The 72,089-nt window shown below is 36.2% G+C and overlaps 3 protein-coding genes across 7 annotated transcripts in view; 1 reads left to right on the forward strand and 2 right to left on the reverse strand.

Moving 5' to 3' along the window:
• Nucleotides 1–1,409: 1,409 nt before the first annotated feature.
• CrebA (Cyclic-AMP response element binding protein A) lies at nt 1,410–44,979 on the reverse strand. 3 transcript variants are annotated; one of them, XM_066294349.1, is made up of 8 exons: nt 44,470–44,979; nt 35,239–35,295; nt 6,244–6,457; nt 5,907–6,103; nt 5,736–5,847; nt 5,483–5,670; nt 5,176–5,319; nt 1,410–3,238 (listed from the first exon to the last, which is right to left on the reverse strand). In XM_066294349.1, exons 1-8 carry the CDS (start codon nt 44,560–44,562, stop codon nt 3,035–3,037), a joined length of 1,209 nt encoding a protein of 402 aa, XP_066150446.1. In that variant the 5' UTR covers nt 44,563–44,979; the 3' UTR covers nt 1,410–3,034. The 3 variants fall into 3 exon arrangements, with proteins under 3 accessions (XP_066150446.1, XP_066150447.1, XP_066150448.1); XM_066294350.1 differs by lacking the exon at nt 35,239–35,295 and having other exon boundaries at nt 44,470–44,933; XM_066294351.1 differs by lacking the exons at nt 35,239–35,295; nt 44,470–44,979 and adding an exon at nt 31,586–31,934.
• Nucleotides 44,980–51,402: 6,423 nt separating this feature from the next.
• Nucleotides 51,403–72,089, reverse strand: part of Pi3K68D (phosphatidylinositol-4-phosphate 3-kinase catalytic subunit Pi3K68D) — a 24,800-nt gene continuing 4,113 nt past the window's right edge. Inside the window, exons 4-27 of one of the 3 annotated variants that reach the window (XM_066294290.1) lie at nt 66,991–67,039; nt 66,671–66,912; nt 66,150–66,623; nt 65,995–66,094; nt 65,648–65,859; nt 65,472–65,595; nt 65,207–65,417; nt 64,983–65,156; nt 63,561–63,685; nt 63,285–63,450; nt 62,671–62,841; nt 62,312–62,537; nt 62,123–62,164; nt 61,498–61,659; nt 61,280–61,439; nt 60,759–60,974; nt 59,905–60,060; nt 59,698–59,848; nt 59,493–59,640; nt 59,189–59,436; nt 58,745–58,945; nt 53,551–53,744; nt 52,932–53,167; nt 51,403–52,826 (exon numbers count right to left, since the gene is read on the reverse strand). In XM_066294290.1, the coding sequence (XP_066150387.1) occupies nt 52,650–52,826; nt 52,932–53,167; nt 53,551–53,744; nt 58,745–58,945; nt 59,189–59,436; nt 59,493–59,640; nt 59,698–59,848; nt 59,905–60,060; nt 60,759–60,974; nt 61,280–61,439; nt 61,498–61,659; nt 62,123–62,164; nt 62,312–62,537; nt 62,671–62,841; nt 63,285–63,450; nt 63,561–63,685; nt 64,983–65,156; nt 65,207–65,417; nt 65,472–65,595; nt 65,648–65,859; nt 65,995–66,094; nt 66,150–66,623; nt 66,671–66,912; nt 66,991–67,039 (4,365 nt within the window). In that variant the 3' untranslated portion in view covers nt 51,403–52,649. Of the gene's footprint in view, nt 52,827–52,931; nt 53,168–53,550; nt 53,745–58,744; nt 58,946–59,188; nt 59,437–59,492; nt 59,641–59,697; nt 59,849–59,904; nt 60,061–60,758; nt 60,975–61,279; nt 61,440–61,497; nt 61,660–62,122; nt 62,165–62,311; nt 62,538–62,670; nt 62,842–63,284; nt 63,451–63,560; nt 63,686–64,982; nt 65,157–65,206; nt 65,418–65,471; nt 65,596–65,647; nt 65,860–65,994; nt 66,095–66,149; nt 66,624–66,670; nt 66,913–66,990; nt 67,289–72,089 lie in introns of all 3 variants that reach the window. The other 2 variants (XM_066294288.1, XM_066294289.1) reach the window with 2 other exon arrangements.
• Nucleotides 56,815–58,423, forward strand: LOC136345765 (uncharacterized). Its single transcript, XM_066294352.1, has 2 exons — nt 56,815–57,310; nt 57,369–58,423. Exons 1-2 carry the CDS (start codon nt 57,175–57,177, stop codon nt 58,256–58,258), a joined length of 1,026 nt encoding a protein of 341 aa, XP_066150449.1. The 5' UTR covers nt 56,815–57,174; the 3' UTR covers nt 58,259–58,423.

Here is a 72,089-nt window from a genome sequence, read left to right on the forward strand (position 1 = left end):
AGAAAACACCAGGAACGATATACATCTCCGCTCACCTCTACTCTCCTGATACCAAATGTTAAATTTCGTATGTGAATGTGACAATTGTATTTCGTCGAGAAAACACCAGGAACGATATACATCTCCGCTCACCTCTACTCTTCTGATACCAAATGTTAAATTTCGTATGTGAATGTGACAATTGGATTTCGTCGAGAAAACACCAGGAACGATATACATCTCCGCTCACCTCTACTCTCCTGATACCAAATGTTAAATTTCGTATGTGAATGTGACAATTGTATTTCGTCGAGAAAACACCAGGAACGATATACATCTCCGCTCACCTCTACTCTCCTGATACCAAATGTTAAATTTCGTATGTGAATGTGACAATTGTATTTCGTCGAGAAAACACCAGGAACGATATACATCTCCGCTCACCTCTACTTTCCTGATACCAAATGTTAAATTTCGTATGTGAATGTGACAATTGTATTTCGTCGAGAAAACACCAGGAACGATATACATCTCCGCTCACCTCTACTCTCCTGATACCAAATGTTAAATTTCGTATGTGAATGTGACAATTGTATTTCGTCGAGAAAACACCAGGAACGATATACATCTCCGCTCACCTCTACTCTCCTGATACCAAATGTTAAATTTCGTATGTGAATGTGACAATTGTATTTCGTCGAGAAAACACCAGGAACGATATACATCTCCGCTCACCTCTACTCTCCTGATACCAAATGTTAAATTTCGTATGTGAATGTGACAATTGGATTTCGTCGAGAAAACACCAGGAACGATATACATCTCCGCTCACCTCTACTCTCCTGATACCAAATGTTAAATTTCGTATGTGAATGTGACAATTGGATTTCGTCGAGAAAACACCAGGAACGATATACATCTCCGCTCACCTCTACTCTCCTGATACCAAATGTTAAATTTCGTATGTGAATGTGACAATTGTATTTCGTCGAGAAAACACCAGGAACGATATACATCTCCGCTCACCTCTACTCTTCTGATACCAAATGTTAAATTTCGTATGTGAATGTGACAATTGGATTTCGTCGAGAAAACACCAGGAACGATATACATCTCCGCTCACCTCTACTCTCCTGATACCAAATGTTAAATTTCGTATGTGAATGTGACAATTGTATTTCGTCGAGAAAACACCAGGAACGATATACATCTCCGCTCACCTCTACTCTCCTGATACCAAATGTTAAATTTCGTATGTGAATGTGACAATTGGATTTCGTCGAGAAAACACCAGGAACGATATACATCTCCGCTCACCTCTACTCTCCTGATACCAAATGTTAAATTTCGTATGTGAATGTGGCAAATTCATTTCGTCGGAAAACTCTTTTCCGCATTTAACATTCCATAGAAATTTCAATAAAACACGATTTCAATCATCAACTTAAATTTATATTCTCAAAAAGTTAACCAGAAGCACATATTACAGCTTACGAAATTAACAAATCTAAAGAACCACAATTTTTCTTTAATATACCAAATAAGCGCATTACTGACAGTGAAAAAATATCTACGAAGGAAGTAAACACTGAATTAAAAGTTTCAAGTAGAAGTATTGTACAGAAAAGCCAGATTTGGCATACTCAAGACATATTGACAATCGTCATGTGCGGAAAAAACCTATATTTACGAAATATTACCCATATTAATCAGGTAATGAAGCGTCAGTAATGAATAAAATAGAAACAAAGACAGAAATAATTAATCGGTAGATGGAATGAAACAAATGGGCATTAAATATTCTTCTTCAGATAAGAACTAAATTATTTTATATAATAAATTTGTGGCCTATAAAAGCTTTTTTTAAATATCTACACGCTATATATCTACTTAAATATATTCTAACATACCTACCTAGCTAATGTTTAAAATCAATCGGATTTTTATTTAGGTATTATTACAAACTTTATTAATAAAAAAAACTTGTTAAAAAGTCGTTTTTTGCGCCTCTCATACTCATTTGTATATTACAATTTAATTCTAATTGTAGAAACATTATAAACGCACCCGCATTCTATCTCTATAAGTACAACTCACAATTTTTCAACAAATTTTACAATTACAACTAATAAAATTTTAATATAAAAAATGCAATTACTAAACGTTTATAAATTCTTTATAAACCTCCCGTATTCTCTTCAAGTTAAACATTTTTTATAACTACATATACCATTAATAGGCAGGGTGTTTCCTAAATACACGGCGCAAATTGTGAAGGATATTCTTTGGGTCAAAATAAGAAATAAAGTTCTTGCAAACACGCTTATAGCAACTTCTTTCCTTGTTTTGACCCAAGAAATATCCCCTTAAATTCACACTATATATATAGGGTGCATCATGCGTACTTTCAATAAATACATTAAAAAAATTATAATTTAAACAACGTAAAGGTCTCATAACTAATTGCACACTTCGTTTAATTTACTTTATCGATAATAGTAAGGTTTACAGTAATCAGTCTGTTGTTTCAAGCAAAAGTACTGTGTAAAATAATTCCAAAATTATAGAAATATATACCTATTTAAATAAATAAATATCCCCCTACTTAGGATTTATTTAGACAGTTTAATACTCTTTTGAAAGGGCTAATAAATTTCTTGTTAATAAGGCACAACGTTTTCAGATAAAACAAAATTAATCTACCTAATCTTATCAAAGCCCTGCGTAAATTGCACCCAAACTATTGATAGTGATTTCATGTAATTTTTCAATAAATCTTTAAAATGACCTTATTGATATACCTAACTATATTCAAGACACTCCATGGGATAATATACTCCTTTGGTTTTTTTTTAACGGAATGTTAGAAACTTCTCTTAAACATTATTAATTTGAAAACGGTCCCCAAACAATTTTCTATATCTTACTTGCTTGGAAGACTTTGAGCACTAATTATAATGAATTAGTCGATTATTTCAATAAATAACAGTTAAATTCGCAAATCCGAGTTTGTATTATTTCTTAAAATTAACTGGAAAAATTACCTCTCATTCTATTAGTTGGCAGTGTGTTGTTGGGGCTGTAATCGCGCGACAATTGCCTGCAATTTCTTCAGTTTTGTGTGCAAATCGTTATTCGATTCATGCAACGTCTCGATGGTTTTTTTGAAATCGTTATTTTCGTTCACTAGAATTTCCACTTTCCTCTCTAGCTGGTCCATATACTCCTTCTTTTTTCTTCGACTTTCTTGTGCTGAGATCTAGAAGAATGTAGATTAAAAAATATATACAAACGAGCAAAAAATTAGGTCGCTTAAAAAATTCATGCAACTTTTTTAAATTCTTTGTTTTATACTTATATGGACAAATATACGAATAATGGATCCAATTCGAAGTCGCTGAACCAGATCAAAAATGATACTTGAACCGACCTATAAGAATAACATTGCTGTTAAATTAATTGCATTTATGACACGTGGTGTCACCCCATAATAAATAATTACAACAGCCCTATAAATATTTATTATAGGGCGGTGTAAGTACCAGTTTTAGTTCGATTGTAAACCCTCAATCACTTTCTTTCGACTTTTGATTTCGGATTAAAACACGTTATATACGTTGAAATATGATTTTTTCCGATCTCTCGTATGAACAAAAGGAAACTTCGTTTTATCCATGTATCACAGTGACAGGCCTAGGGGTAAGTGCGTTCTCGGGCAAAGCATCGAATTGCCACGCTCTGTGTGTCCTCCGCTATCTTTATCGTCGTAAATGAGAAAGGATATTAACGGCATTTAAAGCAAAATGTTACATTGTTATGTTAAAACTAAAATAAATAAGAAGGGAGCGAAAAACTAGCACTCATCGTAATATCAAGAGGATTTGGTGCGAGCGTTAAAATAATATTTTTCATTTTTAAAATAACACGGAATAATTGAATAGTCCTTATCTAACGATGACAATGCATCAAAACAACAATTTCGACTCAATATAACAAAGTCTTTCGGTCGCTGGCGTAAAAAAATAAAGAAATCCATACAAAAATCAATATAAAAATATACAGGGTGTCCCTAAGGGAACGATGTCTCTTGAAGAGTTGATAGACCAACTCAAAATGAGTCGATTCAACTAAACTTCCTTTAATGCAAAAAGCCGAAATATACAGGGTATCAAAGGTGAAAAAATAAATCACATTTTTTTTTAATATGTGTCCACTACTTCGAACTAATTTCGCAAAATGTTTTATTTGGAAATTTCTTGAGATGATAAATTCCAACTTATCGACGATTTCGATGTATTTTCTAGGAGGCGCCCATTGGGACTCATTTAATCTTCTAAAACTTGTTTGTGCCATAGTGTATGTCACTTTGAACTAGATCAATATTTTTTCTCATCTTTCCTGCTTAAAAAAAGGTGTGCCCTATTGAAGTTGCTAGAAGAAACCGGGAAAACAGCATCTAAAGCTGAGGATGCATGCAAGTTTATTGGCTATTAATTTTTAAATAATTATTGTTGTTTTACTTCTTAGTAAATATAGTGCAAGTTTACTGCAGAAGACCCTGTATCGCGGCTATTCTCAACTTTTGTACTAAGGCAAGTTTAGTTAAATCGACTTATTTTGAGTTGGTCTATCCCGCCTTAACGGGATGTCGTTAACTTACGGAACACCCTGTATAAGTTCTCCCTGTCTTTATCATCATCAGGAAGAAACAACTTTAAAGGAGTTTATGCAAACTTTTACGTCACAATATCTAAATTAAGGCGAATAAAAAAAGCACATCTGACCATTCACCATAATATCAAGAAGATTTAGTGGAAACTTGAACAAATTCAATTTTGTGTTTTTTTCAGTTTGATTTTGCCTCAATACCATGAATTCTTCCCAAGAAAATTATCTCGGAAACTGATAGATTATAGGTAATTAGACTCCAGGCACACTACTAGTAAAACGCCACTAGTAAATCAATCACTATCGATATTTGCGTGTTGTATTCGATTCAAAGCGAATTTTAGATGGTATTAAAAACTAATCACTTCTAGTTAGAAAGACAAATTCATTTCGAATGATTTACTTCTCATTGTTAACCCGATGTAATCAAATAAACCAAAAAAGAGTATCGAGGAAACTTTTTAGGAGTAAAGCGAAAGATTGTCTAATACCTAATAGACCTTCTTATTAATGGCCATTAACACATACCTTATTTTTTATTTTCCTTCTTATTTTTTTAAGGCACTTTTCTTCGGCTTTCGTTAACGGTAATCGTGTAGGAACTGGGTACCCCTCAGCTATCAATGTTCGTTTTTCTTCCTCAGTCAGAACAAGAATTCCTGTTGATCCTTTCTGTAAAAGAAACAGGTAAACGATTTAATATCAATGCTGAAAAATTGGTTTTCCAATCTCTGCTGTGTTAATACGGTAATGTCTCGTTTCGTTCACTTATCTGAATGCTTCGAGAAATGGAAAAAAAAACTCATGAAAAATGTAAGACACATTTTTGACTCACCGGTTGATTGCTTATTAAAGGGGTGTATATGGGTTGCCTGGGGGTGGGATGATGAGCTAAACCCTGCCTTGACACTTTCCTTCCCGCTGGTGACGAAGGTTGAGAAATTGTTGCGTTATCTTCTGAGTCATCGCTGCTGCTGCAAGAAGGCGGCGTTGGTGGTAAATGGAATGCACCATTACTCGGTGCTGAACATGAAGGAATTGCGAATTCATCAATTAACGAACGATCGACTTGGTATAGTAAAACTTACCAAGTTTAATATTTAATTGTGGAATTTGTATCCTTTGAGGTATTAAACTATTTGGTGTAGTTATAAAAATACTTTGCCCTGTCTGTTGCAAGACTGCTTGAGGTATTTGAGACTGAAACAATGAAGATGGAGATGATTTAAAATGAAATCGGCAAATGTGCCAGGCAGTACCATATCCATGTCGAAATGTATTTCATTCCCTTGGAGAACCTGAGATTGGGGTGAGGATGGACACGAACTTTGCATACTCTCGGTTTCACTAAATTCTTCTTTAATGTCACTCTCTTCTTTTATTTCTAATATTTCCTCTGTTATTTTATCACAGGTAGGATTCATGGATATACTTGGGTAACATTCTTCCTCCATATCTAAAAAACGACAAAAATCTTCATCTAGTACATTTTTAATACTTTATTTCACACTCGTGCGAGCGTTGAAAGTGCACTTTCCACAGGCTTAAACCGTGGTGTTGAATTCAGTTTCATGTTAAATGTGACAGAAAACGTACCATCGACCTTTTGCTTTGACTTTGGCGAACTAGGTGAAGAATCCCCATCGGAACTTAAACTATAGCTGTGCTCGACTTTGATTGGCCTCGATCCTAAAACGGCGTCCGTCATTAATTTATCGTGTAAAATTAGCCCAGGAATGTCTTTTGCGTCCATAAATGACCACTCGACGCCCTCTTCATTGGACTGTATTTTCAGTACTTCCCGCATTTCCTGCAACGAAAGCAAAACATAATTCCGTTACTTAAATACGAAAAATTAAAAAATAATTATTCAAATAACCTAAACTAGGATCCTACGTATGGGTGCAGGGATGTCTGTATATAAATAAATCTTAACGGGTACTTAATTAAAAATAAATATTTTAGTATACAGGGTGTTCTACATGAAAAGATGGAGTGTTACATCCCAAAACTGAGTGAAAAGTAGCCATCGGAGGGTTATTGATTTGAGGTAACTAATCTTAAAACGGGTATTTCAATGTAATTTAATATTCAAAGTCGGGTCTTCCTGAAGTGCCATTTTATGTTAAGTTAACAGTAGTTTTGCTGATTCGCTGAATCTGTAAATATTTGCCTGCAAAGCAATGGCCATAGGAATATCAACGGGCCAATAACCTTTTTAAATAGAAATCCTTTAATTATTATTGAAGTTAAGTAAACGGGGCATGTTTTCGGACAATTAGTATTAATTATGCGACTGGACCTGACATTACTGATATGAATTAATGCACATATCATTAAAAATCACAATGGAGCCGTCGATCTGTAATGCGTTGCTTTTACTCTTCTGATTTGAGCATACACGATCGGGGCTTACGCCGAAATGCAGTCAAATCGTTTCTATAATTTGTCAATAAATTTTTTTGCGATGTTCCTCGCTAACCTTCAAAAACCGATTTTATTCCAGTACTCGCCTAACCCGAACTAACCGCTCTTCTCTCCTATTCATCATTGCATGCTTCTTCATTAAAAATTACAAAATACGCTAACCAATTTCCTCGTCATAAACAATTTGTTTGCTCTCATTCCTCATTTCCACCTGCTGCGTATAACGCTAATAGTAATTTAATTAATTAGAGACGTTTCAAACCAGTACCAGTATAGAACCATCCGTGAATTTTATTTGTGCCCCGAAGTCAACAACCTGCTTCCACTGGCACTAGACCCAACATACTTATGGTCATGGCCGTCATAGATGACTGCCCAGCAGCTTGTATTACTTCTTTTAGTTAAGAATTCAAATGGGACGTATTAACAATATGTTAAGTAAATCGCGACTTTTGTCGTGATAATTGACATTTTCACGTCCCGATAAATGAATGAAACGAAAAACGCGACGGTAGACACATTAAAAATATAATAAGCTATAAATTCCTGAAGGTAATGTTGATCACGAGTCAAAAGATTATGTTTTACCCTCACCTGAGGAAATAATGCTAATCAAGTCACTCATATCAGAAACATTCATTGCGACCTTCAACCTTGTTACTTAAATCTAAATCTTATTGCATTAGACGAATAATTAGTAGTTCTACAGATTAGATATTCGACAAAATCCTAGTTATTTTATCATTCGGAATTCTGTAAATTCAAATAGATCAAATATCGATAAGTACACCAAGTGATCTGTAAATCTCGCAGCAAGACCTACAGAGAGTTTACTCTCTGTTGCATGAGCTTTGATGATAAAATTTTAATATAGATAAAATTTATATGGAACACTCTGGAGTGATCACACGAAGGACTTTATGATGAAATTTGCGACGTTTTCTGAACCTCGAGGACATACCAATATATCCAATACTTAAGCATGTCCACAAGGAAAATTTGCAAAATTGCCCCTAATGAAATGCAGCAAAGCAGCATTTCTAACTAGACCAACGGCCAAAGCTGGTGACTGACTCAAGAGAGTGGTCAAGGTAATCAGCGTAGACCAGACTAGGTGGCTATAACAAACTATTTATCTAACGACTCATTTAAATGGCAATTACTACAAATTAGCTTTCTCTTTAATTGAATTTTAATTTCATTTTTAGAACGATGGGAGCAATCTAGGTTCCTCGACAAACGGCTATTTTCGGGTGAATTGACCGAACCAGTTGGATACTCTTCCGACAGATGGGTACTTGACCGGCAGGCGATTTACCGTGTAGATCGTCGAGTATGACAAACAAATTTACATTCGAATTTTTATTTTCTTACGTTCAAAATTGAAGCTGTAATTCGCTTCAAATTCAATGGCAGACATCTGTTCTACGGAAATACGTCCAAGGATTCGAAAGATATGAACAAAATAGTCTCGTTTCGAACTCTAATAATTAACGAAAATACTCTAATTTTGCCTGTTTAAACTCTCATTTGCCACCACTATCCATATCGACTTATGACGCAAACCAATGTTAACTGTTGTGTAACATATTTCCGGTATTTTCTAGTGCACGCCGTTAAACGAAACCGAAGGAATAACGTATGTGTCAACTGTATTCGGAGCCAACATTTCTACTTCAGGTAGGAGAATCAATGTGCCTGTGATACCAAGCTTTCGTCTTTGTCTCACTTGAGGCGATAAAGAGAGACGCCTATATGACGTGGAGTAGGTGGCACCGTTGATGATGTTGGCACAGTGGTGGCAAATGGAAATCTTAATAATAAAAACAGTAATTTACTTGTAGTTAATCTACATAGAGGACCGAAAGCTCCGCGTGAATTAGTTAAAAATTGAAAGGAATTATTTGACAGTTTGTTTTACACATTGACATGTTACATTAAATATATTCAGAATTGCTCAGAGAACTCAAAAACGTCACAATATACATGGGGTTCCTTAAGGAAAAAAATAAAAAAGTACATTTATTTATTACGTGACTAATTTTTCTAATGTAAAAAATATTATTTTACGTGTTCCAGGATTTTCGTGAAAAATATCCACTTCGATTTTTGACGAACTTGTGCGGGATTTTTGGTCCTTCGTGTACAATGACACAAAAAAGTCTGCGTGCAAGCAACGAAGTTCGTTTCAAATCTAAATTTTTATGAAAATATTTGCTAACAAATGAAAATATCAAAACAAGTTGCTTATTGTAATTGAATAGATAAATCTTAACAAATATTTACTACACATGTTAAACATAACAATTTGTTTAAATAAAACTGATAATGCATCATTAACAACCGGAAAAAGTTATACGTATGTAAAAAAAAATTAGATTACTTTCGAACAAGCCGCGGAGACAAGTTGAAACAAGTTGATTGGTTGTAGTCAGTGCTTGTTACCTGGTTGGCAAAAGTTTCCAATATGAAATCTAAAAATGAGCAAATTGCAATAGAATTAGGAGAAGTTAAGGCAAAATTATAAGGAAAGAACGAAAAACACTAAGACAAGAGGGTAAAATTGTTGATAAAAGACATTCATCGGTACAAAGGGAAATTCAAAATTACGAAGAACGAGGAAATCTATCAGTAAAAGCAAGATATGTCCGTCTCAAGTTGTTAAACTAGAAAGAAAAGCGGTATGTGTCAAGAACTGTTAAAGAAGATCCTAAAGTTAGGGTTCCTAAGCTGGTTGCAATGATTGAACAGTAATTCCACAAAACCGTTTGTTCCAAAACTGTCCAGAATTTTTTTTTAAACTGCGGATATAGAGGGTGTGGTGCTCGAAGAAAGCCTTGTGTTTCTAAAATTAATCAGACGAAGAAATTGCTATTTGTAAATATTCATGTTAGCAAGCTTTTGGAGTTTTGGGATCAACATATATGGATTAACGAAAGTAAATTTAACATTTGGGGTTCAGATGGAACGCGAATTGTGTTGAGAGAACCCGATTCCGAGATGAATCCAAATCATTTAACATCCACTGTCAAGCAAGGTGCTGGACATGTTATGGTGTATAGGTCCTTGTCAACAAGTGGAGTGGGAGAGTTAGAATTTATTGACTTTAAGATAGATCGTTTTATGTTTTTAGACATTTTAATGAGAAAATTAAAACCTTCGGCCGAAAAGTTGAACTTAGGAGATCGCCACGTTTATCAACAAGATAATGATCTCAAACACGTCGCAGATATTGTTAAAGAATGGCCGTTAGGCAATTGCAAGTCCCCCCTCAATTGCCAGACCTTAATCCCATCGAACATTTGTCAGATTTATCGGACCGAAGAATTCGAAAACATCAAACAACTTCAAACGTTGTGCTTGAAGAGAAATTGCAATGAGTATGGTCGAAAATTTCTCAGGAGGAAATAGTTAAATTAACCCACTCAATACCAAATAGGTTGGAGGAAGTCATCAAATTAAAAAGAGCTCTAACTTGTTAGTAAAATCGTTAATTTCATTCAAATTGTTAATGTAAACTCTTTTTCCATTGCTAAATTCACTTTTATTTAAATACTGTTAATACATTTTTTTCGATATTATCATAATTATTAACCTGCTCAATCGAAGGTAACATACGCCCAAGTTAAATTTTACTTGACACTTCATATTCCCATAGCCTGTAAGAGTCGAAGCGATTTTTGTTGCTTGCGAGCAGATTTTTTTCTGCCACTGTATACATACAGGGTATCACGAAATATCGCTACGAGAATTCTAAGGATAATTCTACATTCAAAAAATAGGTCCGAAGAGTGTTTCTTGTTCTAGAGGTTACCGAAATACAGAACGTTAAAGTTTGAAAAAGCTCTTTATTTAGGTCACCAGCATTCTGCCTCGTTTGACTACATAGTTGAGGATAGTCTCACGGTTGTTGGGAGACCATCACAATTTCTGTCGTCACACGTACGACACCAACAACATGATAATTGAGACACCAAAGTATGATGCCTCCACATAAAGGTTCATTTCCACAAGCTAGCAGTGCAACTGCTGCTTAAATCGAGAACGGTTACGCAGAAGAGAACCGTCATCGCGTCCGTCTTGTATACACGGTATGAGTAATTACGATGGTCCCATAACAATCCTAAGAGTGCTCTCAGCTATGTATTCAAAGGTGGTAGTTTGATAGCACCTCTGGGATGGCGCGAGAGCGACTGTTGAATCGCCCATACATCGACATTTTTCTCATTTTGGTAAAACCGAAGTCTCCCAAACATGATCTTCGCTTTGGACAAAAAAGAGACCAGCTCTAAGAAAGCAAGAATGAAGCCTTGACGACCTTGCTAGATTGCAAGAAAAAGGCTGTGAAGAAAAGACTCCTTGATTTGCAAGAGTCTCGCACGAGTTTTGTAACCGAAATGGGTTATCTAGAACAAGACTAAGATAACGGTTAATTCTACCATTGCGACTAACTACCGGTCTCAGTGAGCACATTATTAAATCATAAACTATTATGCGAGTTATTATGGTTTGAAATGAGAGGCAGTTCAAAGGTTCGCTAAAACAATTTTAGCAACAGAGTTCTTGTGGCGTCCTAAATAATACCAACAATTCATTCCTCACTCGGCGATAATTCAATAGATCGGCAAATGACATTAACAAAATCGTTCTTTAAAGCCGAAAAAGGGGGTCTGAACCGAGCTTTCGGTGTTGTAACCAGTGTAATTGCACAATATAAAACAAGCAAATTGTCCCAAGAATTTCATTATAATTAAGATCCGGAAATTACGCTGATTGATCCATCTTTAATCGAAGTCAACAATAGCTGCCAAATTTACCGTTTTAAAATCGATTCTTACGAGATCCCACGAATAATCCTCCAACTTACTCCTTAATAGCAAGTAATTATTGTTTCATCAGTAGTGGTATCAACTAGGGATTTAAAATCATAATCTCTGTATTTAATTTAACATGCTCTATACAATGTTATCGCGGACTTACGCAACACACTTATAAAGTCACAAGGGGATAAATCCCAGATAACTCGAGAGGCGAAAAAGAAAAGACTGACATAATGAGTTTCGATATTGATTCTTCATTCATCGTATTTGCAAAATTAGTCATAATATTTGGAAAATGGTGCAATAATTATGGTGATAATTTACTAAAAAATTAAACGATTAAATTGGGGGCAATTTCCAGTTTTCGAATTCAATCGCGATCGAAATAATACGGGAAAAGTCTCGATGGTCAGGGGAAAACTGCGTCTTCCAACAGGCAACAACCCGGAAGGCTGATTTCTTGGGGACGGTGTTCGTTTACACGAAAGGTAACTGCTTAACTGATTTAAATACGAGTATGGTTCACTAACTTGAAGCGGCCTACGAGGTGCCCACGATAAATGGGACGCCCTGTATAACCAGTGGCTGAGTCATCCCCACGAAAAACGGAATCAACGGAATTACCCGTATCGCGCTTTTATACAGGGTGTCCCACAAGTGTTTCATTATATTTCAGTGGGTAATAGTACATTGAAAAATAATATGACTCCCTATATAAACCATATTCCAATAATGCTTCATTAAGAAGATACAGGGTGTTAAACTTAAAACGCACCTGGAATATTTCAACGTATCCAGAGTATCAATGAACAGGCGAGCTCAATTATGTATTGAACAAAATGGCCACCAATTTGAACAATTTCTATAATGTTATAGCAAATAAATAATATTTAAAACTAACTTAATATTATTAAAACCATTTAGAGAATATCGTGCATATAGAGGGTATTCAATTTTTTACTGGCAAACCATACGTCGGACGAAAAAGAGTCAAGTGAGCATTTTTCTTCTAAATGAAATTAAACTTCTAAAAATAATTTTTATTTTGATAAAAAGCAGTGGCGCACCATGTTTTTCTTTAAAAATGTGCTGAGAGGTGTCCGTACGCACGTCACTGGTGAAACGAAAAATAGCCCTTTTGCATAAATAAATGCGTCTACATTAACTCTCAAAACATGCCAAATTTCACTTACATATCTCAAACGGTTTTGAATATATCAATAAAAGTTAGATTTTTTAAGTAAAGTTTAACACCCTGTATCTTCTTAATGAAGCATTATTGGAATATGGTTTATATAGGGAGTCATATTATTTTTCAATGTACTATTGCCCACCGAAATATAATGAAACACTTGTGGGACACCCTGTATATTCTTCAAGAGTTTAAATTCACGCAAAAGCTGTAGAACGGGAAATGATGAATTTTATGAAGGTGTCTCACCCGAATATTTGTGTTCAATTAGTATTCAGACGAGAACAAACTGACGAATACCTTTCTGACCATAACCAACGGTCAACGACACCGTCTATCCGATTTGTTTCTGTATATTTGGATTGTTTATTGGCGTTACATTGCTAATTTTTTTCAGACCAATCTCAGCTTTTACGTTACTTTCTTAGAATCTGCATAATTTAATTTGGAGCTTCCATCAAAACTTCTTTTATTTGCTTTACTTAGGTGTTTTGCACTCCCACGTTTCGTCGCGTGGGACGTCATATAGATTATAGATGCCTTTCCAACATAAGTAGGACAGTTTCCATTAAGTCGCCCACGCCTAAGTGGAGAAAGACCGGCCTAAATACGGAAAGTGGCCGATTTTTACACTCTCATTCTGTAATTGCGCAGCCATGGCAATAGCAATTATTGTGCCTTCTGGTTGCTATTTGTATTCCTATTTGTCTACAGCCAAATATAGGATGTATGTGGCTAATGACTCCTATGCGAGGTCGTCTTGGCTATTGAATAAAGCTGAAGGATTACGGCAACAACATTGGCGATACCGTTACGTTACTGCTTTCTCATTAATTTATCAACGGCGTGACATTTAGTATTAAAAAATACTTTCGATCTGGGGAACGGCTAAACCGCGCGGAGCTTTCAAAATTCGAAAGAATTTTGGGAAAAACTTAATCAGAACTTGACAAAACTGGGTCGAATGAAACAACATACAAAAACCCCAACTAATTTAAAACATTTAAAATATTATCTCTGAAGTGTTAGTAATATTTGTATAAGTTGAGATTATGTAATAGGATGAAAGCGCAAGCCAAGGTTGTCTTCCATAAACCCTTCAAGCCATTAGTACTTGACATCTATAAAGCAACGCCGATAACGCATACCCAGCGGTAAATCGGAAATTACGTTAGTTGAGTAATGCCTTACAACGCATAAAAACGGGAAAATCCGTAAATATGAATAATCATAATTTAACTTATTATGTAAGTGAACAAAATATTCATGGCAATATAAATAATATCGACCAGTAAGTTTCGCAAAATACAAAATACGAATGGCCATTAGCTGTTTGCATTAGTGGTAATAATCATTCAAAAATAATCTACCTAAACTGGTCGCTTCCTGGTAGCGATAATTGCTCGAACATCCCAACGCGGTGATGAGTTGAGAAGGTTTAGAAAGTGGTCGTTAAAAATATTTTATGTTGGAAAAAATAGTGCGAGCCCGACCAACATAGCAAAAACATATTTTTGGTTTTTTAAATAAATAAAATAAAGAATTTTATTCTTTCATTTTCATCATCGAACTCAAGTTTCCCCAAAACAGGTCAAAATTGCCGCGAGAAAGTGTGTTTGTGGTCAAACGATTAATATCCCATGAACTTCGGCTGCAACAGCAGAACTCAAGAAAACACCAGAGAAACGTTGAAGACTCTGGACAAAAAAAGCTATTAAATGACGATGGGTCCAACAAGTACATATAGGCAACCTGACAAGCCTGGACCCCTTGAGAGGACTCCAACAAGACCAACCAGCCTGGGGAGCTGGGAGGCCATTATTGATGGTTGTCCAGTGCCAAATACGTTTTTTCCTTGTTATTACTTATTCCATTGGAAATGCCGGTGAATAGATTGGCGAATTGGAACTTGTCAGAAACATAACGTAATGCCCCTAATACTCTTTAATACAGAGAGTTTTTGAACGGAAAGTAGCCACCCTCAGTATCTTTCAAAATTATCTTTTGGCTGAAAATTGCCAAGGCACGTCAATAAAGATAGCAAAGGGGACATCTTTTAACATGAAATCCGAATTTCTGTTATCAACCCCTTGGCCGTCCCAGGCACCAAATTTAAATTCTCGAATGGCACCATACCACGTGTGGCACATCGTTACAAAGTTTCATAAGGAATGCATTCTACTATTTATTTTCTAGATTCGCATGAAATTGAGATATAAAAAAAAATAAAAACTTTTCATGTTTAATTTGTTAAACTGCTGTAATAATAGCAATTATCTTTAAATAATTGTTCAAAGTGACTTCGTTAACCTCCATACAATAATATAGACGACTTTGAAAGACAGCACGAATATTTGCGAGAACTTGCGGCGTTAATTGTCGACATTCTTCTATTATTCTCTAATCTAAGATCTTTAACGTTGGCCGATTGTGTTGCATCCACTTTGGATTTCAAATGCCCCCGTAAAAAATAATCTAACGGAGACAGATCGGGTGGTCCAGCGGGCCATTCAATGGGACCACGTCTTCCAATCCATCGTCTGGGACACCGATTGTTCAAACATCCTCAAATGACAGCCGCATAGTGAGGAGGTCCACCATCTCGTTTGGACAACTGGTTAATTTCCAAGCAAAATTTCGTCATTTTGTAGTAGTTCTGTTATGCGCGGATCAGCAGTGGTGTCATGAAGCTCAAGGTAAGTAGCGCCATTCAATGTACCGTTAATAAAAACCGGCCAGACATGTGATCTTCTAGAATACCTGCCCAAGTATTAAGTTTTTGTGGACATTAGGTATGGATTCCCCTAAACAAATGCGGATTGGTGTCTGACCAATACCTTCACTTATACCTGTTAACTTCTACTTAAAAAAAAACATACACTCATCGCTAAAACAAATATAGTACAAGTTCACGTCATTCAATAGATTATCAGATACAATTTCGTAAGAATGTCATTTCCGTGTAGTTCTTGAACAAGTTTTATCTTGTATGGGTGGATTCCTCCATGCACTGCTGTTTGGAACCCCCGATGCCTGGGAGAGTTGATTTAAAGACTGATTGTTATCCACTGTAACGTGTCCCAAACCGGCAATTTCAACGGGTATTGGCCTATTTCTGGTTGACATTTTTCATTTGTCACTTATCCAGTTTCCATTAATTTTTGGCATCAACTTTACAACGTATTGATGACCGATGAATTTATCGGGATGAATTTCGTTGAAAGCGCGGGCTGCAGCTCGTGCGCAGTCGCGTAAACCATGTTCACATTTTTAATTCAAAATGAACTGAAAGTTATCTGACTGAGGTAAAAACGTACGTTGGAAGAAAAGCAACGATACTGATATCAGCAGTTTAACTAAAATACAAATAGTTTTTAATTTTTTTACGTTTTAATTTCATGCGAATATACAAAATAAATAGTAGAATGCATTCCCTACGAAACAACCATTGTAACGGTGTGCCACATATGGTATTGTGCCATTTGAAAATTTAGAGTTGGTGGCTGCGACGACCCAGAGGTTGATGACAAAAATTTAGATTTTCTGTAAAAAGATGTCCCCTTTGCTACCTTTATTGACGTGCCTTGCCAATTTTCAACCAAAAAGGTAATTTTGAAAGATACCGAGGATGGCTTCTTTTCGTTGAAAAACCCTGTATGTAGTAGAAGCCAGTAAGAGCAAATAACATTCAAACATTTACATAAAAACATATGGACATACGTCAAAATGAATAACCAGTATATCGAATCAAAACTCTTCTATTAAAATAGGCGATTTACTTCTTAATTAGTCCTAATTCGAAAACGAAAAGCCTTCGGAGAGAACATTTAGGAAAGATAGGCCTTATCTACTTAAGTCAGGTATTTCTACAAGGTGTTTCAAAATTTAACAGAAATAATTGAGGACCATATAGAAGAGATTAAAATATCACGATTTGATTATTAAAACTACATTCAGAAACGTTTCGTTACTGACATACAGGGTGTGAAATATGTATTCAGGAATGTGGTCTTCATTTTGAGCACTCGTAATGATTTATGTTTATTTGTTACTGTCGGTTCTATTGGCAATAAATAATTTTTCTATTTTTTTTCTTCGAATTGTGTTCACATTTACTATCCGAACAACTATTAAATGGCGAGCGTGCATGCGGTTTTTACTTTTTTACGTAGGAAGCAAAAATCAACGAATCTTTTCTCTTTTCAATCGAACGAAGATTCCAAAATAACTTTTAATTTCAGAAAAACCATTGGCGTACCCCTTTTTTCTTGGAAAATGTCCCAAGTGGTGTTCGTCTGCACCACGCAAGTGGATCTAATGTTAAAGTTTTTACTGCATAATGTGGACTAGTGAGCACGCAAAGTGCGAGCAAACTTTCATTATAATGCCTGTAGAGATTTGAAAGCTATCGGTAAATTTCGATTTTTTTACGAAGCTTTTTTCCCACCCCGTATATAACGAAACGTCTGTAAATATAGTTTCAAGAAATAAATCGTCACATTTTAATCGCTCCTATACGATCCTCGATCGTTTCCGTTAAACCTTGAGACATCCTGTATAAGTAAATTGACCAAAAATAAAGTGAACCAATTTGACCGGTAAGACATTCGGTCAATTCGAATAGGTACGTTTAATTGTTGGGAAATTTCACTTCTTCTAAAGTAATGGTACTGCTATTCAAAAATCCCGTGACTTCTGTTACTGACCTCCGGACCTACAACGTTCAGTAAGAGACCGCCAGCTGCCGGCGAGACTATTACTTAACAACTTACTAGCAGATTAAGTCTTTTCCAACTGCAGCTCAACCAACGGTCTGAGGAAAGATAGCTACGTGTGACATCAATGTAATTTACAGAGACGCTTTGACTGATGGCTAGCCTCGACTGCAAGTTACTTCACATGTAGTTTAGCAGGACATCGCAGGAACCGACATCGAGCACAGGTTCGTCAACATCCTGCTAAACTGCACGTGAAGTAACATACGGTCAGGGGAAACCATCAGGCAAGGTGTTTCTGTCAATGGTAATGTCGTTTCAGAGAGTTACTTCAACCGATGATTGAGCATTAACTTCAGTTTGAAAAACGCCACCGCGTCGACGAGTTAGTTGTTACCTGACAGCTACCGTTCAGTAATCGGACGTGGAAAAAACGGTCCTTAGAGCCAGCTTGGGTGTTGGGCAATGTGCAGTTAACGTTAAGCTAGCTTCCGTTGCAACCAAGAATGTGATCAATCGCTATTCTTTATTCCGATATTTGGCGGAAATTAGCTTCTAATTAAAGTTAACAGTACCTGACTAATTCGGCCCTTATAATAGACCGTTTCTCGCCTTTCTTCGCTCAATGTCAACCAATTTATCGTCGACAAACAACAAATTCCCATCACTGAGGCACCTACCCAGGTTCAATACCATTCAACGCTACTTTGTCATGCATTCATAGTTCACCCATATACCACTCAGCTCGCCTAACCAGCCCAGAATATTGCTGATATTGTACCGTTAGATGACTAAACATTTTGCTTGGCTACTTTAGCAACAACTTTTTCGCAAGCGATTCAAATGTCAATGAACCATGGAAGTTTTTTTTATGTTTACCAGAGAAGAAAAGAGTCTCGATGGGCATTTGAAATCAGCATAATGTCCAATTGAAGAGAAATAATTGCGAGCGGACTTACCAAAGTCAACTGCCGCTTTTCGACTAATTACCTTACGTAACAGAAGCTTTTAATCATGATTTTTTCGAGAAATCGGGTCAGTAAGTTCAACAGCACGGTGATTAATATGTTGCGAACATAATTGAGTCGGATTGAAGTGAAAGGACCTGGTTTTTGACAAAAGGGTAATGGCATGCGGCTTGCACACCCATTGATTATTCTGCGAGACGGGTTTCTTCTATCCTACGCTCTATAAACCCGATTCATTTAAATATCATGATTATTGGATGTTGGGAAAGATCATTGAAATGTCATGGAAGGTCAGATGCCATCATTACAGGCACTTTATCAAACGTTCTATTAAATGATTGAGACATGTAGGTACCAATACAACAACCTCATTTCGGTTTATTATATTCCCGTTTATTCCGCGCACATCCTTGATAAAACAACTGGTACATTTTTCTATGTGCCATCAAGAACCATGGGAAAAGTTCTTTAAGCTCAAAGACGTGATACTTATTAAAAGGTCAAATTAAGCACGAGAAGAATTGATGTTCAACGGCTTGTATGACCAGCCAGAGGCAAACAAATAAAGCAGGGGGAGTTTGGGGAAGTGCGAGAAGTTCTCGGGAGGTATTTCTCCTTGTTCCAGGCAATTATTGCGAAGTACAGGGTGTTCACTGTTCGACACTTTCGCAGGGTGTCTCCGTTATCATCGCAGTCCGAGGGCTGGGGTCTTCGCGTACCTGTGTCGCTTTTTTGTAAAACGAACGAAGCCGCAAACAGACTCGTCATGAGCTATCGACTGGGCAAAAACGGAATCTTACTCACTTTCCCATGCAGAATCTAGTTTTTCCGCATATCTGAGCAAATTACCAAAGTTAAGATTTCTTAAGTGGGACGCCCTGTATGTTAATTAGTAGCTACGTTCTACTCATTAAGAGCTCTCCAGAGATACATAATAGTCGATACTTTGTTTCAAATCGAAGGCTAGATTTTATGTTTGTTTAAACAGGCTTAGAGATTAGAGGCCAAACGGATTTACCTTCATCGAACTTGTATTAAACACCAATAACCAGCATCGTGTAGATGTTTTTTTGGAGATATTGTTCAAAATGTCCGTCATTTTCGCTAATACAAAGCTGGCACATTTGCGAAATTTCATTTAACACATTTAAAGTTATTATGGGATGATTTTGTAGATACTGATATGATAAATGGCCGGCCTGTCGGGATGCCTCTATTGTTCTGCGCCGAGTTTTGTATGTCTCATCCTTCGTAAAGCCTCACAGGAAAAAATCCAACAACGATAGATCAGGCGGTCGCGGCGGCCATCTTATTGCTTCATTTGTGGCTATTGATCTTTGGACGAAATTATTTTTTAGAAAACGCCTTATTATCTGAGCATTATGACAGGGTGCACCATCTTGCTGCAAATATATACTAATTGGTTGGGCCACAGGAACATTTTCTAACGACTCTGTTTTGGCACCCTCCACGATTTCCAAACACCTGTTTGTCGTAAGACTTCCCACAAAAATCCGGTACCTTGTGTGGGTGCCCAAAACGCAGCAGGACACATCAAATCCAAAGCGCCCTTGCTGCTGCCTTTCGAAAATAATGTGCTGATTTTCTGCAAATCACTGTCTCGCATTATGATGGTTGGAAATACCAGAACTTGAAAAATGGCTTTCATCGGACTAAATTACCAATCTGCTAAAATTAGCATGGGCTCGATTTTGTTCTGTATACCAACGACAGAAGGTTAATCGCCGATCTGCATCCCCAGGCTGCAATTCTTCTTTTTTTTTTTTTATTTAAATTTGTACGAATGATATTTGTGATCCCTTAAAATTTTTTGGAGAACGACTTTTATTCATACCAATTTTTTTCTATATTTTTCTGGAAGAAGTCGATTGGGTGTCTTCCGCCCATGCCAAAACGTTTATCTTATCTACTTTTTTATTTTCTTTGCTGTATGTTTTAGGTCGAAGCTTCGTAGAGGCTCCATGTTGCATTAGATTCTTTTTAAGTATGGAAAATTTATCGGGAAATGGCTGACTTCTTTCGAGATTCTACGATATGACGAAGTACCACTTTATTATTGTCCGTACATATCTAAGATGCTATTTAAAAGCACCTCGCAGAACTGTAAATACATTAGATAAAAAATATAAACGTGTATTCTTGCATACTTGCCTATTGAAATATAAATCGGCAGCTCTTTGAGGACTCTCGTTACATTATATTAATTATATAAAAATATTTTATAAACTTTATACTGAAGCATACCATAATGTCATATTTTTTGTAATTGTCATATTGTTGAGTCTTCGTTAAAATAGATTAAAAAATTATTAAAATTAGCTTCCCGATAATATTATTTTCAAAACAATTCTGGCAGGAGATAAACTACAAAATGAAACTTTTATTTTTTAGCGTCTCAGAGGTCCTGGTCGACTGGCTATAAAGTATATTATTATTTCTTAGATATGTATGTTTTCAATTTTTTTATTAATAGGTGCTACAACAAGAAGAAATAACCTGTTACTATTTACATTTTCAATAGCCTAAAAAGTTCAGTTTAGAATTAAACAACCAGTTTAGGACATACTAACTATACCGACAACAACGCATTTTTAATAAATAATACCACTTCTTGCTGGCAACCTATAGCCTGTTTCAAAAAATGTAAATTCCAGCCTGCGACTTGAAACAAAATGTCGACTTTTATATATTTCTCAAAAGCTCTTAGTGAGTAGAATGCGTCTACCAATTGACATACAGGACGTGCCATTTAAGAAATTTTCTCAAAAATTGGGACACCTGAGAAAAAACTGAGCACGTCACTAGATATTCCATTAAAAAAAATGTGTAAGATTCCGTTTTTAACTAGTCGATAACTCATAAGATAACTGAATTACAAGAGGTGTCTGAAAATGCTCGATTTTTAATTTCCCCCTGTATTTCAAAAACTAAGAAGATCGCGATAAATCTTTTTGCGGCGTCGTTTGTTTCATAAAAAAAGTGACACACGTTTGCGAAAACTCCAACAGTCGAACTGCAATAATAACGACGATATCCTGTAAAAGTGTCGAAAACTGGACACCCTGTACGGAGGAGAGGAAGGTTCAAGGGAAATTTAGAAAAGTGTGTTGACATTTTGTCCCGCCGCTTTCGAATTAAGTACGTTTATAAATCGTGAATATACCATTGGTATACCATGTAATCACGTTAACATTAACTGATTAACTGTTTTCGAATCATTAACATTTACAAATCGTAATTATGTCATTTAATAACACTTAATAACACATCATCATCATACTTGTGATTCAGTTTTTTACACAGATTGAATGATTAAACTGTGATTTATACACGCGAAAAATTCGAAAACGGCGGAACCAAATGCCAAAATACCGTGGCTTTTTAGAATCGGAAAAAAACGATCTGTCAAATCGACCAAACACGCGTAAAGTGTTCCATGGAAAATTTGTCAACATTTGCATATTTTCCTAACTTTACGAGGTTCTTTTATTTCACTCAATAACGTTTCCAGATCGTGACATCTTGTCTCTAAATTTAAGGAAACCGCCCGTTTGTATATGTTAAATTGTACTAACACACCATAGTACTTGAAAAAATACCACTTACTCCAGATAGAAACTTGAAAGGTACCAAGATACGTAAAAGTACCGAACAACACTTATTTCGTCACTAATCAGAGTTTTTTTAATAAAAAAGCTAGATCATGGTGGTCTAAATTTAGTGCAGCTAGCGTTATTATCTTCAGTTTCTTCAGGTCGTTGTTCTTTTCATTTTTCATTACTTAAGAACCGATACTAATTTTCTCCACTAATTATTATCAGATGTCGAAGTAAGCCAAACAATGAAACGTTGAGGGAAAGTATACCTCGAACGTGGCTTAAAATTTGAAATTTAGTGGACTCTTCAATAATCCCCAGTGACTCCAAGCTCTGACAAAAAACATGGTACGACTAGTTCATTTAGTAAGTAATGATGAAGGACGTTTACTGAAAATGTACCAGGTCTGTAAATATGAAACCGGAATTTGCCTCCAAATATCCCTAGTGGTCAATATAGGTACTGCCTTATCGTGTTCGGTATCGTGTGGGTACTATATCTCTTATTTACATCTGAGAACGATTTTCAAATCGTAACAATACAGGTTCAATACCGCAGTACGGTTTGCAATAGCTTTGAGCATGTCGAATTTTGTGCCTACATTGGACAGCATTGATTTTCTGTTACCACTTGAAAGAAACGGCTGCAGATTCACATCGCATGCTTGTTGAAGCTTACGGTGAACGCGCCCTTGGAAAATCACAGTGCTGTGAGTGGTTTAAGGAATTCAAAAGTGGCAATTTTGACGTCAATAACGAAGAGCGTGGAAAACCACCGAAAAAGTTTGAAGACGGCGAGTTGCGAGCTTTGTCAGATGAGGACGATGCTCAAACGCAACAACAATTCAATGTGACACGAGAAGCCGTTTCCATTCGTTTGAAAGCTACGGGAAAAATTCAGAAGACAGGAAAATGGGTTCCACATGAACTCAATGGAAGACGGCAAGAAAATCGAAAAACCACTTGCCAATTGTTGCTTACCAGGTATAACAGAAAGTCGTTTCTTCATCGAATCGTGAGTGGTGACGGAAAATGGATCTATTTGGAGAATCTCAAACGTAAAAAATCATGGGTAACTCCAGGCGAACCATCAGCATCGTCAGCAAGACCAAATCGATATGGACGGGAAACAATGCTCTGTGTTTGGTGGGATCAAAAAGGCGTAATTCATAATGAGCTGCTAAAACCTGGAGAAACAGTTAATACTGAACGTTACCGACAACAAGTGATAGACTTGCATCGAGCTTTGCGCGAAAGACGACCAGAATATCAAGAACGGCAACACAAGGTGATATGGCTTCATGATAATGCACCATCACACACTGCAAAACTGGTGAAGGAAACGATTGGGACGTTTCATCGGGAAGTACCATCGCATGCGGCTTATTCACCCGACTTAGCACCATCCGATTATCACTTATTTGCATCGATGGGACACGCTCTTGCAGAACAGCACTTCATCTCTTACGAAACAGTTCAAAAATGGCTCGATGAATGGTTCGCCTCGAAAGAACAACAGTTCTTCTGGCGTGGCATCCACAAATTGCCAGAGAGATGGGAAAAATGTATATGTTAACGATGGGAAATATTTCGAATAAAATATTTTTTATAATTATTGCTATTGCGCAGCTAAGTTATACTTTTTATTAAAAGATTCCGGTTTCATATTTGCAGACCTGGTAAGTATGTTGTTCACAAGTAATGGGGTGACAATTCTGCCCAGAAATTCATGGGAATGTTATTGAATTGGCCTATTGCACGGATGGTAACGTGACGATAGTGATCTGTGTGTGCAGGGTGGTTCACCCAACCGCTTCATTAAAAGGTTACTATGATCGTAAAATAATACAAACTTGAAAATTTTAAGTTTAGTTAACGTTGACGTGTACTATTTTTTTTTAACATTTTCAACTTCCTGCCACTTCCGGTTTAATCGGAAATGGCTGTAAATTTACTTGTTTCAAATGGAACCTCTGGTACATTACTTCATTCTTAGATTTTCATTATATTTCAGGCATTTTCTGTGTAACATCTTATATTTAGCCTCTTATCGTTTTTGAGATATTTAACCTTGAATTAAAAACGTGCATCCTTAATGATCAATTTTAAAATTGCATATCGCCGCAGTTATTAACGATATAATTTTCATATTTTGCAGAACGTCAATACATAGTCTTAAGTTTGCACTCTTGCTGTTTGTGTGTTTTAATGTTATACAGGACGTCCAAAATTAAGTTCCTAACATTAACATTTTTGAAGTGGTGAAAGTCATTTTTTTTTAATGAAACACTATAGCTTTAAGTAGTACAAAATGGAGGATGCAGTTCGCTATCAAACTGTATCAGGGTTAGCCGCACCTCTTCCAAGCCATTTTCCAAATAATTATATTTTATTATTTGTTGAGACTAGTAGTAGTGTACTAGTACATGTTGATTCAGGTAAATTTTTAAATAACTTTCATCTATAATAGGATGACGTAATATTTATTTTTCCACAATCGTCTACGTGAAGAATAGAAATTTGCCAGAATGAATATGCACTACTAGTCTCACATAAAATTCATCTGTTTCGAAAATGGTTTGGATCAACTATAGGTGACCCTGATACAGTTCGATAGAGATCTACAGTCTCTATTTGATACTGCTTAAAGTTATAATGTGTGTTAAAGTGTACAGTGTCCCATTTAAAAAAGTAGACTTCGGCAACTTGAAAAACGGCAATGTTAGGACCGGAATTTTGGACACCCTGTGCGAAACTAAGCTGTATAAATAGCAACAGTGTAAACTTAATGCTCTGCATTGACATTCTGCAAAATATCAAAATTATGCCTTCAATAATTGCGGAGATATGTAATTTTAAAATTGGTCATTACGGAGGCATGTTTTTAACTCAAGGTGAAATATCTCAAAAATGGTAAAGGCTAGGTATAGGAGGTTATATAAAAAATGTGTCTGAAACATTACGCAGAATGGGGTCCCATTTAAAGTGGCCAAGTTGACAGCTATTTCCGGTTGAACCGGAACTGAAAGGAAGTTATAAATATTTTTAAAAAAGTAGTACACGTCGAAGTTAACTTCATTTAAAATTTTCAACTTTTAGATCCTAATAAACTTTGAATGAACAGGTTGGGTGAATAACTTATAGAAGGGGACTTGGAACCACTGGGTGTCTCTTTTGAAGAAATACTAATATACAACTTAGTCATGTTGATGGATCGCAGGTAGATGAGTCAGCTGATGCAAATGCAACATTCCTATAACATCTTCAAGCAAATAGTCGAAAACATATTGTGTCAAATATTCTACATTAAGAAAATGAGCAGTTTTCGACCTGACAACACGTGAATAACAAGAGGAATAAATGTATCACGTAGACATAAACACTTGTTATATTCTAGAAAAATTAGTTTCATTACGGTCCTGCAGGGCATATTGTGATGTTCCGGAAAAAGTCACAATAGAAGCTAGGAAATCCATAATAGGAATATCATTTATAACGCGGAAAACAAAACAAGGACTACTCGGCACGTAACAAGAAAAATTAGAAACAGCTCATCAAATAAAGACAGTATTATGGAACATTTTTTCTGCGAAAGGCTCAAATGCAGCTCAAACTATAAATCGCATAAACGGATATTTCATAAATTTCTGTCGAAGTATAAATTGCAACAATACTCCTCCACCTGTCGCGAACGAGCTTCAGCAGCTGTTAGCAAGCGACCTAAATAAGATTTACAAAAAAAAAAAATACAAATCTATCGACGACGGTCAGATATCTGTTACTCTGTCGAAAAACGCTGTTGACATTGTTGCTGAATTTTCAGCATTTCTGATAAAAATATGTATAAACTTTAGTATATTTCCAGATAAATTGAGAATCGCACATTGGTGGTTCGCAAACAAGGGGAAAATGATGAAGGAAAAAACTACAGTCAAAATGGTGCATGCCTAAATTTTCCAATTTTGCTATGATAATTTATTTTTTATAATATAAGTGTAATAGCAAATAAAAGCTACATAAAAACTATTCCCTGGGATGTGAAATAATAATGTATTATACTAAACTAGATTTTTAAAATACATTTTTTCATAATAGGACGTCATAATAAAAAAGATGCATGAAGGGAATACAGGTAAAAAATATGTTTATTAATAACATTCCAATGTTTCTCGTTTGTAGCAAGTTGTATTTAGTTCAATTTACATTCTTCAGCAGTTTACATATGTATGTGCACATTAAAAGTGCAATGGGTCGCCACACATCCATTGAGATAAGAGAGGCAGTAATTTTGAACTTTCAAAAAGGCACAAGTCAAAGAAAAATTGCGGAAATTCTTAATTTGAGGTCTTCCACAGTTCAACACATAGTAGAGCATATTATCAGCAAACCTCGTAAAAGCAGCCGAAAAAATTTTAATCAACACGATGAGCGATGGATTTATAGAAAGATGAGAGAAAACCCCAAACTAAGTGCACCAAAATTGACTGATTTGGTGGAGAAATACTTAAATAAGAAAGTATGTGTTAAAACAGTACGAAGATGTTCACGTGCCAAAGGTCTTCATGGCAGAATTGCTAGGAAAAAGCCATACATTAGCCTGAAAAATGAGAAGTCGAGGTTACTGTTTGCTAGAAAGTACTTAAAACAGGACTTAGAATTTTGGAAAACTGTTATTTTCACTGACGAAAGTAAATATAACTTGTTTGGCAGTGACGGAAGAATAAATGTTTGGAAAAAATCAAATGAAGAGTTATCACCTCAACATTAGAAAACACCGTAAGGCACGGAGGAGGGAACGTGATGGTTTGGGGATGTGTAGCTGCCTCTGGAGTCGGGAACTTACATATCATCGAAGGAAATATGGACAGATTTATGTGTTTAGATATATTGAAAACAAATCTTGAAGCTAGTGCCGAAAAATTGGAGTTAAGTGGTCATTTTAAATTCTATCAAGACAATGACCCTAAGCATTCCGCAAAAATTGTGAAGGAATGGTTACTTTATCATTGTCCATTAGTTATAAAAACTCCTGCTCGATCACCAGACTTGAATATAATTGAAAATGTCTGGAATAAACTCGACGTAGAAGTTAGAAAACATATTTCCAACAAGCATGACTTAAAGAGGGCTCTATCAGAAGAATGGGCCAAACTAGATCCAGATTTTTTGAAGGAATTAGTTGAATCAATTCCTAATCGTTTGAAATAAGTAATTAAAGCAAATGGTGGAGCTACTCGATGTTAGTTCGTAATAGAAATTATGTTCGTAAATATTTTTCTTTATGCATCATTTTGATTGTGATCATCGTTTTTTAATTGAATTACGTTTGCAGCGACACCGCACGAGTTCGAACAATTCTTTATATGACTAGTTAATCCTACATTAATTAAAAATAAAATAATGTAATAAAACTGAAATAAACGTTTCTATAAAAAAAAATTAAAACGAAATCATCAGTAAAAATTAGCTGCATCATTTTGACTGTGAGCCACTGTAGGTTTGGATACAGAAACGTTTAATTATGCCTGACAAGGTGAATAGTTTTAGAAAGCGAAAGTTAACGTTGAAAGCCGCAAATTAAATTCAAGTGAATATAATTGAACCTCTAAACAACAAAAGATACACTTTGGCCATATGCCTGGACCTCTGCAAAACTTTTAATGCAGTAAATCACAAATTACCCCCATCAAAATGAACAAAATATACAATCAGAGATGATCCATTGCATTTGGCGGAACGTTATTTGAAAGGCAGAACGCACCAGGTTCTTCAGTTTGATTTTCAGGAAAGAAAGATTCGATCTAATAATACCATAAATTTAATTAAAAAAGTACCCTGGGTACCCGTCTAAATGCTCTTTACGCAAATACGTTGTCTGACATCCCTGGGGAGCAAACTGTTTTTTGTATACAGATGAAGGAGCACCTAGTTTTTAGTACAAAGAGGAGGCACCAAAAATGTTAGTTAAAACTTTCGCTGCAGCATTTATGCTTAGAAAACAACGAAGACTTGTTTAAACAATCTTTATAATTTGGGCAACGTAGAATTAGTTAAAAAAATGGTAACAGTACCGTAAACGGTTTTCGCTCCGATCGTTCTGATTTTTTAATATGTTATTTTAAAGGTCATTTTGAACAACTTTTCTAAAGGGACAAGGGCACGCAAATGCCTCTTTCACACTCTTTTTTAGGTTGAATATTTTTCCAAATCCGACTGTCTTACGGGATCGTGGAGCGAATAGGGGTGCTGGGTGGGGTAAACTGCTTCACTATGGGTATGTAATATTTTGTTGTTGCTTTAAAGATCTGAAACGTTGTTGATAATTACCTCACTCAGCACTCCAATTCACTCCATGAATCCCGAAAGACACTTCGTTTAATCGACTAAAATACTAGCGTGGCCCCTGCGCAAGAAAGATACACAAAAATTTTACAATTTTATTTTAATTGCAATCGCAATTGAAAAAAAATATAAATTCTGATCAAAATAAGTAAATGAAAAACATATTGCTTGATAAGAATTGAAACTAAATGAAAGAAATTTCCTTTACTGAGGTGATCCGAACTAACTTGAACTAACCTCAACTAAATGAAATAAATTTCCTTACTGAGGTGAATGTAACTTTGCAATTTCAATCGAGAAATAAAAATGGAAATGTGTTACCTTACCTTACCTTACCTCACCCCACCCAGCACCCTTATTCGCTCCACGATCCCGTAAGGCAGTCGGATTTGGAAAAATGTTCAACCTAAAAAAGAGTGTGAAAGAGGCATTTGCGCGCCCTTGTCCCTTTAGAAAAGTTGTTCAAAATGACCTTTAAAATAACATATTAAAAAATCAGAACGATCGGAACGAAAACCGTTTACGGTATAATTACCAGAAAAATTGCTATTTGCGTGAGACCAAAAGTAATGAAAACCCAAAGTGTTGCCTGAATCATTAGACATTAATGCATCGAAGAATTTGCAATAAAAAATTGTTTTAAAGCGGGCAAGAAGGGCACTTAGGCATCGTATTCACGAGAAAAAAAAAGATTTTTGATAAGCGAAATGACAGCAATAAACGAACTTGTCCGTATCGTTTTTTCGTATTTGTAACTAAGCCGTACGTAATTGAAAAATGTTTATTGGTAATATTTTCAAGTTATTAAATGAATAGTTACCATTCGCCAACGTCTTTAACGGGGTTTCCAAACTTTTGTCTACAAGCGTATCTACATACAGCAAGCCAAAAGGGCATTCGTACGACTCGGCGAATATCATACCGCACCTATTTCGAAAGACTAAAAACAAAAAAGTTTTGATTTTGGTTTATGCCTTTGTGCATGGAAAGATCATCTACACATACAAAAAAGAGTAAACTCACCATGCCACCTTGGTCATAAAGAAAATTAACTTTTACATTCTTTTCAAATTCTACTAGCACACGAAAAATATTTGTTGGGTCATTTAGGATCATTTCGTCAAAAAGTACAGTTTGAAGGGCCGTTGCGAGTCGAAAAAATGAAGAAATCAGCGCAGACTTCAAAAAAGTTATAGGTAAACTTGATCGGGATGGGAAATCTTATAGATGTATTTCTAAAAGTGTCGGAATAAGTTTTTCTGCCATTCGCTACGTCCTTGACAAGTACAAATCAACAGGATCTGCAAGTAATTTAAGCCGCTCTGGAAGATCGTTGAAGATAACTCGACGGAATGAGAATTTCACTTCAAGAAAAATTAAAAAACAACCCGACGTAAGTGCTCCATATCTCGCAGCAGAATTGGAGAAGACCACTGGGCGGAAAATTCACCTCTAGAAAATTCGATGTCACACAGTGGGTTAAAACGGTTGGAGGACCACGAAGGAGCCATGGATAAAAAAAAGGAAATAGAAATAAATGGGTTGCATTGAATGTTTAAATAAACTTAATGGGTTTTGGTAACAGGTGGTTTTCTCTGATGAGAGTAAATATAACCTATTTGGATCTGATGTGTGAACACAAAAAAGTGGGGAGAAAACCCGGGGAAGGAATGAATAAACGTAATCGAAAACCAACAGTGAAGCATGGCGGTGGAAATGTAATGATCTGGGGGTGTGGGTAACGCAATATTTATCGAAGGAAAAATTGATAAATTCGGCTACGAGGGTGTCCTAGCCAATAATTTGAAATCTAGTGCTGAAAAAATTGGGCTGGGGAATTAGTTTTACTTTCAACAAGATGATGGCCCCAAACACCCGTCGAAATTAATCCAAGAACGGCTCTTATACAATACTCCTCATTTGTTGAAAACCCCCCACAATCACCTGACCTCAACCCGATTGAGCATTTATGGGCAGCATTTGCAAGACAGATTAGAACAGAGGAAATATCCAACGAACAGCCGCTTCGCAATTGGAATTTAGAATAACGGTATAAAATACTAGAAGAAATCACATATAAATTAGTGGAATCGATGCCGAGACGTTGGCAAGTTGTTTTTGATGCAAAAGGGCATCCAGCTTTAATTAAAATATTATTTATTCGTTGTATCTTACAAAAGTTAAAAAACTGACAGTGCACGAATACTTCTTTGGGTACACCTGGAGAACTATAATGTTAAATTTTTTTATGATCAAAGGGGCATTGTGTTTATTATTTTTTGTACGTGTAGATGATCCTTTTTTGTATAAATGAATTTAATAAAATCCAAACCTTCTTGTTTTTGGTCTCTCAGAACAGCTGATGTCCGATATTCGTCGAGGTGTACGAATACTTTTTCGACCTACTGTACAAACGCAGAGTATTGATTGCTGAAATAGACAGGGTGCCCGTGAAGTGACGACGAGGCTTCACCAAAAATTGCCTGAAGCAAAAATACGACGTTCTAAATAATCTGTACAATTGCGTTCTTGAGATCGCAGGAACTCTGCCAAAGAATAAGTTAGAAATAGTATTAAGGAAGTATTTCTACAAACATGCATTCTAATTATTGAAAAGTGTTTTATGTGTGATAGGAGTTTCCCAATGAATGTTATGCATTCTCGCCGATTTACTTTGGTGGGTATTTTTGAATGAATTCTGTTTTTGCTGGCGTGTTCCGTGCCATCGCATGCCTCTGTATAATGTATGCATTTGGACTGCACTTGGAATAAATAAAGATCAATCCACCCATTTACGTGCGCGGTTATTTCACACATCAACCAACCATCACAAAAACGTCCAACACGGAGACCTTACCATTCCGTATGTAGGTATAGAATTTTTGAAGAAATTTAACGGTAGTAACAATAGCCAAAATGCCCGATTTTCTGAGAAATCAGCTTCCGGGACAAAGTTTCACTTGTAACTACAGTCACTGCACTATTGTTGTTGCTGCAAATTGCACAAAGCTGGCGTGAATAGTGTATCCTACATGTGCAATCAGACACTTTCCTATTTACAAGGCTGTACGGTACGAGATGAATGGCACGGCCTGAATCAAATTTATTTCTGACTGTACTCACTATGATTAAAATACTTATTGATGGGTATTTTAAAGGTCAAATAAATAGACACTGGGTGGACCGCAAGTGATGCTCTAACTAAGATGGTAGTACTGACGTATGGCGTTGTGACGTAGTGTTAAGTATACAGCTGTGACGGTTGGATCGTCCCAGCATTCTTTGTTCCATCCAATGCAGTGAACCTAAAGTGTAGGGTGCAGTTGAACCATGTGCAGCGTTGTCAAGTTCAGCTGTGTTGCCAACCGTAAGGATTTGGTAGAGCTATGGTAGTACCGTGTCCCTGTAATCAGGGCGTCCTAAAACATTTGCTACAGATGAGTAAGGCGGGCTAGGGAGTAAAATTATAGAGCGATCCGGCTTAATACGCATTATAAGAAACGAGCTTGTTTTTCTTCCAAAGCGTGTTTAAGTGTTTTTTCTATTCTGTAATATCACTTGCTCTGATTTACCGGCTTGAAATCGCTCCAAAAAAGTAATCCCTCTGAAATCATGTCATATTTCAATAAGAACATTAATATTTTCAATCTGGAGCTCGAAGAAAGTGCCAAAAAACCTAAAAAGTATGCACCATGCTTGCGGCATGCAAAAGCATTGCATCGCAATGCAATGCAAGTTTTGCACTTAATAGACCTAATTACGTTTAATACACTTAATAGATCACGGGGCAATTTACGTCTTGATAATTATGAATTTGGGATTTTTTCGTGGGATGACGAGCAAAGCAAAAAGCTATTGAAGAATTAAGGGCCGTGCCCAACAAAAGGGTGAAAGATTGCCAAGCTCGTACCATAAAAAAAAAGTAATGCAAAGATGATGAGTTCCTAAAGGAGATTTTAATTTATTGCCAATTGCGGAAATTCGAAGATGAATGAATGCTTCGCGAGGTATAAATTTTTCAAAAAAAACTTAGAAATCCCCCAAAAATCAACTTCAACACCTTTAACTTCACAATGTCTCTAAACTTTGCAAAACAGCATCCAAATTAATTAGCCTTAAAGCAACATTATACCGCTCAGTTCCACTTTCTCCCTTTCTGTTGTTATCGTTAAATCATCAGCATGGAGGAGGCGGTGTTGTGTGTAGGTATCTACTGTATTTGAAATTAAGCATATCTACCATTTACAACTTACGAGATGTTGCAGTGGCGAGGCCTTGGAAGGTCAGCAGAATACACCACGTGAAACGCATATAAAATTAACTTCTTGTAATGGTAATTTTCAGCGTGACGTCATCGTAGCAAATGCGTTCTTTCTGAGAAAAGGCCGCAAGTGCATCATTAACCAATTCTTATAAACAATATTCTGTGATATACAATGAAGACGCAACCAACGATGGCTTACTTTAACAATTAAATGTTTATTACTTTATTGGCAATTATTATTGCTAAATGGATAACAGTTAATCTTACCACGAATTCAATGGCAAATGAAATCATCAGGGAAAAAGTAAGAACCTCGTGGACCAAAGTATATATTTGTTTACCTACTTTGCTCAATGTACTTGGAACTAATTAATTACCGCAACCTTTCGAATTCCTCATAGAATTACTAATTGCATATTGGGCAAGAAATAAAAAAGTATCTTTCCAAGGATTTGTAGCAGTATGCAGTTCTGTTGATATCATTTCACCCTTGGCCAAGAAATTTTCCAGCATTTAATCACAACATAACCACCAGTTCTGAACAATACAAATCGTGCTCCTCCATAAGTAATTGCATAAAGATTATTAGAATTTGTAATAAACTTTACATTAATAACAATAAAACAAAGACGTCGGTATGTAAAATGCTGTTTAATCAATAAACACTTATAGGAATTTTAGGAAAATGTAATAAGCACCTATGTACGTGCCTAATCACTTAGTACTTTGTACAGATTTTTCAGAAGAGCTTTAACAATATTTGCGGAAGTAATCAAGAACTGCTTTCGCGTTATCGGATAGGATGTATTTACGGCTTTTACTTAAAAAAAGGTGAAAAATATTGAGTTGCTAATAGTTATACAACTCTCTTGTTCATGGAAAATACTCAGCGTCTACTAAATGATGGCATTAACTTCATCGGGTGATTCCTCGTCACATTTTATGTAAGAAAATCCCAATAGACCTACGTCCTATCTTGCTTCGTTTTCGCAGTACAGGGGGTGAAATTTTTTTCCTCGTTTTTCATAAATATTATATTTTCAAACCTAATGACAATATCTCGATGAAATTCAGTATTCAGTGTCAGTATTTATGGGTTTTCCGAGACGAGAAATTCAAATATGATATCGGTTTGCCCGCAACATGTAGCAGGCTATTATTAGACGTTTATTAATTAATTGATATTTTAATGAAATGATTTGCAAAGTGTTTAATCGTTGATATCTCGAAAACCATTTCTGCGAGAGTTTTCGACCAAGCATACCTAATTTTTGTTTTTAATTGACGGGGCAACAAGACGCAATCTATTAGAAGTCAAAACACAGAGTAAAAACATTAGAGCTGATTTAACACAAGGATATTACTGCAAGTGAACCCCCTACATATTGCGGTAAAACCAATACCATATTTGAATTTTTCGCCTCGGAAAACCCCTGAATATTGAATTTCTTCGAGATATTGCCTTAAGTCCGAAAATATTTATGAAAAACCGAAAAAACATTAAACTTGTCACCCTGTACCACGAAAACGAAGCAAGATGTGACATACGTTTTTTGGGACTTCTTTTCATAAAATGTAACAAGAAATCACCCCTTGAAATTAATCCCATCGTTTAGTAGACATCCTGTATATTTAGCCGTTTAAAGCACAATCAGTTCTTTACACAGGTAATTTTGTGTTGTATTATGAGTTTCGTTCGATGTTCAAGACGAACATCTCTGAAGGCATTAAAAATGAAAAGTATTTATTTTACCTAAAAAATCTTGAAAATAGCGAAATAAAACTTCGGGTCTATATTTCAAGTGAAGAAAAGTAAATATTCTAAAACACTGGTATTTAAGATGCCGAAAGACAACCGGTCAGGCACAGTTACGTTAGCAGATATAACACACCTTAACTATAACTGGTACCCAGAAACCTAAATGCGTAGAACTGGCAGATTCCTATTTTTCCTCAGAACTCGATCTGCCAGCCGAATTTCTATTACGTCGTGCTGTAAACTCTTTCAGTGAATGTACAGACGCACGGGAAATAACTATTAAAATTTTTATCGAAGTTAACACATATCCAAAAATAAATCTCTATTTTGATATCCAATATTGCAAGGCCAGCACTTACAATAAATAGGGCTGCAAACGCTTTCAACAGTTGCAACAATAAATTCATTTAAACCCAAACAATGATACGTATTGAATTAATTCACACTAGAACTGCCATTAACCAATTATTATTTATTTCTTTCTTACCTGATATGTTATTTGTGCCGTGAGCGAAGTTCTTGGCATGAATATTAGGTCACTTACCTAGAATAAACGAAATGATAATATTTGCCAATCAACAAGTGAAGTTCATCAAATAAATATAATTATTGTTAAAAGACGATGATAGTTGCATTCAGTTAGTTTATACTTAGATTAAGTAGGCTATCAATATTTAAAACATAAACACGTATGTATGTCTACGTAAATTGTTACTTGACTGGGGTTTCCAGGAAGTTGTCCCATTGCATCAAATTCCTAACGCCCACATTATTATAACCTCATTGAAATAGATACTATCATATTCATGTGTAACAACATACTTAATACTACTTAACCAACATAGTGATGGGTCATTTGAATAAGTTGCATAGATAAATCCCAATTGCATCATTTCCTATATTCAAACATTCTTTTATTATATTACATATTCAATCATAAAATGAATGTTTAGAGTTTAGTAAATTAAATTTTTGTTTCTCACAATTCTTAGAGATTTAATGAATTATTCAAATCTTATAGTGAATCTATCTATCTCTCAATTCAGCCAATACAATATGGGAAATTCCTCCTAATGGTCGATTAATAGCAAGACCCGAAGGCTTAACGCAATGGAACCAGTGGATAAAGAATGAAGATGACCGATCGCAGGCTTCTTCTAACCCATCAAGCGACTCGTGAAAGGCGCTCAAATAGCACGAAGGTCATTACACTGAGTTACTGTTAACCCACGGCAAAAAATCTTCGTGTCCTTCTTTTGGCAGAATTAGTCGGCGTATTGTTAGATACTTACTGTGTAACACAATATATGTTCAGTTATTTTTTTTTTAAGTAAATCTGATTTTTGAAGATAGTAAAGCGTTGAAATATTGTAACTCATTGAACGAACAGTTTAGAAGAGCCATTGTGAGCCAAAATCATCCATAACTGAATATATGCTGTGGATATAGATTTTTTTTTTATCTAAATATATCAGTTTTTGATTAAGCAAGCGCTGGTCAAAAGACTGGCTTAGAATAGCAAGCAAATTTTTAGTGTGTATGCGGAAGTAGGTACAATAAGTATGAAGTTATATAATTATAAAACAGAAATGTGCCAGCAAACCTGGTTCGTCACCATTCCGTTGGTTGACAAAAAACGAAATTGAGCATAAATACTGATGAAATAGTATCTGTCCCAAGCTGGTAAAATTAATTTCCACGTAATTTTTCCATGGGAATAATATCTCGTAAAGACAAATCACAGACGAATTTGTCAATTTTCAATCGACTTCAGCAGAGGCACTTCCTATCTTCACTTCAATCTCGAATATCTTTATCAAATCAGGTGTTAGCTTGTTAGGACCAGCCTGCATCATACGCCCTCCTGTGCTGAAGCCGATTGGAGGGGGATAAAAAGATCATATTACTCACAGAATCACTATTTCTTAATTATCTTTCGATAAACCACATGTAACTATCTAAAAGTTTCTTTTGCAATCATTGCTGCCAGTTTTATCTAATAAATGCTACATCGAATCACAAAATATCGCCCCATATTCAAGTGATTCGACAGTACATGCTGCCTCTATTGTGTTACACGATCCGAAATGAGCTTAATCATTACTGAACGAGTGTAAATTCAATTATTAAGCCTGTATGCATACATGAGATTCATAGTCCAGATATGGATAGTGGGCCAAAACGAGAATTGTGTAGGCCCTGTAACGATGTATGTCTGTGAAACAGAACTGTGAACCCAATAAATGTGTAGTGTTTTTAAGTATTTTATCTAAATTTGATTTAATCTAACCTAAATTACCGTTGCAGCTGGCAGCGATTGGTTGAGCGTAACAATAACGTCGCATACTAAATTTGTACATAATATGAATGAAAATTTCATACCTGATGTCAGAAGGGCATTGAAACAAATCGATGATTTAAAAAAAAAGCAAGAGCGTGCTTAGTTCGCACCACAATTACCCTTTTCTGATATGCAGATCGCATGAATTCATCATATTGTTCTGCATATTTCTAGAATTTTCGATGCCCCATTGCCGTATTGGAACGAACCGACAACTACGTATTTGTACACTGACGCCGTTGTAGATTATTTTTGAAGAGCTTGTGGACATGTTGAAATTTTCTAACAAAAGGTTTATCGCGGTAAAATTTCAGTGTCTGTTACTGTAGTTGTTTCTTACCTAACAATGAAAGAGTGAATATACCAGAAAAGTGGGACATACCAAGGCAAACTCGTAGCTAAATTGTCAGAATGAAGAAAACTGAACTATGCAGACGACGTTTGAGGAAAATTATAAGAAATAAACAAAATATGCGGCAAAGGATTACATGGCGTTCGTCGTTTGTCAAAACAAAATGGCTGCGCTATTTGAAAATCTTATGAGTGAGATAGAGATAAGGCTAGAGTGAAAGTTATTCATAGATGACAGCTCTGTTGCAAGATTCTTCGAAGGATTGCAACTTTCAATTCGTGCTTTGACCCACGGAGGATGTGGGGTAGGGGACCTGTTTTTTTCTTTTGAAAGTGCCTATAGATGGCGTCAAAAACGATGTTATAAATTACAGGAAAAATCCCAGAAAACAACAATGTTGTTGGTACCAATTTGGGATTGCCGTGATACTTCGGATTGATGTTTTTATTATCGAATCCGATTAAGTGATTAGTTCCTCCTAAATATTATCCTCAGTTTTATTTTTGGTTTAAGCAACATCTAGAAAATAATTACTAAAGATGAAATGGATGTTTTTGTACTAAAACGAAAACATCAACAAGTCAATTATCGGCACTAGTTATGGAGAAAAGAAGCAAATAAATGGCAGAATTATCATGACATTCACCTTCACATTGAAATTTTTTCCTTCGGAAACGAAACTCGGGGTTACATAAACCGAAAAGTTCTGGCAAAACCGGGAAATAAAAAAGAAACGCTTGCATAAAGTAGAAAATTGAGAAATTGAAATTTCCGCATTTAAACAAGTAAGAACGACCTTTGATAAATACCCGTTAATATCCCAGAAAATCGAAATACCAAAACTCCGTTATAGTGAAATTGAATCGAACATTACATTGCAATACGAAATCGAGCTTGAAGGTTCACAGAACTTAACTACTGAAACTTTCAATAAACAAAAATTACACCCTGGGTTATGTTTTCATATGCATAACACGTCATGTAACATATTTACACTTTATCTATATGCACATAAAAGTGGATTTGAGGTCCGGATGTGCTCTTTCAGCTTTGATACGACTGAATGGTCGAACGATAAAAACCGTACAGAAATCAGAGCATGTCAAAATGGTTTTGTCCCGCGATCTCGAGCTTTTGTAGAAAATCGTAATATCTTTTGCATCTTAAGTATTTTTAAAATTAGTTCCTGTTTCATAATGAGACGCGCTTAACAAATGAATAGGCCGGGTCCGCTTTCTTTTTCGTTCCTCTAACGGGATCAATACGCCTTGAGAAGAAGGAAAAACTGTTTTGAAAAGAAAATTAACTTTTGAATCGTTAGCGATTTGGCAAATAACGGGTGTTATAATATTATAAATTGCTGTTACATGTGGTTGCGAATGGTTTTGGTACGTTAAGACAAAGAGAAAGGTCTATTTCGCGGTGAGAACAGCAGCAAAAATGCATTCCTGTAGAATCGAGGTCGTTCCGGGCAGACAGTTGTTGAACTTTAAGATTTAAGACCGCTTTGCTCCTATTCCGAATCTATTCTTCATCGTCATGTGAGAAAAAATCCATTTGAAATGTAACAAGGCTAATGGAAAATGTATGCTCTTCTGCGTCCACACTTTTTCTACCATTCTTAAATCGCTTTGGAGCACAATTTCTGGTTATCAGTGAAAGTTCTAGTTGGCAACACAACCGCACTGGAAAAATTATTTCAAAGTAATTAAATTACTAAATAAATCAACCCGCATAAATTTGGAAGAGCCGCAGAAGAGACTTTCACTTTAGTTGCAATCAATAGCATTTTCAGTCCTAATATAACCCAACTAGCTGTATGTGCTATTAGGAAGGTAAGTAGATTTTTGAAAATAAATTTCTGTACAAAAATATCAATATATTTATCGTGTGCAAGTATTAAATAATGTTTATTGATATAATGATTACACTGGGAGCTTGATAAGCCTTTATACAAGTGGATTGTTTTCTTGGAACGGAATTAGTTATGCCATCTATTAAAATAGATAAACTGGCGATAACTGTTCACTAATGGAAGCATTCATCATAGTGAAAATACTTAGCGCAATTGGCAGAGACCATCTTGGATCAATTATTTCCTTTCTCTGCTGCAAATTAGAATTGTTCGCTTTAGGAACTCTGGACAACTTCGAGCTTATATTAAGACAAGTATGTTACTAAAAATATTTAGGGGAAAACACAGGTTCGACGAAATGATCGGATGACAAATCAATTGTTATAATGTATTTGAACTTTAATACGAACATGCCTCACTGTATGGAAGATTGAATAAGTCCCTGAAAATTATTGAAAACACTTTAGTGAAATATTTATTATAGTTTTTATTGAAGTACATGATAAGTATCAAGAGCAGCATGGCACCTCGACACATTTTACGACCATACAACTCCAGAATATATCACCCTGAATCTTCGAAATTGTGAGAGACATTAAAACCCTGTTTATGCAGGTTGGTAAAAAAATATGGACATTTTTTAAATATACACATATAAAATAACTTTATCACACACTTATAGGGAAAAATACTATCTGCACTGACGTAATGAACACGTATTACCTTTCCTCAGTATTAAAAACGTTCATTTCTAACTCTCCATAAAAAATGTTATTCATTAGTGGCGCATACAACAATAGCAAATTTAGCTCACCACCTCCAGATTTTACGATTTTTTAAATCTTTTTACGTCAATTTTTCGATAACGTTAACACTGGTAACGTTTCCAATCATCTATTGTTTATAGCAATGTTAGATGGTATCAGCCCTTGTCTATCTAGTTAATGCTCAAAGTGCGCTAAAACCAGACTTATCCATTTCTATTTGATAAGAATTTCGGATGGGTTTACCCACATATGACGTATTTTGCCTAATGTTACGTGTGCAATACAATAGGACCGATCTCGAACTATATTTACGATGTGGAAATAAAATTTGTAGTGATAAAGAGAACTGTGGTTAAGGCAAGGACTCAAGCAATATGGGTGTGCAACATAATAAAAGGTTTTACCTGGAAAATCAGTCATCAAGATAAAAATGAATCCTACCGGGACTGTTCAATATTAACTAATCGTTTATGTACGTTTTGTCGTATTAACATCAACAATATCAGCGTACTTTTGTAGAGACATTTTGGACCCAGTTAGGGGCCGGTCGCAGACAATTTAGTATTATATCAGCGTGTTCTCGGGTCTCTCTACTCGATATTACCCGGTTCCTTTCACATTTAAAACAGACACTTTTTCCTTTCCATTCACCTTAAATAATTCTTTCTCCAACCAAAGGATATGGAGAAAGAACGACCTCCGATATTCGCTTAAATCGTGCCAAGAAACAATAACTTGAAGACGGACTCTATTAGCTTTCTAAAATTTACTGAACGAGAAATTCGCTGATTATAATCCTCATAACTAATTAATTTTAAAATACGAACCAGGCAGGTTAAGGTCGGTACAAACAAATCGCCTTCAAAATCGATGTTTGACCCATTTCTCTTGGAGGCTTGTTTCAATAGTTAATCGTGGTTTGAACTTGAGTTTTGGATAGTTCAATGAGAAAAGTGCACGTTTGCACCAACACGAGAAAATCAACTCGCTGCCATCAGGCACTCAGTGCCATGTATCACGATCGCAATCTGTGTCATGTAATTTGCCGGTCACATTATCCACATGTTGTAAGAGTGGTATTGTATTTAATTATCGAGATAGAATTCATTAATATAAGTGCCAGCCATGTTCCATATTGGTCTCGACTAGTTTCTTGGAAGACAAAATCTGGGTTGAAACAAAATATATATTTTCTCCTTTAGAAGCTACTAAAAACCATTGAAATTTGAACGTAAAATTTATAAATCTCCAAGTTCTTCAATGCACATTTTACTACAGAAGAAACTTATTTTTGAATAAACATGAATCACCATTCTGCCGATGAACTTATTATACGCAATTCAATTCTTATGCCACAGCATTAGGTTCACAGGAGAATACAATTTCGCAAGGTTTCATCGACCCTACAAAGGCATTCGACCGTGTTATAGGTTAATTTGCGCGGCGTTTTAAACAAACATTACGAAACCGTATTTCCTTAGAAAGCAGACACTTCTTGCCGCCATATCTAAGAATAATTTTTTAAATTGGTTCCATGATAATGCGGCTAAAAATGCAAAAAAAGGGCTGCAAATGGCAAAATGCTCATATAATCTCTCTAAGAAACTGGTTTAGTTTTACCATTTCCTTTTCCATTATGTATTGAAGTGGAGGAGATAAAGCACTAAAGTATTTGAAATTCAAAAAAATTATTAAACATTTACAGTTTTGTCTCATCGAGATCTCATTAGGCACCACCATTCGTCACCATATATGACTCAATTCTAATGTTAACTGCTAAATTGCATGTAACCATCCTCCTTTGGCACGCGCCCCTGAACAATGCTGGAAGCTATGACATACATGTCAATTGCATCCGAAGACTACTTTACTTCTTAGGCAAGTAAGGACAATCCCACAGCTTATGTCTTCACCTAAGTGTGGGGAATAATGAAAGATGGCTATCCGATTTTGGGTAGGTGGCACAGAGTATAATTTGAAAATATTGGCACAGTGGTGGTAAATTAAAATTTGAACAGTAAAAGCAACATTATTTTTCGTGCGGAGTGCTACAAATTCCAGTTTTACAATGGAGATCCTGAAAACGATTAAGGACACGACTCATGTTGCACTTAAACACGTACATATTTGAACGGAATACGCATTAAGAAGCTCAGAGTATTCAAACAGGTTTTCGACATGTATTGTTGAATCTTTGAAACATAGATTGAAGTTTATGAAAGCAGCATCTATTAAGCCACACCAATGTTCCACATAGTAGCATATAGGTTAATTTGTTCAAGAGTTGTAAACTAAGATAAACGAAAGTCTGGTGATTATGAGGCTATAACTGAAGGCCTATTTATACATCCAGATATCCGATTCTCAATGTGTTTAACTTGTTCAGACTTGGCAATTCTTAAGCCTACCAACTGGGTTTTATTCAAGGCAGAAGTTACTCGGTAATAAAACTTCCTGTTTCCGGCAATCGAAAATGCTGATATAAGAACATAATGGTTAAACAAGTTAACTGTTATGGAGCGAGAATGTCTATTTATGTAAAATGTTGCTTCTTCAATGTTGTATATGTCGGGGTAACGTTCGGAATTTTCTCCATCGTCAATAATTTTAATGTTTTATTATATTAATTGATAGTAAGGCAAGGCTAACGAATTCACTGCTACCCGACCGCTACTTTGCCCTTCTATCTAATTACTGCCTTCTTCACTTTTCTCATTCCCCGTGGTCCTCTCGGCTCGAGGGAATGGTACCTGTTCGTTCTGGTTTTCCCACAGACCGAAATTTCACACGTGACCCCTTAATTGCGTCGGTAATAGTGACCTCGTCCGACAATACTTTATCTTCACGATAAACCTGTGAGCCTGCTCCTCAACCTTATTGCAAACTCAAATTTTACATTTCTAAACTTAAGAACTAATAAATCTCCTACATATACATATAATATAAGGAAGTAGAGGCCTAGATTGGAGTGTGAGCTCGATTCCTCTAAACGAACTGTAAACATTTTCGCATCCTGGGCACTTGGTAAGCAAATGGAGTCATCCAACATATTTTTCGTCACTCGCTTGTAATACAGAGATAATCGTTAGGTTTAATTATATTACATTGGGTGCAGGATTAATAATACATTAAACGCATGTCGCGAGCAAATCATAAATTTCCCATTTTTCGGGATTTACCATGCGGTTGCATAATGATATAATCTGAAAGCGTATTATTTCAAATTTATGGTGACAACAAGCGATAACATTTCAAGAAGCTGGAACTACCACTATTCCACGCTCTCGTGACTACACGCTTGATCAAATCTTTCTTTTCCTATAATATTGCACAGGTTTATACACGGATCTTTTTTGATTAAAACATTGTGAAAGTTAAGCACTCCAGTTTGAGTAATCATCAACAGTGGCTTCCAGTTCAAGCTGTGATCTATTGGAAATTTGATTGCTTAAGATTGAGCGGGATTCCCAATGCGCGCATTATTCAGAGCATTTTCTCCTAGCTATCGCAATGTAGCTACCATTTAACTAGGCGCTAACACATGTGCTTTTAGTAAAAAATACTATTATATTAACGTGGAAAGAACTGGTTCATTTTTAGTTTTTTGAAGTTGTTTCTACAAGAAAATAACTCTTAATTGCGAATATGCGCTCGTTCCCAATAACAAAGCTCGTACGAATACACTAGCAATGTTTTTTTTCTTATCTGAGCGTTAATGATAAGTTCATATTTGCGGCGTTCTAACGTGGTCGAAACATTTCCGACTCTCCCAATAGCCTTTGGGTCCCCTTTAAATGTCTGTCGATGATTGATCCCCATGAGATGGTTCGCGATAACGAAATCTGCTCAGAAGAGAGCAACAAGCAGGCACATCCATGAACATTCGGCCATAAATTGGGTTGAACCGGCGACACAGAAATTCAAATTAACCTGTGGCTGATCACTATGAGATCACTATGATTCGTCAAAATCTGCACACAAGAGAGTGGAAGCACATGTATGAGCGTTTATTAACAATTTGGGTTGAACCAGTTACACAACAATTCAAATTAATGGAAATGCCTCGATAGCTTGCGATAAACCACACTACGTGTAGGTAACTCACTCTTTGATAAGGCAAAAACGAATTGTTGCCCTGCTATTAATATCCATTAGTTTTATAACAGCACTTTGACTGATAAGTTTAGTGATATAAGCTATTTTCTGAATCTATAATCATTTCGCTCTTGCTCGCGCGAAAGAAGCTTCTCAGCCCAAAATCTGAACTTTTATCATAAATTTTATTCGCTCCCATCAACCGGTTTTTCAAGCTAATAAACGACCAGGTCCTTCCACCAATACACGTATTTACTATAAAATAAGCAATAACAAGGCATTATGCAAATGTCAAAGGAAAAACTTACCGGATCTAATTCAGACTCCCAAAACTGCTTGAGGTCCTCCTCAGAGTCGATGTCATAAAAGGACTTATCCACTTCAAAGCAGGTCTCCATCATGTTTCTTCTAGTACTACTTGGCTGATTTATTAACTCAAAACGTTACCGTAAGAAAAACAACAATTTCCACACTAAACCTTCCGACTTTAATTCTCCATATGGTGAAAGTCGCACACACGCATATCCTGAGTAACTCGACTGACGTTCGTGTATGATGAATGTTCCGATATGCCGTAAGTTTACCGGTAACCTGTTGATAATCCGAAACAGGTGAATGTAAGGATGTTCCTGTGAGAATGTTCGGTATTACGGACTCGGCGAAATGCCGACAAATGATCGGCGAACGTGCGATCTGAAAGTCGAATACCGTAATACGGACTTGAATGTACGGTTTGAAGTCACATTCGACGCGAAACGGATGCGCACTTGAAGCCGATTGGAGGATGATCGCTAATGAAAGGGCTAATTAAGGCTTCGAGGTAGACAATAATTAAAGGTCGTAAGAGATTTGTGGTGAGGCGAGGCAGGGGCAGCCGAAGGGAGAAAGTTTAAGTAGTGATTTGCGCTGAGACTTAAAGAAAGCGCGGTAGTGCCCCTGACTTATTTAGTGGATGTCCGCTTTGGAACAGGATTTTTCCTTATAAAAGTAGAGTAGCTATCTACAGGGTGGTCACGCGATAAGTCCCCCACCTCTAATTTTTTAATATATTTAAATAGGAAAAAACATTTCTAACAAAAAGTGTTTGAAAGTTCGTGTAGTTTTTCAAGATAATCAGCAGTTTAATATAAGGTGTTTAGTGAACGTGTGCCAACCCAATATTGCATTTTTTGAACGATTAAGTATTATCTTGTTTTACGTATATAAATTCTGCTTTTAAACATGAACTTTCAAGCTCTTTTTGTTAAGAAAACTTGTTCTATTTCAATATAGTAAAGAGTTAGAGGGGGGGATGTGAATTTTCGCGTGGATACCCTGTACAAGAAAAGTAATGACCCCGCTCTCAACAGACTAATTTCTATATAGGGTAAAGAAATACACAGAGAGATTCAGCTCACGTTGCCCTATAAAAATGTTGCTCGCTTTCATTTTTAGAGGGTGAATATTTTTTATGCTGTAAGTTGGGAATAAATCTCACATTTTTTTATTTACAGGCTTGAAATTGCTTTTTTTGTTCACGTAAAATGTATTTAAAATAAATGTTTTAACCCATTTTTATCCCATCGCACTCCTTGGGTACAGTTCGAAAAATAGTCTGTTGGCGCCATTTGTTGCAATTTGCTCCAATAAGAAGAAATTTATAACCACTCTACCATATTTGTATACATTTTTACATTAGCTAATCTAGCCAAATGCATTGGGTAAATCACCACGAACTTGGAAGTTTTTACCACACTTACTGTTGTAAAGAAAATTTCAAATAGTTTTTTCGAAATAATCTTTGTTTCTAAGGTTGCAGTAGTAAATACCAAACACATTTTTCACATACAATTACATAATTTGAGAAAAAAATTGAAAACGTACCAAAAACATGCATATGCTCACGTGAGTGCAGTGTGTTATCGAAGTGCCAACGTGCATGTGTCGTTCTAAGTTAAGCTTACTTTGAGCCATTCGAAAAATGGATTCCTATGATAAATTCGGGGCAATAAATCCAAGCACTTTTTATGGAAGGCATTATAGATCCCTTGAATTAGCTTCTGACGAAGTAGCAAATTCAAATAATCAAGATATAGACTTTGTTATAATCTCACCCGACGTTGCCTGTCGAACTGATAATGAAGATTTTAATTAATTATAAATTTTTTAATGAGGATTGTCCAAGACGGTCTTATCGGGTTGGGTTCGCTGCCTGCAGGGCCTGCACGCAGTGAAGCAGGGCATTTTCGAACAAAAAATTAGAATTAGCTGCCTTGCCGCATGTATCATCAAGGGGTACGTTAGGCCTGTATAAAATGCGAACTGAATTTATGCTTGGAACGCGAATGGCTCGAAACGTTTTATACCCAACAGTATATACAATTACATTATTTCCTTTTATTTCATAAAAATAAATTTTAATGTCTGATAAGCCCGTTGTAATGGTTCAAGTACACTTGTTTTAATTATGATATTACAATTATGCTTACGTTTCTTCAGTTGTAAGTCAGACTACACGATTAGACGTATTTTCAAATAATTTATCGTAAAAAATAAATTTTCGAGAAAAAATATTGTTGAGATGAAATGGGTTAAACTAACTTACAAAAAAATTTACCCTTTTAACCGAAAACTTGAATATTTTCACGAACTCTAATACTCACAACAATTTGATACCAAAAGAGATTCTACAAAAGCACTCCATACATCTTTAACGATTTTTGAGATATTTTCAATTAGGTGAGTATACAGTGTACACACCAATACGTTTCCCAAGTCAAACACCAACAATTTGTCCCACCTTCAACAGGATTTGTGGATGGTTTCTCACTGTATTTACAGCTTCTTGAGTAATAAAACTCCTCTTTACTGATAGATTCGAATTTGTGACAACAGTAATTTAAAAAAGAGCAAATGAAAAAATAAAATACAGTGAATTCGAGCCGCGACTTAGGCCAGGATGGCCGTAGGTATTCTCTTCCGTGACCAATCCATCCTTGAGGAAAAATTACATTCAAGAACCTAAAGGTACAGAGTAATAAACCAAAAGTGTTATTTTAAGGCTAGAGAGACATCCTCCAAAACTCTAGATAGTTCGTTTCTTAAGAAACTCAAGTATCGGTCTCCATTTAGCTTTGTCGAAAGTGCGACTGGTCTGAAAATAAGGGCTTTCGCAAGGGTCACATCACACATTAATTGAAAATTCACGTTTCTATGTTGTAAATATGGCTCTTTCGTCTAAATGTTACCTGGTCGGTTTTATTAATATACAGGGTGTTTAAAAAAGACGCGGCAATGTTTAAGGGGGTGGTTTCTCAGATCATTTCATGAGAAAAAGTTCTTGTAAATATCGGCCGAAAATGTATGGTTTCCGAAATACAGGGCGTATTTGTTTCTTAATAACACTGTTTGCAAAATAATTCAAATACGTTTTGACTGAAACGCGATCATCAAATGACGTCCACGCTATTAATTTTTAATCACTTCTACCATGTTAGTGAATAAGACAATTATTTTTAGTCGAATTGTTCGCAAATATTCCTAGAATGTTTGAATTTTTTTTTAATGATAAATGGGCATGCAATAAAATGTTTTTATTTTTTATGTCGCAAAAGAAACAAGATATGACGAAAACTCAAGAGGCAAAAAAGTCGTATCTTTGGTTGCTTCATTTCCAAAAAATATCGAAATTTAATTCAAATTAGTGGCTTTGGTCAATAAATTTGATGAAGGTGTCCCCCCCTTCTCTTCTGGCGCCAGTGGACCTAACAATTTTAATCGAGTTAGGGCCAAATCAACCCCTTATTACTACAAACAATGCTATCGACTTAAAAATAAGGTCAGAAATATTCGAATTATTTTTCAAAAATGGTTATTTAAAAGAAAATTTTAACACCCCGTATCTTGGAAACAATACATTTCCGACCCTACGTTTATAGGAACTTTTTTTTAATGAAACGACCTGAGAAATCATCCCCTTAAATATTGCCGCATCTTTTTTAAACTCTCTGTATATTTCGTTGTTTATTCTTGAATATATATTTTTTAAAGAATAAACGACCATGATGTTGCTTTTGGAGTGACAGATTACAGAAATCAATTCTGGATTCAAGATCCCTTGGCAAAAAATTTTGAACAGGCGTAAAATGGTAAGGAAATAGCTCCTCTTTCCTCGAAAGTCTAGAAATTGTTGATTTTCTCACCTCCATCACTTCAGAGGTACGTGTGACGACAGTCTCTGGATTCTCCAGTATTCAGACGAAGATTTCCTCTTCTTGCTCCGCAGTGGCAACTCTTGATCCTCAGAATCAGTTCCCCCCAGATTGGGGAAATGCGAACGAAACAAACCCTTTGTTAGTATAGTTACGACTAATTATTGACATCGAAACTGTTAGTGAAAATTTTCAAAATGGCGCCCGCATGACGTTTGATTATTTTCACAACCTACTGCGTTATGTAAGCAGTTAATGGATTGATTGATGACGCAGGAACTTGATTGAAAATATCTGGGAAACGGTTAGAGATACGCGTTTTATTGCCGAGTGGGTTTTAAATGTGAAATAGTTAAGAACAAGGCATGCGCGTGAGGCGCAAGTGGTGCTGTACCCCTCAGATATTCATCCAAAACTAGATGTTTTGAATTAATTCATTTAACTTAACAATATGCGGTTGATATCTGTGGACTATCACCCTGTTTGCATACGTTTCACCGTAGCTGATACATATTCTGCATACGAAACAACTGTGGTTTTTTTACGTTAAAAACTTACAAAAACCTTTTGACTTAAGGGGATCGCAAAAAACATGATACACGGAATTAATGTGTGCACACACATAAAACATTATTAATAATATTTCCTGTCGTCATTAGGAAATTACAAAGGTCTCCAAAATAGCCTTTATTTGCTGCTTTTGTAATCATACTGTGTTGATTGTTTCTGTGCATAATTCATCATCAAGGGGATTCCTAAGGAGTATTTAAAAACCATTTAATAATAATACAGGGCAGATTATCAAATCTGTAGAATCTGGACAGGTTTACTTTAGTGCAACCGTGGACCAAGGCTAGGAAATTCCTGAAAAAGCTTTGCATTTACTTTACTTCGTATGTTGTAAGAAGCTTTGTAAACAGTCACTTTCTCGCTAATTTCAAATGAAATCTTGGAAGTTGATGATGGTTTGATCGGAATTTCAGGGAACATTCGCGAGTTCGTTACTAAGCGGCATCATATACCATACTCACTGCGTATTCGAGAAGAGCATTGCAGAGTCCCAGGACGCTTTTGAAAATCATTGTCAAATAGCATCAGTTAACATGCTCACTGTATGTGTTTGATAAAGTGCGCTTAATCAGCTTCAGAGAGGGTCAGAAATTTGCGGTCAAAACAGGAGGACGACGGCCTTAGCAAATCTGGCACCGTGGGTGAAATTCCTAATCACCGCCCCCCCACAATTCCCTTCATAAGGCGTCTCCTGTTGAAAACTTCCATGTCTAAACCTTCTTCGCCAAACGTCCCGCGGTGCGCCCATTTTGGCCAAGCAAGTATCCCTGACCAAACATTCTAATTTTTGAACTACAATCCACCTAAAACTGGATACCAACGCGTCTGTAAACTTTACTACGTAAGACTTCGTTGACGCATCCTCAGAACCTAAAAAGCATACGAAAGCCCAAATGCCTAAAGATATGAGTAGATTCCATGAAAATAAAAATCTTTTAAATCGTCACAGTTTGTAAAAATTTAGTGTCATAATCTCCTCGCAAGTCGATTATAATTTTTGCCTGCGGGTACCTTCCTGGTTCTTACCGAAATATCCTTTTTATACCCGAACAGGTGTTATTATATTTTCCAAGTAGTCGTCTGCCTAGATGATCGCTTTCGGCAGGCGTCACGGCCACGAGGAACAGTTTCAATCTTATAGGCACAAATCTACATAGAACGAGATAAAATGGGAAACAATTATGATACAGGGGAACCTTAATCCTTTCAAAAGCAATGGCAAAAATTGGGTCAAAAATTTCATTGCTGTTTGTTGAAAATTTGAACAGTATTTTACCGGCTCAGCATTTATCATTGTTTCCAACAATACCCCGACGTAGAATGCTGATAAAAGCGAATGCGTGACATGGTTACATTGGTGTTTATGCTTATCATTTTTTTAATTATATAATTTTTGTCCGACCTTGTACTTTTGTATTCATATATTTGGAATAAATTTGTTGTACCTGTGGTGTACATATTAGCATTATGTGCTTTTGAAAATGTCTATTCTATTATATATAATAATACTTTCTATAATAGCGACTTGTGGGGAGCACAAAAACATTTACACAACAAATAAAATAGTTGAAAATTTTTCGCAGCATGCGAATATTATTCAAAAACATTAAACAAAATTATATATAATTAATGAACAAAGAACGTTTACTTGTGCTGTTACACAGCACATGTTGCAAAGATCTGTTATTAACAAATGTACATTTTCTAAATAATTCATATTTTAGAACTTACCTGTTTTGGTGCAGATTAATTGCTTGAAATTTAGCGATTTTCCCGCAATTCGGCCTAGGTTGCGTCTCTCACGATTTTTCAATTTGAAACAAACCCACCTAAAGAATAAACAGAAGGTATAGTTCATAAAATTGAGTTTGTATATACCATAAAAACGCGTGCAGAATTCCGACAATGGAATAATTAACACAGACGACACAGTATCTATTCTTCATTAAGGGTGTCACAAATTCGAGGGGCACCATATGGGGAATCTCGGGGACTGTGAGAGTTTCCAGGGCCACCACGTTCAGTTCATATAATGATGAAGCAATTTCAAGGAAGTTCAAACGTGTAGTTGTCCAGTAGCGGCTGTTCTACTGCTTCAAAGTTACGTGATTCATATATCTATGCGATGGCTATCGGGAAGTTCGGATTTGAATGTGGTAGGTTATATAAAGGGATTGGTCTATAGGTGTCCATGACGAAATTTACAACAAAGAACAATCGCGAGAACACAAAATACGCCTAAAATTAGAAAAGCAGTAAACAGTTTGCTAAAAAGAACTAGGATTAAGAATTAGAAGGAATTGATAGATATAGTAGCATTTTCCACAATATTTAGAGACGTAAATGCTGTTAATCACGAAATGCTTTATTTAAAATTTATTATTTTTTAATTACATAAAAAATAATAATAATCTGAAGTTGTACTAGTCGTTTTTAAATATTCCGTTAATATGTTACAAAATTCTGTGTTATTAGAAAAAATACAGGTTGATCACTAAAAAAACTCTCCAGTATGCGTTGAAATATCTGACGTATATTTTCTACAAATTCATGTGTTATCAATTCGATCTTTAATGCTAAATATTAATGGTAAATAAAATTCGTTTAAGATTCCTCGCCCACGGCGAGGTTTTTTTAAATACTCACCCACTGTTAGAAAAATAAGCGAGGCACTTTGTTTGCTTTAGGTTTTTGCTCTTTCCAGATTTTTTGTGACTTTTAACATTTAACAATTTAGCCAGTTTTTAATCCATCTCTGCATTTTTCATTCGCCAAATTTAGGAACACACATGGCTGGCCCCTTAACACGTACACAACAAATTTTAATTACCCTTCTGGTTCTAAAAATATGACCTCAAACAAAATTAGGCAAAATCAGTAAAAAAAAAACCTCTATACCTTGCCAAAGAAGGATTATTGACTCACTAATGATAGATGATATCAGAACGCCCAAGTGACCTACATATGCTGTAAAATATGTGCTTACCAATCAATCAGCCTATATAAGATATAGCGATCGATAAGACCATCCAAATTGGGAGAATTACTCGGAGAGTAATTATGTATTTCTGTTTTTTCGAAATATATAATTTTATTTAGTTCACTTATACAATATTATGGTAATTATGCGGCGATCTATTAAATTACAAAATAAAGAAATTGATCAGTGTAACGATCCCTACAAAGGAAATTAACATAAATAACAAACATGTAATATTTACAAAGAGGAATAGAAATGATTACGCGTTATACATCAATTTTGATAAAAACGGTATGAATTTCAGATCGAATATATTGATACAAGAATCATTTACTACCAATAAAGTTCGTAGTTAGTAACACAGGAAACAATATAACATTGCATTTTTTTTTTGTAAATAACTGATATAAAAAATAATTAAGATTAGCTAAGATTACAATACTTTGGCATACGTGATAGTCCGTCAAATGCAATAATGATATTGGTACAATAATCAATGCAACATAACTTTTTGTATGTAGATATGCAACAATGTAATTTCAGTGAGAGCTTCCAAGATTAGTAAATAAGAATATTAATTGGAATGTGTGACTTTGCATGAACGGTCACTTAATCAAGTGAGAAGATATGAAACTGCAAAAGTGTTACTTTCTATCACAACAATCTCTAAACCATTCAGTCTACGTCCTCATTTTCAACACTAAAATGAATCTCAATAACGAGTTTAGTTCCAGATATCAAAATATTACTATCTACTCAAATTGACCAAGGGGTACCATTCGGTAATTTCAGTCAACAGGTCTAAAGTGGACAAATCCAGTTCAACACCACCCATAAACTCGTTTTCTTGCAGCGGATCGTAGTTCCAAATTGTCGCTTTTAGCGTTCTGGATTTCACTATGTCCAGGACCATTCTATATTCCAGCTACGATGGAAACAAAACATGAACAGTAACGTAAAGGTCGTGTGTTTTTGAGAAATGTGTTATTCAAAGTGTACCAATTCGTGGTGGGAATATTATTATAGCTACCATTTCCATGAAGCTCGGATGACAATTCTTCTTCACAACTTTCGTTTTTCGTTTGGTGCTCTTGGAGGCGTCCGGTTGCAGGTACACCTTGACGTAGGTAGAGGGTTCCTGTCCGTTGGACTTCGGCAACCCCCGCGCGTGTTGCACCATAACCCTGAACACCCCTTTAGAGTAGAGGAGAGACAGTTTGAGTTGACCTTTCAGTCTGCCCGCATCTTCGGCATTGGCGGTCCGATCTGGAGTTTTATTACCAATGTTTGATACATTTGAAATCAGAGGAAGTCTCTAAGACACACATATAGGAATTGCAAGTAGGAATAACCCTGGGATTTGCTAACTTTGGAAATGTGAATTGTAAGTAAAAGCGAAGAAAACAACCGCATGATATAATAATAAAAACTAGTTGGACCCAAGAAGGTGTAGATCCCAAAAAGGGCCCTGCGGGCTGAACACCTTCGTGTGCTTTTTGTGTAAAACATTCTATTGAAAAAAAAACTGGAATTCCGCAACGATTGAGAAAAGAAACTTCAGAGTGTTTACACTCTTGGCTTCTTCATCAACACTAACAACATCAACGTTTTCTTCGGACAAACTGAGCGTTTTCAACTAAACTTCTCACCTGTAACATCTGACGAAATTTCATCTTCCTGCTGATCCCGCAGCAGCGGATGGAAAAACGTGTACACTAAATCGGAATGGGCGATTTCCTGGGCGCACAGGAACAGGGATGTTACGAACATGCTAATTTCGAGGTAGCGCTTCTGGGCCACCTGTTTGATGTTCTGGCGGCCCATATGAAGACCTGTCGATAAGCTGGAAGAGAAGCGATTTTATTCTTCATAATTTTACATGACGCGAATTCATTTAAACTACCAACAATCATAAAAAATATATGATAAAATGAATATATAAAAAAAATTATAGTTGAGTAGACGGGTTTCTCCTTTCGCTTCAATTGCGTTAATTGGAACTGAATTAAACCGGGTATTTCAAACGGTTTTAAAGGTTAAACTGTTAACAGGTTTCAATGGTATATTTTGAACCTCTAAAAAGGATTTACCGTTTTCTAAAGGCGCGTACACGCATGCAACAAAACTTCGGATGTATAGGAACATCGGCCCATACGATTTTCTCGAAATGAACGATACGGAATGTCGAGAATACATGAGCCACGGAAGATCGTCGTCTATCATCTCAGTAAAACATACAGTAACACTCCAGCAAAATCCAAATAAGGCATTTGTTGTTGTGTTATTCATGCCTAAATATGATGGTAATTGAAGCAGCGCGTTCAAAAATTTTTTTACAAATATTTCTGCGTTCTCCAGGCCTGAAAAAATTGAAAGGACGTAGAGAATGTATGAAAAAGCTATAAAAATTTCCGTTCATGCTAAAAATTATCAGGAGATCGGAAATGTGCGCAGGTATACTGGGATGCAATTTTTTCGCTATTTTTAAAGCATAACAAAAACTGGAAGAATTTAGAAAACGTATTAAAAATTCGTTAAAATTATGATTTATACTAAAAATTAACAGGTCATTCAAAATAGTCAAAAATATCAAGGATTTTTTCCTTTTTTCAAAGGCTGAGAAAAACTCGAACGATATAAAAAATTTATCAAAAATTCATAAAAACCATCACTTATACTACAAATCATCAGCTGATTGGAAATGAGTGGAAATATACAGGATGCATGATTTATTCGTTTTTCGCAACGCTGAAAAAAACTGGAAGTACTGTAGCAAATTTATTAAAAACTTATAAAAATCACCATTAATACTAAAAATGAACAGCTGCTTAGAAGCATGCAAAAAATATACGGGGTGTAGGATTTTTCCGTTATTTTTTTTTATATCACAGTTTTCCACGAGCATTTTACTGTGCTTTCTAAACTTCTATTTTCCAGACGCGTAAAGACAAGCAACAAATCATACTTTTCCAATACGGTCTCGCACAATTTATGCATTACAAAACCTGATGATGTATCGTACAGACAAAAGTAATAAATTTGCCATTCGCATTATGTCAGGTGTAGGCTTGACCAAATCAATGGTGCCTCCTTCCATCCATACCATTGATTAGGAATGAAAAATAAGTGTCGTCTTCGCGAAGTTATGTTAGTTAAGGGGATGCAAACTAAATATTAATTTATTACAAAAACGATTAAAAAAAAAAGTGTATCATTTTAATTTCGAGATTCGTTTTAAAAGCAAATTCAACTAATTTTTTTTCGTTCTTTGTAAAAATTGTCTTTTTTTTGTTTTTAATTGTGAATATTATACAACAGATGTAGCATATTTTTAAAAAATTGTACCTTAGTTTATTGTTAAATAAATGAAAATGTATTAATAAATAGTGATTTCAATACAGATGTATCATTTTCACTTTGAGCCAATGTATACAGAGAATATATGAGGAGCCATAGACCAAAATTTTCCACTCCAAATGACATAAGAAATATTGATTGAAGCGAATCTTAATCTTCTTTGTACGTTCTAGACGTTTTTCAAATGTGTGCTTATTAAAATAGTATTTTTTTCTATTCAAAAAAACGCCAAAAATCCCTTATCGTTTTGAAAAATATTAACTTCAATGACGTGATTACATGAAAACGTATTGTTTTGTCTTCAAATCAAAGTGTGTTAAACACTTATGCGTCGAGTGTACGGACATTTTTGAGTATTTTAGTATATGAGGTAGGAAGATTGGAAACTTTTCGACATGAAAAGTTTTACGGAATATATGAAAAAGATGGACGGGATCAGAGAGGCTAAAATAATCTATATAAAAAAAGACAATGATAAGAAACACAGTAACAAGACAAAATAAACTCAGAATTGATGTTAAAATGGAGAATTCTCGCAGCGCTAATATTGGAAAAAGTTATGGAAAAATTATGAAGAGAGTTTAAAATTAAAAATGTGCCAGAGCCAGCAGTAATTCGTAAAAATAATTATATTCTGAAGGAAGTGAAGAAAAAAATGTAGATATGTTACTCAAAAAACGTTTTGGAAAGGAGTGGCGAAGCAATGCAGACCTAGAATATTCCAAAAAAGCTACAGATGATTCACTCCCTATGAATAATGTCGAAGATGAACAGCAATTGTGCGATTTCCTGACAGAAGAAGATGAAGCAAAGAAATTTTAATTTAGAAGTTACTCCTAACTCATCGTTTCGAAGTGTTTTAAATCCATTTGTGCCATATTAAACGGTATTATTTTTCAATGAATTAATCAAAGTATCTTAAATCTAAAAAAAAAGTGTTTTATGTTATGCCAATCATAACAATGTATGTTGATTATTCTTTTATATGCTTCTTTGATTGCCAATAAACATGTTTTTACATAAAACTGCTTTGTTTTACCTAGTTTTCGCAAAATAATGCATTTTTGCTCCTTTTTCAAAAATTAAATCAATGGAGTTAATACGTTTTGATCTGTTGCTCTTCACATCGTCTCTATTTCACGGAAACGAATTCAGACATGTAAACAAGTGATGCAACAACCGCGCCTACCGCTTCTTAGAAATGATACCGAAATACCCATGATTGAGTATTTCATAGTATTATTGGGCCCCCCTCTGTGAGAGGTCACAATAACGATAAGGTGTTACGATACGATACCACCCAGTGTCGTCCCTATTGGTTGCGTGACAGTGTTACGGTACGATGTTACCCAGTATCGCACCTGGTATAGGGTGTCCGGGAAGAGGGAATAATTTTAAGATGCAATAAGACATAAATTTCAATTCAAATGGAATGATTGTGAGATGGTGTGCCGTCACGATTTTCTCTCGCATATCTGTACTCGCCTTTAGGGCTATCACCTCGGACACAGCGGTTTCCTATTCGATTGTAAAATGAATGTCCGAGCCACTCAGTACATTCGAAAACTAATTGTTATCTCCTTTACATAAAAGGTAACTGCTATACAATTCCCAACACACTGATAAGTAGAAATAAAGTACGCAGATAACATCACTATGTAGCTCGAAATCATCAGCACTTAATCTCACACAACAGCAACGCGTTTCGCCTCCGGCTTTAGATAAGGTATTTTTACAACTTTAAACAAAATAGATCTAATCAATCCATCCATCCGACAAAAACAAAATACCCGATAATGAGATAAGTAACCAACTTTGGGGCAATTGAGTTTTATCTCCAAAAGATTATAGCTTCGTCAAACCATGATCTAATCCTGCATCGAGGTTCAATTTCAACAAAAATAATAATCGCGAAAATGGGCTTGTTCGGTGGTTTTAAAGCTAAATTTTCCAAGGAGTCCGTGGCCAAAAGCAACACGAAAAATTCTAAAAACAAGGAAGTGGTTTGTTTGGGCTACAAGGTGTACTCGGAGTTTGCGGATCCTCCACACTGTAAGTAGCTCTTTTAGCATTGGCAACTGTTCAATAACGCAAGAAACTGATTTTCTAGACTTGCATCAGCCTTCGTCGGAACACACACCCCTTCCCAACATTAAAATTCCACCGCAAAAGTCTGAATCTAATAGTGCTGGAAGTAGCTCAGCTGTAGCGCACACCTCTCTACTCGCAAAGCGGAATAAACAAGTTTCCGTAGCAATAAATAGCATTCCAAATGGATTAACAAGCAACGTTTCAAGCGCACCAAGCCCTCCCAACTGGGACGGCAGTATTTCAACGCGGCAAAACGGCATAATTACAAATCCGAAGGCCAAACAGAAAAACGGTATTTCCCCAAAACCAGCACTAAGAACAAACAACCTCGGCGAGGATAATGCCGCTGAAACTTGTATAATTACTAACCCAAAGGCTAAAAAATCTCCAAAGAAGAAAACCGCAAAGGACGATCTTGTTCCAATGAGAGAAACCCCTATAGGACAAGAAGATAAGACGCGTATTAGCAGCAGTATTACGGAAGTAAAAAAGTCGGAAGGGTGCTCTAAATCAAATAGTTACGTGGCTGAAGATCCAACTTATGTACAGGGTGCAACCAGCAGCGTTAATCTTGCATCCAATGATCGACTTGCAGCTGGAGAAAGTGTGGCTGTCAAGACTCCACCGAAGTCAATTTTAAAAGCCAAATCTGTGATGGAATTTGACGAAGTTTCCAAACAGAGTTCGAGCAATACATTATCGGTATCAAAGTCTTGTGAAACTATAACATATTCGGCGACTAGCGCTGTAGATAAGAATCCGGTGAATGGGGGCTACAGTAAAAATACGCGGGGCATAGGTAACACTAGTAGTTTTGCTGCGAATCTCTTTTTTGCAGCGGATGATGACGATGACGATGATGATGACGGGGTAAATACAGGTAAAAATAGAAGTAGTGCAGACTGTTGATTGAACATTTTTTAAAAGACGTATTTGATTTTAAGACTTATTACCTTTCATAGTTTTACAAAAGACACATGGTGTGTTGCAATTTGTATCTGAGTGACGTTTTTAAATCGCCGCGTTTACAATTAGTTATACTTGTGGTAAAATAAACAAATAAGATAAGAAAAGTTTCATTCCTAATCTCATTCATATGCCTAATTCTGCTGCTGCCACGGCTCGTTATTTGTACAGGGGCAAAACAAATGATTTCCACGTAGCCGCCCGATTTTAAATAAATTCGAACAGCATATGAGCCCGTGGCCTTTTAGATTTCGCCCAAATGACGCCGCTGAACTTACCTTATTTGGGACACCCTGTGTTAATATTTTAAAGCTTTTATCGCTCCAGAAGCTCCTAAGACATCGGTGCTTTAATTATAGTTTGGTCAAATGATTGGAACCTTTATCATGTTCCAAAAAAAAAAACAAATTTATTACTAGTAAAACTCACCTATGCAATTTGGCCAACGGATAATTTAGGCACAACTTCTGGTGCAACTCACAAAACTCCTTGTAAGTCCTTTGGATCTCCATGGGCTGTTTCTGGTTTTCTCTGTACACTCGAAGAACGTAAACGTAATATTTGTCCGGATCGTATCGCTTTCTGTAACCGACCACTTCGACGTGTGTTAATCGACCATCCGTAGACACACTAAAAAATAGAATTTTTTCGTCTCTTATGAATTTGAGACTTATACAGGATATTCCATCCAAGCACAATTCTCATGTTTCTCTATGAACAAAAAACGCGACAAGTCTTCTGAGGTCGTCCAGATGCAAAGAGCAAATACTTACAAGATGTCTTGTTTGAAACAAAGCACCTTCCTCACTATTTAAAAGCAATTAAAACTATTGCTGAAACTTGGATGGAACACCACATAATTTTCCAACAAACCTATAAGTTTTTGGCACGAATGACAATGTGTTCTCAGACTGATTGTCCGTGGTGAACTTAAGTTGAGCCAGATTTTGAGCAAGATTGTGCAGGAAGAAGTTGAACTGGGTGAACTTAGTTTTAAGAGATTCTTCGATGAGTCTCGTGAAATTCGCCGCGGCCTCCGGATTAGATATATCGGGAAGTAACGCCCTGTGCATGTAGCCTATCGACTCCGGAGTTATACTGCATATCCCCGAAGAGGTCATCTGCATTGAAAGAAAGTTGCAGCTTCGGGGGACGAGGGCGCTAAGGCCGATCATACCAAAAACAAAAACATGTTTCGATTATTCCTGATGATGTTAAAGGCCTGGCAGCATAAATCCACGAACTGATGGAACTTTTCGGTCGGTCTATCTCCACCGTTGATGACATAAGCCATGTCCGAAGTTAGGACGAAAGGAGCTCGATCCCTTGGAAAATTCAAGATCTAACTCTAGAATTCCTCTTGATCAGCATTGTACAAATACCTCTTAAAATTTCCGAACATCTGGGCATCACCCAGAAACTTTCCAAAATCGATGTGAAACATATGACCTGAGGTTTTTAACATAATATTGTCGTTATGCCTATCGCAGATTCCCATTATGTAAGTAGCTACGCAGTATCCAGCACACGAAGCTAAAAGAGAATTCGTCAACTCGCATTCTAAGTTCAAATTTTCAACGTCAGATTACCAGTGAAATTTTGAACGGCTCTGGTATATTCGAGTTCCGATGGGTTGTGCTTGGCCAACCATTCTGCTATGGGTTTGTCCTTGAACGACCCAGTCAGCCCGTGTTCAGTTTGTATTTTGCGTAATGTCTCAGACTTGGTGACCATTTCGATCATACCTAATAGATGAGCAATACAAAAAATGGGTTTGAGGTCGAACTCAGGATGAAACTGCAAGCGCTCTAGTGGTCGTGTTTTCGAATTCTAAAGGCACGTTTCGCACAAGAAATAATGTAAAATCCGCCTAGATTGATGGTTCGGTAACCAACACCAACAAACGTTATTCAGAGTTCATACATAGAGCACCAAAGTCCCGCATAAAATTTCGTTAAAAATTGAATGAAATATTTTTAATGCAAATGCCGGAACACGTCAAATACTGTTTTTAGTTGTGCATTCTTTGGCGTAACAGAAATATATACAGGGTTGCCCTTGCAGTATTAATAGTTTTATCATTTTTGGTTCTTGTATATTTCTCTCGAAATCAGTTCTATTTAGACATGGGTATGTTATAAGAATATTTTCAGAATTTATCAAAGAACTCAAAGACGCCATAGTAGACCTGGGGTTCCACAAGAAAAAAAAAACAAAAAGCACATTTATCTACTCCATGGGAAACCCCGCATACATGTCTGTCAAATCACAAAATGCACAACTAAAAACAATACTTGACCTGTTCCAGCATTTTAATAAAAATTATTTTCTATAATTTTTAACGCATTTATGCGGGATTTTTGCCCCCCTCCGTATGAGCTCAGGCATTGATCCATCTCATACTGGTAAATGATGGGAGAACATCCAAAGAAAATTCCCCTACCTTTCTTGTGGGACGTGGGAATGCAAGTAAAGGTGACCATCTTTAGATCCAATCCTTCATGGAGCCACAGCTTATCCATCAGTTTTATGATCTGCAGTGTGAGCATGTCCTGCTGCAAATCATCTCCGACCTTATAAATTGCAAGATAATCGGAATCGTCGTCCATTTTGAAGCTTATTTTTAACGGCAGGGTGTTGGAAGCAAAGTACGAGCAAGCTAAAGAAGGCTGTAGAGTAAGACTTGTTTATACAGGGTGTTTCGGAATTTAGGTATTTATTTTAAGAGTCAGGTCTCATGACGTTGACTGTTGAAGTATATTCACTTCTCCGGAATTATTTTAAGAAAATAACAAAGAAACCCTAGCAAACGAGACCCGAAAAATGCACAAACCAATTAACCGGGTCATGCAAGGTAGTTGAAATACTCATTTGTTAAACAAGTATGGTAAGTGATACTTTAGGTATAGTTAAAATAGATACCTCAACTTTCATAACACCCTGTATACGGGCCCTATAAAGTACCTTTGACATCAATGCCTTTGACTCTAAGAGTAGGAGAGAGGGGCAAGCTAGTGGGGTCCTCATTTAGTTGAACGTTGACCGTTTCTAAATCGCGATGCAAATGAAGCAACTTTTGTGAATCTTTAGCTTTCTTAACGTTCTCTGCTGTATCGCTTAATTGCTGAAATTAAAACCGCTTTTAGCACGAAATCAATATCACGGTGGTCACGAAAAATTACTTTAACCAAGAGTTGCTGTGACATGAAACATTTTTGCAGGGACTCGCCACATATGGCCAGCAATGCCCTTAGCAGCAGTTTCATTCTTCGATGATGTCTGACTTCACTTATGCTGGTGTCAGGCGAGTCGTTTTTGCTGTCTTTGATCTCCAAAGTTTCGTTCTGAAATGCCAAATTTAGGAGCTTATTGTAAATTAAAAAAAAAATAAAAAATGCTACGCAGACTCGTTGATGCTAAACAAGGTAACATTGAAGTTAAACATAGAAATGGGTTCTATAAATTAATAAAAGCTAAAACACAGTGCCTCCCTCTGCTTCATAAAATACTCTCGGACGGGAATTAACCCGAGTGGTGCGTTAATTTGCAGCTTAATCGATTCCTCTAAACGTCTACATCATCAAGATGCAACCGAAATATTAAATATGCACTAGATAGAGAGATAATGCACTAATTTTGTCTACTTCTAACTACCCAAGGGTGATCCGAACACTAGAATAACAAAGCTCTCCAAAATGCTGTAGAAGTAGCAAAAATACGGTCCCATGGCTTAATCACAAATAGAAACTAACTACGGAAACGTCCAAAGATTAGATACTCCCAGAATAGGATCCCAAATAAACTGACCTTATATCCGTTGAAAATCTCGAGATCCCAAGCGCGTTGTCCCTAAAGTAGGTATATTAGGTATATTCACTTCCCTCAGGACAAAAACGGTTTGATTTTCACGTTAACCATAATTAAGTAACCCAAAAACGCTGACACAACCACAAATCATAGTATTTAATAATTTAAAAATGAAAACTTCCTGCGTACCTGAGGTATAGATCCTGGCAAGTTGTGACTTAACAACCAGAACAAATAATGCGCGAACCGAGGAGATCGCAACGCCCTGTGCAATATAAATTCGGCCAATGCAGAATTTTCGTAAGTCTCATGTCTTAAAGCCACTATAAGCTGAGGCAGATAATCCACTAGTTCGTCACTAGAAAATCGCACCATCCATTTAACTGCCATTTTACGCACCTCCACATCTGGATATCTAAATAATGCAAGACAAAATTGCTACAGCGAGTTTGTGCATATCCCGTTTCCTATTTAATTGCCAATCGAACCATTGTGAAAACATAAATGCCGCATTGCAATTAAATAGTAAAGAGAAAATGGGTACCTACACTGGCAATAAAAGCTCCAGGGCTTGCCTAGACTCCAGTCTTTTCCAGGAATATAACATTCCGTGCAGATCGGGTAAGTTTGTGTAGGCCCAGCTATGAGCAGCTAAAAGCACTTTTGGCAGTGCTTTAGGCATGTGGTTGAGGTAATGTCGCTTTTCCCACAAAATTTCCCTTAATAAAAAAATATCGATCTAATTGCAAGTAGAAGCAGTTCACTTGGCTGCCAGTTTTTGTGGAATCCGTGCTCGAAATCCAATCAAAGTTATAATATTCACGTAAGAAAATCTTAATCATGAAAGAAAATAGAACATCTGAATAGTACCGTGCGGTTTTAAATTAAAAAAAAAAAACTTTTTAACAAATTACTATTTAAAAAAAAATGAAAAAACAGCATTAAATAGGACGGTAGGGGTGCTACATTTTAGAACCACGCCGTATATTGCACACCCAGAGCCAATAATGGCACCTTTAATTCTTCGATAATAGGGCAGTGATTTTATGGACCTGCCACACCTACGAGTGGCGTAAAACGTCGCTTCTCACCCGCGAGTGGAAAATAACTTATTGCACTAGTTGAACAATGCACTAACGCAGTTCTTGAAACTATTTCTTACCGTACATCAGACGGCAGCATAAAGAGAAAATCCTGTTCGCAGGCATCAGTTAAAAGTTCCCGAGTTTCCTTATCTAAACTGGAAAAATCTCCTTGTGCTACGTTTTTCGACGAGTTCGGCTCGATCTTAGGGAAGACAATTTTCGTCGTAGAAACAACCTCGATTCCTACAAAAGGTATAAATCAAACAATCGATCATTCGATTAAGAAAAAAATAACTCTTTAAAACTGCACACCAAACCAAACCAATCAAATTTTACTGTATTCAAACACCAACCTATCATGGCATGCCCATTTATAGGATGGATGCCCATTGCTGGAGCTGGTCCGTGCATATGGTCGTTGATATGTTCAGGTTCTCTGGGCCACACCGACAACAATGAACTTCCTTGTATCATAGTGCTGGAAAAAGTTGATGTAGGTTTTAAAGTGCAACGTAAAAAATCATTCATCTTTCAGTAGGTATAACACCAAGTTAAAACCGAATGTAAATTCTATTGTACTTATAACAGTTTTTGAGATTTGTATCCCATTCATAAGTAAAAAAGTGATAATACGTGATAAACATGTAAAATATGAGCAAGAATGTGAAACTTGGCCACCCTGTATATCGAAAATGATTTGTTTTTGATCGTGGGTTTAGTAGCATATTAGTACTCTTTTGCAGAATACTGTCGCCCCTGGAATACATCCATGAAGATATGTTGTGCCCTGTAAATTCACTCGAAAGAGCTTTTCCGCTCTACAAGACTGTGACAATCCTTGTTTTAAATAATTAAATTTTTCATTATCTATCAAGCTTAGAAATAGAATATCTCAAAGGCAAAAATCAGCATTTTCGACTTTTTTTCACTTTCCATCAAGGTCAACAAGCGTTGTCATAAACGTATCTGCCGCACAAAAATTGTTTGCAAAATTCAAAAATAATAACTTTGACCTCAACGACACGACTCGAACGACCTCAACGATAAAAGGAGCTTCTCAAGCCTCTTCCGAAGGAGAACTCTCGCCAAATATGTGGTGAATTTTCCGAAAAACGAACTGCAATCATCAGACCATTCTCAATTATTTTTACACAATGAGATTTGGCGGATAATTAGGAGGAAGCTGTTCCAACAACTTACCCAAAAAAAGAGTAAAGCCTCCGACTTGCTTCTGAACATCTCGCCAAACCGACTCTTCCTGTACCGAATCGTCATGAGAAATCAGAAATGGTATCACTATCAAGCAAAGAATGGAGAGAAAGGAGATGGGCCCAGGCAGAGAGCCGAGGAAGACCATGATCTACATTTGGTGAGATGGGAAGGTCTCGTGCACTGAGAGAAAAACGATCGAAAATTGCTCAGCTGCACCGCGTGAATGAGGCACGTTGCACAGGTCGTTAAAGCCGCTCTCCAGGAGCTTGATTGGAGAATTTTTCAAAACGGCCGCCATACTCTCCAGACCTTGTGCCAACAGATTACCTCCTTTCTCGTTTCTTGTCGAACCAAATGAGGAGTATTATTTTTGACAACAAGGAGAACCTTAAAAATTGACTTAACAACTTGTTTGACTTCAGACCTGACGAATTTAGGCACGACAGCATCAATGAATTGGTAGAGAGTTGGGAACAGGTCGTGAACAGTACCAGAGAATGCATTATGGGTTAATTTGTTGTTATAATTTTTTTTGTATGTATTTTTATTCGCCAGTAACTCACCCCTCATAATCGAAGAACTGAATGGCTGCCCAACCAATCTCCTCCTCTTTGTACATGGGATTACTTGAATTTTTAGCTTCTTCCGACTCGGTGTCTACGGTCCGTCCAAAGATTTGCAACACTAGTCTCGATTCCCTTGCTAAATTACTAATTGGAATGTCTTCAAAATCTAACCTGCATAGCACGAAAAATTATATTTGTTGATGAATACTGAGCGACATTACCAGTCATCAAAAATTATTCTAGAAGGCCACATTTTATCTCTATCAGTCTTCGCATTGGGATGAGTAAACAGGGGTTTGCTAACTTTTCTAGTTCCATGATAAATCTGTCCAGCGATATAATAAGTTACGTGTTCCCACTTGGGATTCGGTCTGTATATGGCACATATTCGAACTACTACTGAATCTAGAACTTCTCCAACATTCCGAGACGCTAAACGTGAGATATTTCATACAAAATACTAGTAGTTTTCCAGTATTTACTCACGTTCCAATTGAGGCGAAACCACTTCGAAATTGACGGAGAAGGTTTGGCAGTACATTTCAATTAAGTTTTGTATAGCTAATCTCACTTTGTTACAGGTATTTGAAATACTCTCGGCAAAACTTCCCTGAAACAGACGCCTTTGTTTTTCAGCAAGTTTGGCCGAAGTTCTAACTTACATTGAGAGACGTGAATTTCATACACGAATCAATGAGAGTTTCAATGCTCTGCATAATGTCCAGCGTGCACAAGTCTCCCATCAAACTGACTATGCATTTAACAGACTGTATCACCATAGAGGGTTGCAAAGGGGCAGTGGCCGAATAGCTGTTTGTTCGTTCGATTTCAGAGGCTTGATCCTGTAGCTTGCCCATTTCACTTTCCACAGTGTCTAAAACGAGGAAATGTTCGTTTTTTAGAAGGTCAAAAGAGCCCACATCGAAGGAGACACATGAATGGCATCATTCGAATTTTCTACTTGTGAAGCTCTGTTCTACCCCTCTACAAACTACGTTTCCCCACCCACCTAGAAGAATCTTAAGACTGTCATAAGTAATATGCGATACAGTCTCACTGGGCACAACTTTCTCGAAAGTCAACTCCCTATCCCTATAGTCGTCCTGAATCTAAAATAAATATTCCCCTTCACCTCCCCGCCTGCTTCATGAATAAGCAACTCACTGTCCTCGCAAAGGACTTATCCTTCATCGAATCGGGTATCAAAATCAGCACTACATCTTCATCAAGTTTGATGCAATTGTGTACGTACTCATAATCTGAGAGCAACGTAGTCGGAACGAGATACTCATTGAAGCCCCACACTTTCAGTGTGTAATTCTGATATGGGGGGGCTACAGCATCATACACAAGCTGCAGGGTAACATGCTCCACACTACTTGTTACGTCACAGGTGAAGGTAATAGGCTTATTGAAATCTGCCCCCTCGAACTTCGGATGGACCCGCAATTTAATGCTCAGGCCGTCATTGTACTTGTAGTTGACTAAAGGACTTATCACCAAACCCATGTTGCTGTCCGGGTCGTTATATTTGTAGCTATTCCTCACTCTATACACCATATTGTAGAAAGATTTTAAGTCCGGGTCTCTGGCTAGGGCTTTTTCGTCGTTTTGAACCACATCGTTCAGTAGATTGTGCTAGAAATATACTTTTAGGGTCGAATCGTCGAGTTAGGAGCCTTCACCTTCACTTTCTTCGATAAGTTCCTGTCGATAGTGGAGACCCTCATTCTATTAGGCAGAGGGGGGCTAGGAGAATGTGTGTGTTCCGCTATTAATTTACTCAAACTAACGTTCAAAGAAGCATATAGGGGCTCTGAAATCGTGGTATTCCCCGAAATGCTATTGTTTCCGGATCCTGAGTAAATAAAATCGTAATCATAATACTCATCATAGACACTACCGGAGACCGAAAGTGCGTCATCCCCTAATGGCAAAAAAGAAAGAACTTGTTTATTGATGAATCTGGGTTAAAATTAGTCGCGATCAAAAGGCAATAACTCACCGTGTTGTTCCGGGCTCATGGTCCTGCCGTAATAGCTCCCATAATAACTCTGCGAATCAGATAAAATTGGATCAAATTCTTGCAAAATGCTCACTCTAACGCTATTTCTATCATCTACCGGAGCCAAATCGATAAGGTTACTAGCGCTACCATCACTGATTTTAGTTTTTGTGCGTATGTCTGTGCGTTTTGATGACGACACTGTGCTTAATTTTGAAAATGTCGTGGATGATTTCGGCGGTAACGAGCGGGGGGGCGGCTCTCGTTTTTGGTTTTTAGGCGGCAAAGCAGGCGGAGGCTAAAAAGAGAAAACGCAAACCCTTGGTCACACATTGCTCTCGAGTAAGTTTCAGTTTAAAGGAAAATTTAAGTGGCTAATTTGATGACACAAAAACATGTCAAAGTGCTGGTTATGCTCGCTGAAATGACAATGATTCTTGGAACACCTTGTATATTACTCAATGTTAATTAATAGTCTGCATTTCACGATATCTAATCCCAATTTTCTGCACTTTAACTATGATCCAAATCTCAAGAATACCGTGAAATGAAAACCTAAGAAAGCTTGTAAATTTTGACTTCCTGTAGGTCAAGTTAATTCAGTTTACCTTATATTCAGATAACCTGGACTAACCTAAACTAGCGATTAGTATAAAACTTTGAAAACATCTAAATCGAAATTTGCTTTGATGCGTGCTGAATATCCGGGTAATGTTCGCTATAAAATTTAGAGAAATTCTTCGCTTTTGACCCGTAAATACAGTGCGGCTCAATGTTCCTATTTACAGATTTTTTTCAAAAACTACCCGATCGATTTTAAATTGCATTACACCACGAAATGTAATTTTAAAGCGCCTGTATAGACGGCATTTTTTCTTATTAAAATGTGGTTTTGAATTTTAAGGAAAGAGTAATTTTCCGGACTGTATATTCTTAAATATATGTAGAAATTGAGGGTTCTCCATAATGGATTATTCTCGAAGTAGAAATTAAGAGAATATTAATTTGAAAAAATAGAGAATATCCGTTGTTTTTGAGAACTAAATCAGTTCTGAAATTCACAAAATATCAGGAATATTTTCTGTAGCAAAACATACATTCTTCAACCCAATATTAGAGAAACTTTCGCAGAAACATTAACCGAATATTAGACGCTAAAACACTGTTTTCAAGAGAATACTTTGCAAATGAGGCTCGGAAATAGTGTCCCCTTTTAGCACTTTAAGCCAGCATAAACCATGTCTGAATATCAAAATTGTCCAAAATGAAACTTACTTGGAAACTATTAACATAAAGCTATAAGCACATAAAACAGTTTTAGAGAAAAACAAGTTGACAGGAACTGCCCGGCACTTCTTTCAGCAACGGTTTCAGTCTAGACAGCAATAGCTCTTTTCAGCAAAATGAATTTAATCTAAATCAAATTTGTTTAAACACGAGTACCGATCAGTACCTTTCTAAAGAAGATGACTATTGTCATTACAAAATAGAACAAAGGAAATTTGAGGAAATACCAGAAATATCTCTTTAAGAAAATGATCATTTATAGCGATTATTAGATAGAGCATATCGCTTCTAGTATGAACTGCACTTCATAACGTAACGGAGTCAACTTTGCCAGTTACTTTCAGCAAGTGCCTTCTTCACCGATATATCTGTTGAAATGCCGAAAGTGGCCTTGAGATAAAGGAAAATGATGAGAAAAATGCGTTTCAGTAAATCACCCTCCAATTACCAAGATTAGAGCACACACAATACCGCACTTATTTTACTCAAATAGCATAATGTGCATAATTAAACTGCAATAACCACACAACTTTCTCCGTCACATTACCGAATACACTGCACCGCAAAATAAACGCATATTTAACATTTTTACGCATTTTTATTTTTGTGATCTTAGAGTAAAGATTTTACTTTAACGAAGTGTAACCATGATTTTCAATGGAACCAACTTAATGGAATTAACAAGGAGTATGGGTAAATGAATGTACGCTATACCGACAAATTATATAATTTTAATCTCTTAATTTGTATAGACAAATGAATATTTAATGGTATGTATCACCTCCTCTTGCTCCGATCACTGCTCCGCACCTCGTTGACATACTTAAAATTAAGTTTTTAATGTCATCTTAATTAATTTGATCGCATATTTGCGTGATCCTCAATGACAGTTCATTTACGTCCCTCGGGCGAACCTGCTAACGTCTTATTGTCTATCCACGTTGCCCCGTAAATTTTCGATGGGGTTCAGATCAGGGCTTCTTGCTGGCCAAAGCAAAGTTTGAAATTCCTCATCTTGGAGATAATTTTGTACAACTCGTACAATGTGCGGACATACATTACGGAGTATCAATAAAAAATCCTCACTGGTAAATGGGGCATGTGCCACTACATGGGGTTCGAAAATATATATTATACAGGGTGTCCCATTTAAAACTGTGATTGAAGATTACTCAAAAACAGTACGTTGTATGAAAAAAAGTTTCAAATAACAGTTGTGCGGTAAAGAGGGGGACATGTCATGAAGATAGTGACTTTTAGCCAAAACATCATTTTAAGATCATTTCAAGGGCGACTTTTTTTTCCAATTAGCAACCCCGTATTTTTTTACTGATCCTTGTAGACCTTCCAAAAAAGAATATATTTTATTTGAACAATTTTTTTATTAGACATTTTGCTGCAGAGTTATTTTTGGTGTTTGTCCAATTTTTGAGATAGTCAAAATTATTGTTTTGTTTTTCTAAAAAAATGTTGCAAGATGCAGGTCAATCTCCATAACTCAAGGTTTCGACAACGTTGCACTGGGCGTATCGCTCTCCAGGACGGCAATGCCCTCTCCTACGACAATTAGCACTACAAAGGCAAAATTGAGGTTCATCCGCAAACAGTACGTTACCCCATTAACAATCTCTCCACTGTTGATGCCTTCGCGAAAATTCTAGACGTTATTTTCTATATTTTAATATTAATAGGGGATTACTTGCAGCTCTATAGGAGGCAATTTTTCTTTTTGCAACCTTGTTCTTACTGCAGTTTGATACGAAAATCATATCGATGAAAAAACTGCTTATATTTACAATAAATCGTCGTCATAAACCTTGCAACCATAAAAATCACACTGGATTATTCGTCGTCGACCTTTGTGGTCGTTGTACAGGTCTTCCCTGATTACTACCAGTGTCCAAAAATCGTGCAAGTACTCTGAGGACAGTAGATTGTACCACTCACAATCATAGGGCGATATGAACTTCTGGTAAACCAACTTTCGCAGCTGCAGCAGGTGCACATTCCTCCAGAGAAAGATATTTCCTCTCACGAATCTTTTGAGCCATTTTCTTTGGAACAAAAATTTCAATTCACAAAAATCACTAAAAACACAATCTAGATTAAATGGACAATCTTCAATATTTCGTAAACAATTGTTTCATATATTGAATGAACATTTAAAAAATTGAGAAAAAGCATCAAGAGTCCTAAAGAAATCATTTCAAACCACTAGCGCGCAATATACAGGGTGAGTCGCAACGGAATGCAGCAAGTGCGAGTAGGGGACCTCAAAACATGACAATTTATTGGTTTGTTTCTACGATTACAAGCTAAGGAAATATTGATCTCCGAAGGTGGCTTTTAAATTTCTAAAAAATGCCTATTCCAGTAATGCGCCAACACAACACATCCAATTTTGGAACATGTTTTAATTTTATCAACATTTTTAATTGATAGAAATGCGAAATCGATAGACGCCCAATAAGGGTTGGATTAGGGATAAGGTAAGGTCTAAAAGAGCCGGGATTTTTTTAATATGGAAAGTAACTAACAAACGGGCAATGCCATTTACTAGCAAATTTTATTTTACAATTTTTGTTTCTCCTCGAAAAAAATGTCGAAAACCTTATCACTTGATAAAGTCGCAATTTTGTGGAATAGAACCAAACCAAATTTAAAGGGATTTAATAGGATTACATATCAATTTGTTCCCATTCAGGATATCTATCATTTGCATGATTTTGGCAAACTACAAACAATAATTCCTTTAAATTTGGTTTGGTTCTATTTCACAAAACTGCGATTTTATCAAAAATAATAAGGGTGTGTTATGTCGCTTTCGTTACGACTCGCCCTGTAAATATGTTCGAAGGTAAATTTTTCAATTTAAAAAATTACACGTTCATTCTGAGGTGCAGTGTAGTTTGCCATTTTTCTATTATGATTAGTTAAATTAAATTTTAAAAAATATTAAAATATCTTTATATAATGAGAAGTTTACCCACGATCGCATTCAAATCGAATCTATCAGAAATCATTGTGACACGCATTTTCCTCGGTCCAATATGATAATTCGAGAGGTTTATTCCATAAATTATATTCCTTATATACCCCAAAGTCTTCTGAAGGTTTAAACGGACTATTAGTATACAAATGAAGTGGGTGTTCAGTTAATCACAACACAAAATCATTAATCGCCGATTTTGTTGTTTCGAGTGAAACAAATTAAGATTGAATTAAACTAAGTAATCGGAACTGAGTTTAATCAGGGGTGTAGTTTGGGATATTAAACTGATAATTAGCCTAATCCTAAGAGATTTATGTTTGGTCTAATCCTAGCCAGTAAAATTTGTCGTTAATAGTGGCTCATAGCTTCAACGAATTTAGCGCAAACTGCGATTTCTGGCATAAACAATATTTATCATAAAACATACATAAAAAAAACTGGGTGCATTTTGAGAAATTTTTAACAGAGCTTTCGAGAAGAGAAATAATTCTTCATGCACCAGAGCTCGGACTATTCAGACGAAGATGTTTTCGTATAGTTCATTTCAAACCACGGATAAATTTCAAGTTTTCTATCTCACTTTGGATCATATTTTTATTTTTATCTGCCAAAATGTCAAGATAACGTACCTTTTTCCCTAATAGGTGCTAAGTAACTAAATATTTTAGACACGTATCAATATGTTTGCGAATAAGATAAATTTATTGCCCAATAATCGTTAACAAATATGTATCACAATCAAACGTTGTACATCAACAATTACTAATGACTATGGCACTACAGGACTGCAAAGTCACATGGTAGCCGAGGACAATCTAGG

This window comes from Euwallacea fornicatus, chromosome 21 (assembly GCF_040115645.1).
Source record: "Euwallacea fornicatus isolate EFF26 chromosome 21, ASM4011564v1, whole genome shotgun sequence".
Taxonomy (NCBI): domain Eukaryota; kingdom Metazoa; phylum Arthropoda; class Insecta; order Coleoptera; family Curculionidae; genus Euwallacea; species Euwallacea fornicatus.

Excerpts from the sequence above, each read along its gene's own strand:
- LOC136345765 (XM_066294352.1), top strand. The coding sequence starts at position 57,175 with ATGGGCTTGTTCGGTGGTTTTAAAGCTAAATTTTCCAAGGAGTCCGTG. Across the intron at positions 57,311-57,368 it reads GTTTGCGGATCCTCCACACT|ACTTGCATCAGCCTTCGTCG; the intron begins GTAAGTAGCTCT and ends CTGATTTTCTAG.
- CrebA (XM_066294349.1), bottom strand. The coding sequence starts at position 44,562 with ATGATGGAGACCTGCTTTGAAGTGGATAAGTCCTTTTATGACATCGAC. Across the intron at positions 35,296-44,469 it reads GGGAGTCTGAATTAGATCCG|GTAAGTGACCTAATATTCAT; the intron begins GTAAGTTTTTCC and ends CGTTTATTCTAG. Across the intron at positions 6,104-6,243 it reads GTCAAAGCAAAAGGTCGATG|ATATGGAGGAAGAATGTTAC; the intron begins GTACGTTTTCTG and ends GTCGTTTTTTAG.